We start from the raw sequence: 72089 nt of genomic DNA on the forward strand, positions 1-72089 counted from the left end.
ACTTTGGAGCAATGCACACTGGGAAATGTCCACGGACGGCGCATGCGCCGTTCGTAAAAAAAAACGTTAATCACGTCGGGTCACGAGTCATTTACATAAAACACGCCCCCCTCATCCTCATTTGAATTAGGCACGCTTACGCCGGCCCATTCACGCTACACCACCGTAACTTAGGAGGCAAGTGCTTTGTGAATACAGCACTTGCCTCTCTTACAGCAGCGTAGCGTAAATACGATACGCTACGCCGCCGGAAAGATGCGCCACTGTACCTGAATCTGGCTATAAATCTCCTATTTCTAGTCTGTGTTCATATTGATTCATTCTGTTTCTTAAAATATTGTCGTTTAAAAATGACTCATTCATAATTATCGTGCAGACAAATTATTCTTATGAGCATGACATTGGGGACACTAGTCCTTGACACTATCAAGGGGTTAAATGTGCCTAACAAGTGTATGTAGGTGTTATACGTGTATATGTGCTGCTTGTACTGGCTGGCTTTTCTACTTGAACTTAAAGTGGAGGTTCACCCTATAAAAAATTTCTAACACTGCATCCAGCCCAGTTGTGCATATAAAATTACACTGACCTTTTTTTTTTTTTCGTAGATAGCGTTTAGCCGTGGAATTCACCGCGGCTTCCGGGTAGGGAATCCCGCGGGAATGGGCGTTCCTATTGACATGCCAATTGATTGACATGCTAAACGACGGCGCACACAACGAGTCACGACTTCCCGAAGGAAGCTCGGGTCGGCTCGGCTCTATTCGGCGCCTGCGCACCGGCGCCGAATAGAGCTGTGCCGACCCGAGCTTCCTTCGGGAAGTCGTGACGCGCTGTGTGCGCCGTCGTTTAGCATGTCAATCAATTGGCATGTCAATAGGAACGCCCACTCCCGCGGGATTCCCTACCCGGAAGCCGCGGTGAATTCCACGGCTAAACGATATCTACGAAAAAAAAAAAAAGTCAGTGTCATTTTATATGCACAACTGGGCTGGATGCAGTGTTAGAATTTTTTTTATAGGGTGAACCTCCACTTTAAAGAGCTCTGAACGGAAGAAACCAGATAGATCCTGTGTATCCTGTTTACAAACACACAGAGGTCTGTGCTGTGATTGGCCACAGCCAATCAGCAGGTATACAGCCAAAATCATTGGCTGTAACCCGCTGACAGACTCGTGCTGTGGCCAATCACAACACAGATCAGCAGGAATTAGGAAGTAGGCAGCGATGTACCCATACGTCGCTTAGCCCAGGGCTGTTAACCGCCTGCAGTAAATGTACTGTGGGCAGGCAGCAAGTGATTAATTCCTTATATTTTCAAGGCTAATAGTAAAGGTATTGTCAAACAAAGGACATTGTGAGCTCTGCACCAGGGGGAACATGTACCAATGTAAAAAAAAAAGTTTTTCCTTAGAAGTGCAGAGAGCTGCATTTGTAAAAATGTTTTTTAAGTCTTAATACATTGCAAATGCAACATTCCTTCAAATACCATGCTTGGGGATGCCCCAAACCTGCCTGTGAATCAGTGCATCCACAATATGTATACAATGTAACGCAGTCAAAGTGATATTTACAAAAGAAAAAAAATTATTGCCAATAAATGACAGTACTTGGCTGCTTCCTGATTTTTGTAAACAAAGAAAGGAAAAAAACAAGGAATTACTACCTTCAACATTTATACCAAACCTTTATCCAGGATAAGGGTTTGGTATGGATTGCAAGATTACTCATACACAAAAAAGTAAATAGTAAATAAATAAAATACATACATAATTATTAAAGCTGAACTCCGGGAATTAGACAAAATCTAATGAGCATTTAAACCTTGCAGTGTTTGGTACATTTTGTCTAATTCCCAGAGTTCAAATTTAAGATGTCCAGAAACAATCCCTCATAATGTCCCACGATGTCCAAAAAATAACGTTCCGCGATGTCCAAAAGTAATGTCCATCGATGTTCAAAAGATAATGTTCCATGATGTCACACAAAGTAAATGTCCCACTACGATCCTCTGCTGACAATTCTCTTCTGCCAATATTCTTGCTGCAAATGACAGCATTGCTTCAATGCTGTCATTTACAGCAATAGTGGATTCTACAATACTGGCAGTCACATGGTCAATGATGTCAGCCAGTATCCCTGGCCTCACTCTTTACTTCTAGCAGCCCGGGATGGGCTGCCATTTAGTAGTAGCGGTAGTATCACTGCCACTAACGCATGACTTCCCGCACAGCAGGAGGGTCGCCAAACATGTAATTTAGTTCACTAGTTCGCCAAAGCTTGAACATTTTTGTGAGAAGGCCTTCAGGGCCCTGAACTCAAACCTCATCCTTAGAGCTTACACTGTAATGTCCCACCTTAGTCACACACTATTATTATTATACCTTTATAAAGCTCTGAGATATTCTGTAGTGCTTTACAGAGAACACTGATCCAATCACATCAGTCACTTCACTAGAGACACCTACACTCTAATATCACAGCACAGTCACAAGCAGGCTCTTCTCCATTTCTAATGATCATATTGTATGCCAATATCACTCTTGTACAACATGGGGGAAAGTCATGTGACTGGCCTGTAATCTCTCTTATAACAAGATATATTTCATTTTCTGTAGCGAGTATAATCAAATTTCTGAAATGACCGTGAAATCAATCATCACGTTTGCTGCAAATTATACAGACATTTAGATTTATATTACGAGGCATGTAGGGGTCTGACCATGGCTGGAGACTCACATTGCTCAGAGATTGCTTTGCATTGTAAGAGCTGCAGAGCAGATATCATAAAGAATAAAATGAAATTCGGCACACACACATAAAGAATAAAGTGAAAGCCGGCACACACATATCATAAATAATAATGTGAAAGGGAGGCCCATGCCACACTTGCAATGAAGTCAGTACTAGTAAAGTGTCAGCGATAGGATCACTAATATGGGCAGGAATAACAGTCAACTGCTTGTATGTGTATTGCTGCCAAAAATGCTGCTTAGCAAAATCTGGTGAAGCCCAAACTGTGTGGAGAGAATGGGAGAGTCGCACTGAACTCAGTACTACGTTTATTTTCCCCAGAATTCACAAGTCAATAAAAAAAATGGTCAGGTTTAAATCTGTGCTAGGCATTCATGGAATGTGACACATACAGGCAACCACACTTCAGCTTCAGACACATTTAAACCTCCACTAGCAGGGTCTTCAAACAACTGTTGTAAACAGCCTGTCATAAACAGTCTAAGCAGTTTGAGCAATACACATATTTGAGTCTGGTTTTTCCCCGAAACTGAACTTCCACTTTACATTTTCAACTCTAATTCATAATCTATAACTCTTACTGTAATTTAATTACCAACATAAAAAGTGGTTACATTAATGCACAAGATGATACCTGTGATGCATTTGCCTATATGTCTCAGTTTAATTCTCCCTGCTTGCCCTGTGTGATTCAGTCCTCGGCTAACAGGTTATTGACGTGCTAATGTCCCCTCACTATTTCTAAAGGTTAATTGATCTATTGTGTTGTGTGAAGGAGATCTGTGTTTAAGTGGCTTGTGTTAATTATTCTGATTGCTCCATTGTGGTAATTATCTCTCTATATGCGGGGTCGAGCTGTCTAGTTAATGTATTCAGTACAACTAGTAATCAGCGTCACTGATCGGCTCCGTCGTGTCTGCCTAATCATCTGTATGGAAGCCCCAGTGTGAGGGGGCGGAGATTTGTCATTGTAACAGTTTTGGAAATTACATATAAGCTGTGTGATATAACATTAAAGTCTGTCTTGTTCTAGCAGTAAGCCTGTACTCATGTGTGACTTAATGGGCGATCTCAGGAATATTCCTCCTAGTGGAATATTGGGTGATGTTCTTATGGAAGAAGGGAATCTTTGACAGGGATATCATATCAATACCGTCACAATTGGTTGGCAGCAGCGGGATTTTCCCTTCTATTCCCCTTTACACCCGGATTCCAAGCGGACACTGGAAGAACTACTGGAAGTTCGTGGAAGGATAGCTAGCAACAAAACCAAGCGGGTCATCATAGCAGAATTAATGGAGCTAGACCAGGAGAACGGTATTGCAGCAACGCCAGCAGTACAAGAGATGGAGAGACCAGTGATTCAGGAGGAGTCACCAACCAACAAGCTAATGAGAGAGAAGCTAGCTTGGTTCGGTCCGAACCCAACGCCGGATGTGGTGCTGAAAGTGATGGACCTGTTAGCGGAGGAAACTAAACAAATAAGAGACGCAGAGCTACAGTTAAAACTGGCAGCAGTCCAACAAGCAGCCGCACATTCTCCAAACAGTGAGTACAGCACAGCAGACACAAGGAAGATTCCGTTTAGCGCTTTTAAAGCTTTTGGCAGATTTTGAGAGACAATGTAACCTGCACCGAATAGCTAGAGGAGAGTGGGTTGCAATATTGTCAGGCAAACTGTCAGGCAAAGCTTCTGATGCTTTCCGGACCGTGCCAGATCAGGATATCCATAGCTACGCCCGGGTTAAAGAAGCGCTCCTGGCTCGTTATGCAGTAACCCCAGAGTCCCACCGACAGAAGTTCAGGGACTCACGCAAAACCACGAAAGACTCTTACGCGGAATGGGCATGCCAGTTGTCCCTGTCGGCCTCTAACTGGGTTAACAGCAGCCAGGCCACCACCGCAGAGGACATTTTGCAACTAATGCTCCTGGAGCAATTTTACAATCACATCCAGACGGACGTCAAAGCCTGGGTGAGAGATCGCAGGCCCATGACTCTACCAGAGGCCGCAAAGTTGGCGGATGAATATGCGGATACCCGCAAGATAAACCAGGTCACACCACGGGTACAACCTCCACGACCAACGGTGCCCTCACACCCACCAGCCGCTAGATACCATCCTCCTAACAGACCGGTGACATCTAGCCCTCGCTATCCACGCCAGGAGGACAACGAACAACGCTGCTTCCGGTGCAAACAGCTGGGTCACTTCAAGCAGATTTGCCCCATGAACGACAACACCAGGTCAAATTGGTCTCAACCTGGGTACCGCCCACCAGCAGCAGCCCATTGTGTAGACTCGGCTTGGGATCTCCAGGAGCTGGGTCCGGAAGAACCATTGGACACCATTTACGAAGTCCTCACGGTACAATCTGGTATTACGGACAACAGGGAACACCATTGTCAGCTGGTTATGGGCGACAGCCATGAGCCGGAGGGGCCCTGGAGGGAGCTGGGCAGAAAGAGGCACCGCCGGCTACCCCCCAAGAAGAAGAGGTCCTGGAAGCCGTATAACAAGCTGAACTGGGAGGAGAAGAAGCGACTGGAGGAGAGGGAGTCGCAGCAGGCGTTCCAGATGCGGGCCGAGAGGTTCACCAAGGGCCCACCGGTGGCCCCTTACACCACCACCCAGTTCCTGATGATGAAGGACCACGTGGAGAACCTGCAGGACATGAGCAAGCAGGAGCTGATCCGTGAGTACGTGGAGCTGGAGGAGTGCATAAGCCGCATGGAGGAGGAGAACAACCACCTGAGGTCACAGCAGGCTGACCCCCCCAGGCTCCATGAACTGGAGATGGAGCTGGAGAAGCTCAAAGAGGAGAACTGACACCTTTAAATGACTCACGACACGGCACCAGGTACTACCCTTAGCTCTATCTGAGCCCCCTACGGGCTTCGGAGACAAATGGAGAGGGGAGGGGGGGTACTTACCCTGAGCACAGTATAGTCCCCAGAGGGGTGCTTAGGGAGAGAGGCCTTCGCCTCACCCTCAAAAGCAGAGCATATGACACTGTTTCATCTTTTGAGTTAATTGTTTTACTAAGCTGTTGATTTGCATCTCAGGACCAGCGCTCTGGCCACCATTCTATTATAAGTACCATATACTCCCTCACGGATATATTGCTAGGCGCTGCACCGAATTATCTAGGATGTTGAATTGTTCTTATTAGTTAAGTCCTTAATCGGCTGATATAAGGAAAATGTTAAATGCTTGTATTATCGAATATGTATGCTATACTATTTTTCAATAAAAATCTATTGAGTAAAAAAAAAGAGGAGAACTGGCGGCTGCGGAGGGAGCAGAGGGTGGCTGACCCTATGGGGCACTGACCCCCCCCCCCCGGACTCTGAGCACCAGTGCTACAGCATTTCAACAAATATAACTTTTTCTTTTTTTTATGAATCTCCTGTGATTGTCACTTCAGAGCCATAACCTGCCCCTCGCATAGCGGGACACCTAGATGGCGGCGCACAGACCCATTCGCCGTCTTCACACTGACTTCTGGTGACTCTGCAGATCGCACAAAGACTTGGGGACTGACCAGCGTGTGATCTGACGACCCGGTGGCATACCTGAGTCTGAAGCAGTTGCCAAGGGAGGTCAGTCACGCCAAACGGAGTTAACCTCGGACTAAAAGCTCTGAACCCGTCAACCCTACTGGACCAGGGAAGGTCCAACCGGGTTTGCCGGAGCAGGGAGAAAAAGGGGGGCCATTGTGATGCATTTGCCTATATGTCTCAGTTTAATTCTCCCTGCTTGCCCTGTGTGATTCAGTCCTAGGCTAACAGGTTATTGACGTGCTAATGTCCCCTCACTATTTCTAAAGGTTAATTGATCTATTGTGTTGTGTGAAGGAGATCTGTGTTTAAGTGGCTTGTGTTAATTATTCTGATTGCTCCATTGTGGTAATTATCTCTCTATATGCGGGGTCGAGCTGTCTAGTTAATGTATTCAGTACAACTAGTAATCAGCGTCACTGATCGGCTCCGTCGTGTCTGCCTAATCATCTGTATGGAAGCCCCAGTGTGAGGGGGCGGAGATTTGTCATTGTAACGGTTTTGGAAATTACGTATAAGCTGTGTGATATAACATTAAAGTCTGTCTTGTTCTAGCAGTAAGCCTGGACTCATGTGTGACTTAATGGGCGATCTCAGGAATATTCCTCCTAGTGGAATATTGGGTGATGTTCTTATGGAAGAAGGGAATCTTTGACAGGGATATCATACCAATACCGTCACAATACCGATCAGTTAGACACCAAACACACCTAACTTACAATGTCAAGAAGGCTAATGGGATAAAGAGAAATATGCATGTGTCATATATCATATTTGTTATCTAACAAATCGTAATTTCATTCTGCCAAATAACATACTGATTGCAGTGGCGGCTGGGGGGCAAACAACCCCCCACCCACTCGCTGTCTGCCAGTCGGTCCAGCACTTACCCCATCTAGGGGTAAGGCATCTCATCTCTCCTCCTAGGCATCCAATAGGATTGGTTTTGGCCAATCGGGAAACGGGTCTCGCAACCTGCTTCCTGATTCATGGGGAGGAGATTTAGTGTGAATATTCATTCACTATCATCACACAACCGGGTGGGATTCGGGTGCAGTGCTCTGCACCCCAAGCCCACCCTTTTTTGGAGCCTAGTAGAGCCTATGGCTCTAATCACGTGCTTCAAAAAAGCACACACCCCATTGAAATCCATAGTCCGACTCCCTGTATGTATATTAGGGGGCCAAAAGCATGAATGGGGGGCAGTATCCATGTACCACTAATGGACGGGCTGCCACTGACTGGTTGTTGGATTGGGAAATCTTGTCATATAAAAATATAGATGTCTTTAGGATAGTTGATGTAGCACCCTCTAGTGTGCTAGAATATTTTTTTTTAGAGTAGGCAAATTAGAGAGGCTTGGCTGGCAGCCAGGCATGTATGTTTTTCTGGGTTTGAGGGACTCATGGAGGGCTGGATGACTCACTGGCAGCATCTCTAAGACCTCCCCCTACTTCTGTGTACTTGTAGAAGATTCTAGAAGATTGGGCATGGAGGTCAGGATGAGCTGCTTCAAATATTCTTAGAGCTCTGACCAATCCCCAGAAAATGGGTTGGCAGTGGGCAGGTCCCCTCAAATATTTAGGGTCAGCCCAGCGGGGGCAGTGGCATTCGGCTGGAAGCTGTCATGGATCTGCCACCTAAGGGTTAAAATAGTGCAGGCTGCCTTATTTAAACACCTCAGCAGCACTGTGTCTTTGCTGTCTGATCTGCAGCTCATACCTGTTCCTGTGACTTCCTGTTCCTGTGTTTGACCCGGCTTGTTTGACTACGATTGATCTCTGTTATCCTGACCCCGGCCTGCCTTGTAACCACACTCAGCTCTACACTGCTTGATATCCTGTTGCCGAACTTTGCCTGTATCCTGACCATTCTCTGACTGTCGTCTATACCTACATCTGATCATCTGTTACCAAACCTGACTTGTCTGACTACGTATTCAGTGTCTCCCCAGCCCTGCACCTACCAGCCTGCTTCCTGTTTCCTGCTGCACCTGCTGAACTGGCAAGACCAAAGACGAACCAGGCACTGCCAACACTGGTGGCCCTTGAGCCAGGGTTGTACAAGAAAGCATTCCCACTGCACGCCAGGCTCATCCGGCAGGTACGTACGTAACAGAAGCTGGAGATAGAGTGTTAGGCTGTTGATGGCCATTGAAGCTATTTATCTAGTGGGAAGGGGCGTGACCTCGGGCCTGGCCTTGGGTGCAGAAGGGACCTTTTTCATGACACACAGAGGTGTCCTGACCGGAGACATGGGAGCAAGTGGAGGACAGCAGGAGAACACTGCCAGAAGAAATCTCCAGGGATGAAGACAGCCACTTGGGCTGGTGAGTGTTACAGTCAAGAGAACTAAGAGACATGCCTGAGAGTACTGTGTGAAGACAGTCTTGGACGAATGCAGAATCAGTCTGGGAGGACTGTGGCCTCTTAGCCAAGTGGACTAGTGAAAGGGGCAGCCAGGTGGGCTGGCAGTGCCCGAAGAGGTGGTGCTTAGATCAGTAGCCCTTTGGTCTGGTATAGACTAGGGGAGCCCCAGTTCAAAATTAAAAAAAGGTGTAGGGTCCCACTCAGAATCCATACCAAACCCTTATCCGAGCACGCAGCCATCCTCCTGGGCCATACCAGTCCATGTGTCCTCAACATGGGGGGGTGGGTGCTTTGTCATGCACCTTGTCATGCTGATGGGGACAAGGGCGGGGACTGCGAGCAGGGGGCTTATTAAAATCTGAAAGACCCCTTTAATAAAGGGGCCCCAGATCCCGGCCCCCCACCCTATGTGAATGAGTATGGTGTACATTGTACCCCAACCCATTCATCCAAAAAAAAAGTGTCGAAAAGAAAAAAACAGCACACAGGTTTTTGACAAAGTCCTTTATTAACAGTTCCAGTGTCTCTTCTCCCTCAGATGTTGTCTTCATCCACCAGTTCTTCTTGCTGCGCTGATGTCTTCTTCCTCTGCCGGTTCTTCCTCCGGTCCTTCCTCTCTCTGCTTTCTTCTTCCTCTGCCAGGTCTTCCTCTGGTTCTTGTCCCAATGCTAACTCACAATGTAAATGTTAGCTCCGGCGTGTGTCATTACTTATATATCCATGGGGTGGGCCCATCTGGTGACATAATCTGGAGATTGTGATGTCACCGCCCCTCATCATGCCCTGGAGCATTGTAAACACCCTTAACAACGGACAACAGATGACTCATCTGCTGTCAGCGGGGTTCCCTGCTGACAGCTGAATGTAAACAAAACAATTGGCGGCAAAATAATTAAGAAAAAAAACAGCGTCCCCCCCCCCCCAAATCCATACCAGATTTCTATCTAAGCATGCAGCCTGGAATGAACTATACCAGGCCACAACAGCTATACGTTGGTTGTTAAGAAAGTTGGCAGGCCGCTGGCTAAGAAAAGAAAAACAATGGAAACTGGTGCTTAGCAGCGATTAACATTGTTTAGGAGCTTCTAGGAGCTGTCAGGTTTTTTTTTATGCCCACAGATCGCTCCAAAAAATGCAAAAACCATCGTTTTTTTCTGCTGCTACAAGCTGAAGCTTGAAAAACGCTTCTAGCCTACAATAGTGTGCATGGACATAGACGATAAAACTTGCTGCTAGCAGCTTAAAAATAAGCTAGTGTGCATGAAGCCTGATTATTGTTCCACAAACTGAAAGATCTCTGTGCACAGTGAGGCTAATGCCGCGTACAGACTATCGGACATTCCGACAACAAAATCGTAGTTTATTTTTCCGAAGGATGTTGGCACAAACTTGTCAATACCAGTCGTGTTAATAGAGGTTTGGTGAGAGACGATTCAAGCTTTTCAGCCACGAATGTGCTATCTCCATTACGAACACTAGTTTTACCAGACCGAGCGCTTCCATCACGTACTTGATTTAGAGCATGGAATTGTCTACACACAATTTCCTAAAACAGATTTTGTTGTCAGAAAATTTGAGAACCAGCTCTCAAATTTTTGTTGCCGGAAATTCCGACAGCAAATGTCCGATGGAGCCTACACATGGTCGGAATTTACAACAACAAGCTCCCAGCGAACATTTGTTCCAAACGTGTGTAAGCGGCATAAGAGTGTAATTGTCACATTGCAGAATGTATGTAGCCAGTAAGTGAGTGAAACCTAAAAGCAGATGAGTGTTCATCCACCCTGGTGTGTGCGTGCCATATTGATCCTGCCACTGTTATACTTTAAAGATGAACTCCAGGCAGATGTAAAAGACAAAAATTAATACAGCTTTGTAATCAATACATTGAAAAATATATTTTTTAAATACAAGCAGTGTAAGTACCTAAAGTTGACTTGGTATCAGCCTCTAATAGCCCCTGTACAGCAGAGCTGGAGTGTGAGAGGAAAAAGCAGCGTAAGAAGCCAATCAGATTATATGCTGAGAACAAGCATACTGATGTAGCGCTACCCCCGAAGGAGCCGCTGACTTGTTGTTGGGATAGGCGTATTAAGTTACCTCAATGTTGTCTAGGGTGTAATTGGTGACAGAGTAGTGAGCGAATGTCCAGTCAATGAAGAATGGTTTTCAAATGCTTTATTTCCAGGCCCAACATGGCCAACATCAACATCAGATAGGGAAATAAAAAGGTTGATGAAGCAAGGGAGAACTCTGCAGTATCAGGCCTGGATATGAACCGAGCAATCCTGCTCTCAGTAATATCAAATTCTGTTCGTCGCCACTCTAGCCAGAGTGGGTGAAGTGCCCCCGGACAGACTTCTGCCACAAGCCTGGCAGCCGAAGTGACACTTAGATTGCTGGGAGGAACAGATCTCTCTCACAGACCTGGCTCTAGGGCCTCTGCCACAGGCCTATTACTTTGATTGCTTTAAATGGACGAATTGAGCGAATCCTCCCAGTAGTTTTTTAGCATGGGTCACCGGATGACAGCAAATCATACCTGTCGGCATTCCGGTCACCACATCCCCGATTGGTCCGTTCAAGCCCTGTTGGATAACCTGCCTCCGGGTTCTCCTCAAGCCGACCCCCCAATCGAACGGCACCCAGCCTGGGATCCTTTCAATAGAACTGGGGACCCAGTAATTCACTGGGGCCCCTCTCTGGAACATAGAACCCTGGTAGAATATGGAAGGCCATCGCTGGGGGTCCATTGGATACGCGCACCCTGAAGGTGGATGCCGCACCTGGAACCTGGACCCTGCGGGAAGGAGGACCAAGAACAATGACGTCTGCCACAGATATACCCTCCCCCAGCATGCCCAGCGAGGGAAAACTCCTCTAATTGGCTGCTGGGGAAAAGTGGCTCTGCCAGAACCCCTCTAGCGCCACCTGTCGCCCAGGGGTGGAAAAACGCCCCTGGAGTGCAGACTGACCTACAGGACAGTTCAGAAATGACAGCAGCCCAAATTTCAACAAAATGTGATTGGGAGCAAAATAACTCTCCCATTCCCCACTAACTTTAGCGTAGTGCCCATACCGAAAGTAAGGGGGCGCTACATACTCCCCCCACTTGAAATGACACTGTCCCCAGTGTCCTAAGGCATTCAAGCCTGAATGCCAGCCTGATACTTGCTAAACCTGACAGGAAAAAGGAGGAAAAGAAGAAAGGACAGGATTCAAACATTGCATACATTATTTAAATGTCATAAGACATACAAACATACACAACCCTATCTATCTAGCTGCCCATTCTCCGCAGTGTTGATAGTAGGTGGGTCCAGAAAAAAAAACCTGTATAAGAAAGATATAAAAAGCATACAAAATACACAATATGCATTCTGAGGTATCAATATAATTTTCTATTTATTTACAACCTCCAAGGTCAGAATTGAAACTGCACGCTCACGACGGAACGCAAAGCCTCCTTTCGTCCCAAGGAGTCCTGAAGGCAAGTGCTGTAGAAGAAAGAATACTCTGTTGCAAGAAATATAAAAGTATAAGACTTAACATTTTTATCCTGCATAGTAACGGTGCAGAGCACTGCCCCTAGCGATCAGTGCACTGGTACTGCGGCAGTTCAGTTCACGTACACAGAAGTAGCAGCAAAAGGGAAGTTGAAAATGGGAAAATAGTTACTTTCCTCGCTGAATTTTCCTGTACTGCTGCGGAGAAGTTGGCAAGGTCCCACACTAACTGACCCAAACCCCTCCCAAGAGTTCTTCACCAAATGTCATGTGGATCTGGAGGAGCAGGGGGGAAAGGGAAAACTTGGAGAAAAGTACAAACTGAGTGGGGCAAAAATCCTTGTGCGTAACTTCTGTCAAGGGCAAGTGGTTGGCAAAAGCCTACATGCACTTTACTTATAGAATTGGGGGTCAGGCAGAATGACAGTGTCACCGTTTTCCGTGGACTTGGCGACCCAAAATACCTGGTCCTCCCTCCCAGGAAACTTCAGCACAACCCGGTCTCTGTAAATATGTCGGCCCCAGCTCCAATCACGGTGGCATCTCTCAAACCTGTCCTTCAAATGAGGCAGCCTTGGATCGGCTCCCACAAGGATACGAGGTACTCTCAAATATGACCAAATGGCCTCCTGACACCAAGCTTCCCGCTCCTGGTCAATCCGCGACAGAAGGGAAGGTGGCACATATGGATATTCATATCCAAATTCTGTGGCAACCCTTCGGATTACCACATACTGCAAGTGAGCTAAATTGGGCAAGTTCCGTGGGTCTCCTCGTCCCGGCAGCACTAAAGCATCTGGTGCCCTTCTCAATACGGGAGCAACAAGGGGCACAGGGGTGGTGAGCAAGGTAGGGGAAACAGAAATGGACTCACCGACTCCCCAGGTTAGCTACAGAATGTTCACGGACTGCCGCTGAGACCCACGGGATGCGCTCCAGCCTTGCGATTCTGGGAACCTTGGTTCGAATAGACTTTCCAAAGTGTCCTCATCTTCAGACACAGAATCAAACTTAGAGGAGTGCAGCTCCTCCGCAGGCACATAGCCGCAAGGTTTGTCGTGGGATATTTGGCCTGATCCGGTGAGGAATGGCAGGAGGGTAGGCCTCGACCGCAGCCGCGGGAGGCTGAAACAGGCCCCACTTTGATGGAGGTACGCCACACAGAGATCGCTGTGGAAGGGATGGCCTCCGAAGTGGTATCGGCCTGAAATTTTGTCACGTCCAGTAGACTGGTCACGTCCGATAAGCTGGTCACACTAGTTGGATCATCTTCGGTCATAGGGCTTACCTCCGGAGAGCAGGATGTAGCCGATTGTAAGGTCAGGGTGGATGAGACCGAGATGACCTCTATGTTGGAAGCCTCTGGCTCCATGAGCTCCACCGATGGGGATGGCTCCGGCCTTGTGGGTTCTTCCTCCGCGGTGACAGCAGCCGTAATGAAATTCACCCTGTACTCCCTTGGAGTCTTGACGGATCATGAACAAATATGCCCGACATCTCTGGCATCGGGCAAAAGGCTGAATCTTGACGGACAGTTCCTCGCACTGAGGACAGGTCAGTCCAAGCATCTCCGTTCCTCCACTGGACAATAACACGAACCGTCCTTCTGTGGCCAAACGGACGCCTGTGTCAGTGACCGACACTCCCGGGGGTGCAAACATGCTGAGGACCCTTGGTGAAGTAGTTGGGGCCCTCAGTCGTGGAGCGGCAACACCCGGTTGTAGGAAGGCAGACAGCACCATGCGGTTCTTCTTCCTTGCTGATGGGCGGTGCTCTACTGGCTTGGCGCAAAATCCTATTATACGTCCTGCGCAGGGGAGGGTGGCTCCTCCCACTTGAAGAACTTGTCTGGACACGTTGTAGGCGCGTGCTTGGCTGCACGTACGCCCAAGCTTAGCGGTGCGAGGTTAACTCCCTCGTAGTCGGACAGTTCAAAATCACGATACTGAACACTCTTCGCTCTTTAATAAATTCCTACTCACTTTTCTTGTTGCCAGTGGTAACAGCCAAATCCCGGCCGAGCCCCCACGTGTAGCGCTACCCCCGAAGAAGCCGCTGATTTGTTGTTGGGATTGGCGTATTAAGTTACCTCAATGTTGTCTAGGGTGTAATTGGTGACAGAGTAGTGAGCAAATGTCAAGTCAATGAAGAATGGTTTTCAAATGCTTTATTTCCAGGCCCAACATGGCCAACATCAACATCAGATAGGGAGAAAAAAAGGTTGATGAAGCAAGGGAGAACTCTGCAGTATCAGGCCTGGATATGAACCGAGCAATCCTGCTCTCAGTAGTATCAAATTCTGTTCGTCGCCACTCTAGCCAGAGTGGGTGAAGTGCCCCTGGACAGACTTCTGCCACAAGCCTGGCAGCCGAAGTGTCACTTAGATTGCTGGGAGGAACAGATCTCTCTCACAGACCTGGCTCTAGGGCCTCTGCCACAGACCTATTACTTAGAGTGCTCTAAATGGACGAATTGAGCGAATCCTCCCAGTAGTTTTTTAGCATGGGTCACCGGATGAGAGCAAAGCATACCTGTCAGCATTCCGGTCACCAGATCCCCGATTGGTTCGTTCAAGCCCTGTTGGATAACCTGCCTCCGGGTTCTCCTCAAGCCGACCCCCCAATCGAACGGCACCCAGCCTGGGATCCTTTCAATAGAACTGGGGACCCAGTAATTCACTGGGGCCCCTCTCTGGAACATAGAACTCAGCGTAGAATATGACCCCAACCTGGAAGGCTATCGCTGGGGGTCCGTTGGATGCGTGCACCCTGAAGGTGGATGCCGCACCTGGAACCTGCAGGAAGAAGGAGGACCAAGAACAATGGCGTCTGCCACAGATATACCCTCCTCCAGCATGCCCAGCGAGGGAAAACTCCTCTAATTGGCTGCTGGGGAAAAGTGGCTCTGCCAGAACCCCTCTAGCGCCACCTGTCACCAAGGGGTGGAAAAACACCCCTGGAGTGCAGACTGACCTACAGGACAGTTCAGGAATGACAGCAGCCCAAATTTTAACAAATTGTGAATGGGAGCAAAATAACTCTCCCATTCCCCACTAACTTTAGCGTAGTACCCATACTGAAAGTAAGGGGGCGCTACACTGATATGAGGATGAAGCAGAGCAACAGAGAAATTATCTTTTCATTGTGCTGATTTCCATTTCACTGACCTGTCACAGGCAGGCTGGGGGTGGGTCCAAGTCAACCCAAAAGTGGGTTTCATGATGCTAGCCATCAGGGTGAGGACATACAGTAAGTAAAGCTGAATATTGCAGCAAAAAAATTGTTTAATTATTTTTAAGGGCTATTAAATTTTATCTTGTTATTTTTTACTGGAGTTCTGTTTTAATGACAATCGAATGGCTGATTCGGAATTCAATTCACATTGATTTTATTCAGAATAATAATAAAATTTGTCCACGAGCTGAGTTCCCAGGATGGATCATGGTTTGGCCAGATGCATGCGGGTGCCCTGGCTCTTGGTCCAGCATCTTCCGAATGGTCTGCTACAATTGCAAATCCACCCTTCTCCCATTATATATATAAGTTCTATGGAAGTTGCTTTTCCTAAGGAATATGTAGAAGATTTTGTGATAATTTCAATCTCTCCTCCTTCATTCTTGGAGATTATTGGAGATTATCCCACCACTTCTGAGCGGGAAGTCCTTCCGAGGGCCATGAGGATGAACACACAAGGGATGTATGAGACGAATCGCAGCACAGAGGGGATCCCGATGTACAGATATCTGTGGAAACATGGAGGGCATTATACAACAGTAAGATATACCACTTCCTTCTATAATATATAAGAATTTGAGGATCCATTGACGGGTTCAGAGACATAAAAACGATAAACTGACCATATGTAATGCTTGTGGTTGTGGGGACCTTGATGCAGGTCACCGTTACTAGAGTCAAGGAGCACGCTATGACCTCTGTGAGCAGTTTCCCCTACACTGGAATGCCTATGCACTGCATATAATATAGATTTCCCAGAGGCACCAAGAAGGGATTTGATTGGTGGCAGCTAGATGGGGTCATCAACCAATTAACCTTTAAAATGTAAAAACTTTGCCTAAGACCAGACACCACAAGATGGCTGCTAACAATTAACATCTGTTTAGGCAGAAAAATACATTTTTGTGTGTGCCTCTCTGAAACTAGTTTCACTTTTTTTTTTTATCAAGGGGCCCAACTTTATAGCTACACCTCACAAAGTGCCATCCCACTTGCCAATATGAGTGTCATAATTGGCCATTGAAACACTCTCATTGGACATGGAGATGATAGCTGGTCAGGCATAGCCCTGACATTAGGAATGTCAGGCCCCTAGTCCATCCATTTGTGTGCGATTGTATGGCTGGGTGTGACACAGAAAAAATGCAGTCTATGCAGCAAATTGCACATTGGGACATTGAAAGTTGCTAGATGTCAGTGAGTGCAAAATGCAGCATATTGTCACATGGAAGGCGTCACCTGGGCCAGAACAGTGGCTTATTGGTTAGCATTTCTGAAATGCAGAACTACGGTCATTGGTTAAATTCCAATCACAACACTACCTGCATGTTCTTTCTGGGTACACTGATTTACTTTCACTCTCCAAAAACACGTTGGTAGGTTTATTGTCCCCTGTCTAAATTGGGTCTATTTAGTGGTATATCTTCCATGCAATGTGTGCGCTGTACATGGGCACTAAGGGGTGTCTCTAACTCTGTCTCTGCTGCAGCTGCACTTGTCACAGGCAAACACTGTTTATTCCAGGAGAGACGGGTACTAAAAGCTGACGCAAGAGTAGGGGCGAGTGCAGGCCTCTGTAGCAGGGCTGTAATTGGTTGTGATATAATCAGGGGTCAAGTCCTGGGGAAAAAAGTGTGGGAACTCCCACCCAAGATCCACTCCCCCACCAAAAAAAAAAGATGATACGCTCATATGCATAATTACTAAACCGCATGTTCTTTCTAAATCCCGCGATACCTCGCGGCAGACCTCCGCAATGTCTCCTGGGAACAATGACAAAAGCTCCCAGGAGACATTGCGGCATCATGGAAGTGATGGAATAACCGCACAGTACCTGATAAATCCATATACATGAAGCGGCCAGTAACATAAAGGATTACTAAGGTTTGCCTGCCCCTGACAGTGACTCGAGCTGGGCATCGCCGCTTAGTGAAGAATTGGCTCGGGCGGCTCGGCTGCTCTTGGCTGCTCTAATCCTGCAAAGGGAACTGAGTTCCTGCTGTGAAAAAAGTGCAGGAACTCCGTTCCCACGCGTTCCCGCAGGACTTGAGCCCTGGATATAATAGCCCCATCTACTAAGCCAAGAAAGAGAAGGAGGAGGAGAGCCAGAGCTGTAGTACATTGTGAAAACTGTCCAATGAGAAGGAAAACAGAGGTAAGCTGTGTTTGACTGTACTGTGAGACAGAGGATAACTTATGCTCTGCAACCTGCACCACTACTGACCTCTGCATCATTTACTGCTGAGCCCTGAACTCTGCATGACTGAACTCAAACCCAGATCTCAACAGTAAGTGATGCAGACTTCAGAGATCAGTAGTGATGCAGAGGCCAGTAGTAATTGACGTCATTTTTTGAGGTCAGTGGAAAATGATGCCGAGTTCAGGAGTTAGTAGTAAGTTAAGGAGAGTTTAGAGGTCAGTAGCGGTACAAAGGTCAGTAGTAAGTGGTGCAGAGTTCAGAGGTCAGTAGTAAGTGATGGAAAGTTTAGAAGTCAGTTGTGGTGCAAAGGTTCGTAGTAAGTAATGCAGAGTTCAGAGATCCGTATTGACTCAGAGGTCAGTAGTAAGTGACACAGAGTTCAGGGGTCGTTAGTAAGTAATGCAGAGTTCAGAGGTCAGTAGTAAATGATGAAGAGTTCAGAGATCAGTAGTGATTCAAAGGTCAGTAGTAAGTGACGCAGAGGTCAGTAGTAAGTGATGCAGAGATCAGGGGTCAGTAGTAAGTGATGCAGAGTTCAGAGGTCAGTACTAAGTGATGGAAAGGTCAGTAGTAAGTGATGCAGAGTTCAGGGGTCAGTAGTAAATGATGCGAAGGTCAGTGATGCAGAGTTCAGAGATCAGTAGCAAAGGTCAGAAGTCAGTAGTAAATAGGTCACTTACTACTGACCCTGAACCGGTGTCCCAACATCTAATATTGGGGCCTGGCCCTCTAAGGTACCTGCACAGATACTGTGCTGTATATTCACTATTTAACAAACACTGCCTCATTCTTTACTATGCAGGTCAACTCAGACTCTATTTATCCACACGCCCAATATTCAACACAATTGGAAGCACACCCACTGTCTGCCGCAGGTGCGCTATGCACACCACATTTTCTTGTTTGCAGGCTAGGGGGCCCAATTTATATTCTTGCATGAGACAGGCCTACTGCTTTCCGAAAACACCCCTGGCCCTAGTCTGTATGCATGTGTGGTAGAGATCTTGGATTGTAAGCTCTTTGAGAGCAGGCACTGATGTGAACATACATTATACCGTATGTGAAGCACTGCATTAATTGTCGGCACTCTATAAATACATGTAAAAAATAAATACCTGTAAGCATCAGAATCATACATTCGGCATGCCCCTGGCTCACCACAGTTGTTCGTTCCCCATTTTATGCAGGTTGAGTCTATGGCGGCTCCATAGAATATCGGGGAGGGGATCCCACCTGTAACAGGAGGATAAACACATTTCTTATAAACAGAATTGTTACATTTGTACTTTAGAGACAGAGGATCGCCTCTCACAGATGGCCAAATATTATTGTTAGATGGGGGTCTGAGCTCCAGGTTGGCAATAAAATTATGTTTCTAGTACAAAGCAATTTTTCCCACTTGTGAGGTTTCTTCTTTACTGCCCCCCAATTGCCCACCTAAAGAGGGGCATTCAGTTACTCAGAGATGTACACATGCTAAAATTAAACAGCATGTCAAAACAGGCCTCGCCATGGTCAACCAAATTAGTTGAGTACTTGTGCTCAGCGTCATATCCAGAGGTTGTCTTTGGGTTGTCACATGAAAAGATATAATAAAATATTTACAAAAATGTGAGAGGTGTACTCACTTTTGTGAGATACTGTATGTAACTATTCAAAAATGATTTAAAATATTTTCAAGTGAACGTTAGAATAACAACCTGAAATCTGTCTTTATATTTTCTTTCCATGACCCCATGCAAAATATATATCAGACTTCATTAAACTGCAGAGGGTTACAATTCTAATGCCGCGTACACGCGATCAGAAATTCCAAGAAGAAAGCCGTGGATTTTTTTCAGACGGAATGTTGGCTCAAACTTGTGTTGCATACACACGGTCACACAAAATTCCGACCGTCAAGAACGCGGTGATGTACAACACTACAACGAGCCGAGAAAAATTATGTTCAATGATTCCGAGCATGCGTCAAATTGATTCCGAGCATGCGTGTTTTTTTTGCGCGTCGGAAATTGCATACAGACGATCAGAATTTCTGACAAGAACTTTTCTTGTCGGACAAATTGAGAACCAGCTCTCAAATTTTTGCTGCTGGAAATTCTGACAGAAAAAGTCAGATGGAGCCTACACACGGTCAGAATTTTCTGACCAAAAGCTCACATCAAACTTTTCTTGTCGGAATTTCTGATCGTGTGTATGCGGCATTAGAGTAGTAGCGTAACTTACTAGCTGCAGAGAATGGCAGCTGTGCCTGGATCACATTGCTGGCCAAACAGAATTAGAAATGCTTTGGTGGGTCTGGGTCCCATATACTGTTCAGGTACTAACCTGGAGTTCAGCTCATGAATGATAAAACATTAGCACCCTCTTGGTTATCCCTTGACAAACAGGCTGTCTATATAGAAGGTCATTGAGACAAGGGCCAGATTCAGGTAGAATCGCGTAACTAAGCGGCGGCGTAACGTATCACATTTACGTTACACCGCCGCAAGTTTTACGGGCAAGTGCTTGATTCATAAAGCACTTGCCTGTAAAGTTGCGGCGGCGTATTGTAAATCCGCCCGGCGCAAGCCCGCCTAATTCAAATGGGGCGTGTATCATTTAAATTAGGCGCGTTCCCCTGCCGAACGTACTGCGCATGCTCCGTCCCTAAAATTTCCCGACGCGCATTGCGCTAAATGACGTCGGAAGGACGTCATTGGTTTCTACGTTAACGTAAATGGCGTCTAGCGCCATTCACGGACGACTTACGCAAACGACGTTAAATTTCAAATTTCGACGCGGGAACGACGGCCATACTTAACATTGGCTAGACCACCTAGAGGGCAGCTTTATCTTTACGCCGCATATCTCTTACGGAAACGGCGTAAATTTACTGCGACGGGCAATCGTACGTTCGTGAATCGGCGTAACGACTCATTTGCATATTCTACGCTGACCGCAATGGAAAGGGCTGTGCGTAAGTTACGATCACGTCGAAAGCATTGACTATTTGCGGCGTAATTTGGAGCATGCGCACTGGGATACGTTCACGGACGGCGCATGCGCCGTTCGTAAAAAGCGTCATTTACGTGGGGTCATGAGTAATTAGCATAAAACACGCCCACCTCTTCCACATTTGAATTAGGCGGGCTTACACAGGCACAGTTAAACTACGCTGCCGTAACTTACAGCGCAAGTTCTTTCTGAATAAGGGACCTGTCGCTGTAAGTTACGGCGGCGTAGTGTATCTGAGATACGCTACGCCCGCCGAAAGTTACGCTATTGTACCTGAATCTGGCCCTTTGTGTTTTTAAAAGTCAGCACTTGTAGCTGGTATGAGCCCCTAAGGTGCCTGACCTTCACAGGAGTTTAGCAGTACAGTCTGGTCCAGGACCCATCCCCAGCCTTTGTTTGGAGAATAAACAGATAACTATATAGATCACCCCTCTGCCCTCTAATAAGGTTACTCCCAATGTTCAGTACATACAGCAGCATTACAGTGCACAGTGCAGCACACTGCCGTCTTGTGTGACAACATCCTTACCAATCGCACGTGCAGCTAAGAGATGGAGTCCAAGACCGAAAGACTTTTCCTCAGGGGTGAGACTCCTGGGACAGAGCAGAAAATAACATCAACAGAAACAACTGCACAAAACGTAATGACACAATAATAGAAGCTGCAGAACATCAGCTCTTTTTCATCGATATAAAACTGCTTCACAGTGCTCACAGCTACTGAGGTCACTGAGTGTTTTAAAGCTCATTTACAGGATTAGGTTGAATGTATACTGTATATTATATGTTCTATATGTTAGAGCTATATGTTGTATGTGTATATGTTAGATATACAGTATACAGTATATTATTTTTTTCTGGGAGACTCCAACTTTCTGTTTTGGAGGCTTTGTAATCTTTTATTTTCTGTATTTACAGGGGAACTGCAGCCTTACCTTCAGTCTTGAAAAGTTGTACAGGCTCCTCTCATGTCCTGAAATTGCTTACTCTGTCAGTGTGCATCAGACGTTGCAGCAGCTCAGACAGAGCCTGACAGCATCTTCCAGCCCTCTCCTACCCAGCCTTCCTGTCCTGGGCTCCAGTAAACAGTTTAAGGAATGTCTTTTGGCATGGGCACTACGCCTAAATTTAGTGGGAAGGGAGAGTTACTTTGCTCCCTTCCAGTGTTTGTTTAAATTTGGGACCTCTGTCATTCGGGAAATGTCCACTGGGTCAGTCTGCGGTCAGGGAGTGCAATGCCACCCGTGGCCGGCAGCTGGCGCCAGAGGGGTTCTAGCAGAGAAGACCTTCTTTCAGCAGCCAATTAGAGGATGTTTTCCCTTGCAGGGCATGCTGGGGGAGGGTATATCTGGAGGTCATGTGTTGAGGGTCGTTTCTTCTTCCCGCGGGGTCCCCGTTCCAGGTGCGGCACCCACCTTCAGGGTACGCGCATCCATGGACCCCGCCGGCGCGGCCCACCTGGCCAGAGCTGAACTCTGCAGCGAACCTCATCCTGATGAGAGAATGGACCTCAGCGTTCCACTAGGTTCCAAGGCCTATTGAAAGAATCCCAGCCTGGGATCGGGTGTCCGGACCACTGACAGGTATGCTTGCTGTCATCCGGGGACCATCCATAGAAAAGACTACTGGGAGGATTCTCTTTCGTTATTTACTCAAGTGCTCTATTGAAATTTGCCCGTGGCAGGGGCCCTAGAGACAGGTCTGTGTGAGAGACCTGTTCCTCCCAGTATTATCCTAAGTGACGCTCCGGCTGCCAGGCCTATCACAGGGGTCTGTCCGGGGGCACTTCACCCACTCAGAGTAGAGTGGCGACGTGTGACCAAATTGGTTCAATGCAGAGCAGTGTATTGCTCAGTTCTATATCCAGGCCTGATACCGCATGGTTCTCTTCTTCTTCCTTCATCAACTTTGATCTCCCCACGTTGTGTTGATGTTGGCCGTGTTTGGCCTGGGCAATAAAGCATTGAAACCTTTTATTGAATGTCTGGACCTCCACTCACTGTTGCTATTCTCACTGTTACACCCCTAGACACTGCCAGGGTAACTTAGTAGGCTGATTCCCAAATCAACCGGCTGCTCCTTTGGGGGTAGCGCTACAATTGTTTGAAGAACAGTAGAGAGAAACTTGGGCATAGGGTACGCTCGGTAGTTAGTAATTAGAGGACAATCTTTTCTAGAAGTAGTAGCTAGTCTTGGACAGTCCAAGGCCCCATAGCTAAAGACCAGGGGGCAAGTCTTTTTTACATCTGGTTACCCTGCACCAGCGCACAACTGTGGTACCCAGTGCAGCTTCAAGAACACTACCCAATCAAAGGGATCAATTTAAGGTCACTACTCACAAGTCCCCAGGGCAGCTGCTACTCACAAGTCCCGGACACTGTGTGTGAGATGGCACCTCTCAGGACCAGATCCCCTGTGATATAGTTCTGCAATCAGCTCTAAGCAAAATCCTTCCAGACCCCCAGCTCTCGCACTGCTGAGGCCTCTGGGGGCAGCTATATAGTCCATGGGCTGTCTGAGAGCATTAGGCCCTCTGTCTCTGTTAGGCCTCGTACACACGATCGGTTAACCAGAGGACAATGGTCTGAAGGACCGTTTTCATCGGTCAAAACCGATCATGTGTGAGTGGGCCCATAGGTTATTTATCCATAGGTTAAAAAAAAGCCAACTTGCTTTAAATTTAACCAATGGATTCCTAACCGATAGGTCAAAACCGATCGTTATTAGGCACAACCATCAGTTAAAAATCCACGCATGCTCAGAATCAAGCAGACACATGCTTGGAAGCGTTGAACTTCGTTTTTTTTAAGCACGTCGTTGTGTTTTACGTCACCGTGTCCTGACACGATAGTTTTTTTAACCAATGGTGTGTAGGCGCGACGGACCATCAGTCAGCTTCATCGGTTAACCTAAGACAACTGTCCTTCAGACCGTTCTCATCAGATGGACTGATCGCGTGTACGAGGCTTTACTCTCCTGGGGAGAAGGAACCCTGCTGTCTGGTGTCTATTTATCTCCATTTCAACCCCCTACTGGACACTCCTCTCCAGGGATAGGCTAAACCCGATTTAGGCCGGTTGTTTTTAATCTCCCGCCATAAGCTCTGGAAGCTTCTTTCAGAGGCAGTGGGAAGCAATCAAACTCCCAACCTATGAGACCCTGAGCAGGCCAGAACAAACAATTACTGCTCCCTCGATTACAAAAGGCGCCAAAGCTAAATTGTGGAAATGGAAACATTTTAATTAACTCTTTTATTAACATGTCGATGAGAGTGGAGGGAGGTACCAGGGAAGGCAAAAAAAATAAGCAGGTCAAACTTTAGCTTTAAGAATAGGATACTTGAACAATGAACATCTTAAGGCTGCCCAAAGAAGATCCTAGCTTTATTACTTGCCTATCTGCCACTCCAAGCCTGGATGCCCCAGAATTTTTTTTTTTTTACCCCTTAGTGACAGCAAATAATAATAGCAGAATAGTCACTATGTAATACATAATCCAGAGTAGGAAGGAGGCTGGGGTTCGGAGATATGAAATTAAAGGCTTGCACACCGGGTGTGCCCACTATGAGCAGTTCCCACCATCAATGGCTTGAGTTCCCAGGTCTCTACACCTGCTGTGCCCATTATTAGGGGGCTCACACTATCTCTGCAAGAGAGTTCCTGGGACTGTTCACCTGCTGTGCCCAATTATAAGGGTTCCTAGGTGAGCAGGAACAGAACTTGGTGTATGGTGGGAAGATCTCACTTCTGAATTCTCTAGTCTTATAAGAAGGCTGCAGGTAAGTCAGCCTACCAGCTTCTACCTATAACTAAGTACTAATTTTGCACAGGATAACCCGCTGAACAAATAGAAATGTTGTTGGCTCAGCACACATTACCTGATGAGCACCATGTATCCTGGCATTGCCCCCAGCGAGTAGATGAAGCAGCAGACCAGGTTGAGGATCATGAAGTATAGCAGCATTGTGTCACATTTCTCCTCCCGAGGACATTGTCCCAGTATGGCGGTGCTGTTCGAGGACAGGACACAGCTACAGTTGTGAAAAACCTGCAGAAAGATGACCAGAGCCACATTGTAAGCCAAGAGGAACATCATTTTATATCAAAGATATGAAGATAAAGCTGTAGAAAATATAATCACCACAGACAAAATACTCAGCAAATTAGAGGGCTAGTCCACCCAAAAGTTATATTTTAGTGATAGGTGGAACCTGGGGGCACAGATATAGCCTTACATTCTAAATGATAGTTGTCACAAAGAACAAGAAGAGAAATCGCAAAGGAAAAACACAGACTGCAGTGAAAACATGATACCTTTCCAACTCCATGAATAAGTTAAAAAAGACTTTAAATCTGAACTCTGGTCTTCCTTTTAGTCTTTCACAGATGTACAGGCTCATCTCCTGTACTTATGATTTCACTGCACACTGTGAGCTTCTCAGCTTCTTGTAAACAAAGCTCAGTAATCGTTTTTTTTCCTCCTCACGCTGACAGCATGAGGAGAAAAAAAAAGCCAATCACGGCTTATGTGCAAGGGACATCGGTCCCGAAGAGGAAGGAGGCAAAATCTGCCTCATCTGAATGAATGAATGAAAACTTATATAGCGCGGCACATGCGAACTAAATCGCCTCTGGGCGCTTGTTGGTCCTGTCTCCTTTGATATCAAAAGAGATGAGTTTTGATCTTTCTCCTGAATGCTAAGTGGTTTTCCTCCATCTGTGCCCACAAATACCGCCTGCCAGTGCCACCTGCCTATTAATGCCCAGGAGTGCCACCTATAAATGCCCACCAGTGGTGCCAATCAGTGCCACTTAGCAGTGCTGCCTATCAGTGTAACCTACCAGTGCTGATCAGTGCCCACCATTGCCACTGATCAGTGCCCATCACTGCCACCCATCAGTGCCCATCACTGCCACATATCAGTGCACATCACTGCCACCTATTAGTGCCACTTCAGTGCCCACCAGTGCCACCTATCAATGCCCTTCAGTGCCACCTCTCAGTGTCCACCAGTGCTGCCTATCAGTGTCACCTATCAGTGCCCACCCCTGCTGCCTTATCAGTGACCATCAATGCAGCCTATTGGTGCCCATCAGTGCAGCCCATCGGTGCCTGTCAGTGCAGGTTATCGGTGCCCATCAGTGCAGCCTCATTAGCGTACATCAATAAAGAGAAAAAAATTAGCTGTTTGCAAAATGTTATAACAAAATATATAAATAAATATATATACACAGTATATATTTAAATCGGTCTTCTTTAAGTTGTTCAACAAAAAATTAAAACCACACAGATGATCAAATACCACCAAAAGAAAGCTCTATTTGTGGGGGGGGAAATATAAAAATGTCATTTGGGTAGAGTGTTGTATCACCACGCAATTGTCATTCAAAGTGCATCAGCGCTGAAAGCTGAAAATTGGTCTGGGCAGGAGGGGGGGTTTAAGTGCACGTGGTTAAAAATTCAATTGGCATGTTAATGAGGGGGAGGAGGAACCAGGGTAATCAAAAAAAAGTTTGTTTTCAATAATTTTAATAAAAATGAAATAAAAAATATTATAGGTGTAAGATAACCTTTCACAGTTTACAAAATAACATTAATTTCAATATAAGCTTTTACATACTTAAATGGCATTTAACCCGCTTTTGAATTATAATTATATAATTCTGATGGTAAGAATGAATGTTGGAGAGGCCGCTCAAACAATAAAATGCAAGATGCTCTTTAACATACAGTATGTGGCTAACATGCCCCAGGCTTAATGTTTATTGGGATACTATATTACAATTCATATTATCTGTACACACACAACAATATATAAATAATAGAAAAAAAATTCATACCCAGATTCAGAATTGTAACACAACTAAAATGTATACTGCCAATTCTACATTGAAAGTAGAAAGTTCTCAAATGTAATTGCTTTATTTGTATTTTATTACCTTATTCCATTAAAAGTTTTTTCATTTCACCATGTTCTCTCATAAATCTTTTTCTATAATAATTGACACATTCCCTTTAAATTTAATAGTAACATATAGTGTACACAGTATGTCACTCTTCTTACTGTTAGGGGGATTACAGAGCACAGGGAAATTGATGGAGCAGCTCTGACACCTACTGGTCATATTAGCTGCGGCAGCTTTTTATGACAAATAGTGTTGCCTCTATAAGGCTGGATTCACACCTATGAAGTTTCAGTGCTTTTTGCATTTTGCAGATTTGCACTACAGTTCATTTACCATGATTTCCTATGGAACACGTTCTGTAGTGCAAATCTACAAAATGCCAAAAGCACTAAAAATGCATAGGTGTGAATCCAGCCTAAAGCCCTGTACACATGATCTGTCCATCCGATGAGAACGGTCCTTCGGACCGTTCTCATCGGTTAACCGATGAAGTTGACTGATGGTCTGATGTGCCTACACACCATCGGTTAAATAACCGATCGGGTCAGAACGCGGTGACGTAAAACACAACGACGTGCTGAAAAAAATGAGGTTCAATGCTTCCAAGCATGCGTCGACTTGATTCTGAGAATGCGTGGATTCTTAACCGATGCTTTTGCATACTAACCATCGGTTTTGACCTATCAGTTAGGCGTCCATTGGTTCAGTTTTAAATCAAGTTCTACATTTTTTGACTGAAGGATAACTGACCGATGGGGCCCACACACGGTCGGACTGGTCCGATGAAAAGGTCCTTCAGTCCGTTTTTTTATCGGTTTTGTACGCGGCCTAAGGGTGCATTCACACTGAAATGTGTTCATTGAGTGCTTAAAAAAAAGTTAACGTTCTACCTTTTTTCAGCGCAGGGCAAGGCACATTAGCGCAATGCACTGGTGTGAACTCTTCCTATTGAAGTACATTACTTTTACAATGTGTATGCACTGGAATGCGTTAATCAATTAATGCCAGCGCATCTGGTTTGAATGGACCCTAATAATAAACATCTGGTTTGAATGCCCCATAAGGGAGATTCTCCCTCTCTATTTGATTTGTTTACCATTATCATTGAAAGAAAATCCCAAATTTTGGGTTTATCTCCCGAAAGGTAATAGAGGGGAAAGCTTCCAATGGGGACAATGGTTCTGGTGACCAGGGGGTCCCTGAGGAATTCCCTTATTTGCAGGGATTTCCTCTCACTTCCTGTTTGGCTATGGGACAGGACAGGACATGAATGGAAATATCCACAATGGGACACAGATATCTAAAAATAAATCTGACAGGGGTTATTATAACCCTCCCTTGCTCTATCCAAAATGAAAAAAAAAATAGATTTGTCTATAATTACACTTTAAAGTAGAAATCCATACTAATGACTTCAGGGTAAAGGAGAGATCACTGACAACGGCTGCAAGGTCTGGGTGGTGTTGTCACAATGCCTGGGTGGTGACATTAAGCACAGGATAGTCAGTAGAACAAGTCAAGGTCGGGGCAACTAGCAGACAGGTTGTAACAGCACAGCACTGGTGAACGGAGTGAACCTCAACTGCAGTTAGCAAGGATTTCAATGCGCTTCTTTATGTATTAAGACCCAGGTGTCACTCCACACAAACAGTAGTTTGGGGGGTCTCTACATCATCTCTCTCTCACATAAAGGAAGGCGTTGAGCTACTAAGGATGGACGCATTACAACATGCGACCAGAGCTTAGCGTTTAAAATTATATTATTCCGTTAAAGATCATGATTCCAATACACCTCTATATGCAAGTAATTATCAGTACAGGACCCCAGGCATCACTCTACACAAACAGGAGTTTGGGGGTTCTCTACATCATATCACTTTAAACATATAGGGATGTATTAGGCCACTAAGGGAGTTGGTATGAAATACCATCAACTCTTAGCATAGAAAGGTTAGAGCAAACATGTTCAATAATTTAGGACAGGGCCTATAAGCAATTTGTACTTATGTCAAGCTCGTAGTAAGTAGGAGTAGTAGTGACAACCAGTGGTTGCGAATGAGAGGCAATATAGCTCAGGTAAGAGTAGTTGCATATAAGGCCCCATACAGACGAGCGGACAGTCCAATAAAAACGGTCCGCCGGACTGTTTTTATCGGACATGTCCGCTCGGAGATTTTGGTCTGATGGTTGTACCGAAATCCGCACGGACAGACAGCGCGGTGACGTGGCCGCGCCGTCGCCGCGACGATGATGCGGCGACGTGCGCGACCCTGGAAGGTCAATGTTTCCACGCATGCGTCAAATCACTTCGACGCATTCGAGGGATGGCGGCCCAGCGGACATGTCCGGTAAGTCGTACAGACAACCGAACATGTCTGACGGACAGGCTTCCAGCGGACATGTTTCTTAGCATGCTAAGAAACATTTGTCCGCTGGAAACCTGCCCGATCCGCCGGACATTTGTTCCGGTCGGCCGTACACACGACCGAACATGTCTGCTGAAACTGGTCAGCGGACCAGTTTTAGCAGACATGTTCGGTCGTGTGTACGAGGCCTAAGAGGCAATATAGCTTAGGTAATTATAGTTGCACATGAGAGGCAATTTAGCTCAGGTAGTTATAGTTGCATATGAAAGGCAAATATAACTTAGGTAATTTGGAGGCAATGGCCCTTTAAGGTATTCCTTAGCAAACAGTCCTTAGCACAATAATACATCCCAAATAGTATGTTGGTATTCACAAGGCATAATAAGTAATAGCAATAGTATTAGATGGGACAAAAGCAGCAGATCTTCCAATGGCACTACAAGTGCCATAGGAAGCTACTTATCCGTTTGCAGGCTTCAGTTTAGTAAGCAGGGATTCTGTGGTGTAAGGTGTTCAGCAAGGAAGGCCTCAAGGTTGTCCCCAGCAATGGCTCTGTATTGCAGTAGATGTAACAGCGCTAAAGGAGTAGTAGTAGCGTGGAGCAGTGTTGCAGCATGGGGAGCGATGGCACCAATTTGAGTAGCGTGGCCGAGCTATGGCTGACAATAATAGAACACTGTCTGTGTATCAGGTGAATGCCTTTATAGACATGGCTTGCAGTGCACAGAGTTAAATAGTGTTTCTTGTTAGAGGCTGGGTTGGAGTCATGCAGAGAGAAGATTACTTAAACATGCAGGTGTGAGAGCGCGGTCCCTAAGCTGATGCACAGGACAGAGAGGAAAGCAAACAGACAGGGCATGAAACATTACTGCAGAATTATGACACTGACATCCCTTCCGGTTTCTGATCCTGTCTGCTGTCTCCAACTACGCTGTTCTCTGGCTTCCTGATTTACTGGCTTGTTCTGACTACCCGCTTTGGCTCCGTACCCCGGCTATATTTTGACTATGTTTACTGATTTGTACCATGTTTTCCATTGTATTAAAAGGTGTGATTTTTATTGCATTTTCCGTCTGAGTCATGGTTCCTGACAATGCTGCTTTTTTTTTATGTTTCATTGCCCATGGTGTCTTTTGAGCAACGAGTGGAGCATTGCCCTGGGAAGATATAGAAAAGAAGCATGTTTCAGATTGATGTCTGCATTTGTTATCATCATAAAAGGGGTTGTAAACCCTTGTGTCTTTTCACCTTAATGCATCCTATGCATTAAGGTGAAAAAAAACCTGCATTGTCTGCCCCCCCCCCCCCCCGAGCCCCCGTTTTACTTACCTGAGCCCCGAATTTCCATGGGTGCGATCCCGCCTCGCTCTCTCCTAGGCTTCTCGGCTCTTCATTGGATAGATTGATAGCAGCGCAGCCATTGGCTCCCGCTGCTGTCAATCAAATCCAATGACACAGCTGCCGGGGGCAGGGCCGAGTCATACACTCGGCAGCTATGGACGCCGAGTGTATGACACAGGAGCGCGCCCGCAAGGTAACACCTTGGGAGAGAGCTTCCCAGAGGGGGTTATCTTTTGCGGGGAGGAGCCACGAGAGCCGCCGTGGGACCCCAAAAGAGGACAATCTGAGGATGCTTTTTACTACATTTTGATGAAAAAAAATAAGTGCAACTTATTTCAGTAGAATAATGCTGTCCATCACTACTTACCACACCCTGTCCACTTCCACTGGAGGAGGAACAGCCAGCTAAACAGGCAGAGACAAAGGCCACTCCGTTATCACCACACACAGGGTCCCAGACATCGGTAGGGCAGTTGCAGTTCAGGTTACAGTCTGCCGTTAGGTTATCTGAATAGGAAGTGCTCTCAATTCTGAAACAGATGAAGATTTTTTGGTGTGGATCAAACCTGAGGTGCAATAATTACACAGGAACACGTCTATGTTTAATGTAATGATTTTTTTTTGTGGGGGGGGGGGGGGTTATAAGATAAAATTATTTTAAATTATTTCTCTTTTTTCCATTTGTATGAAAACTCTTATTTTACAAATTTACACAGAGTTGAGAGTTCTAGTTGTACAGCTCAGTGCTGCCTGCATGTTTACTGGAAGCCTCTGAGATACTCAATGAGAAAAGGTCTTCCTCTGCTAGGAGAGCAGTATGGGGTATCCCTCCTCTGACTTCTATAGCAGTGTGTATAGTCTGATCTCCCCTGCTATCGAATCCTTTTCTTTAAGCTGGTATACTAAAGATCACATGTGTCAAACACAAGGCCCGCGGGCCGAATCTGACCCGCCAGTCCATTTCATGTGCCCCTTGCACCCAGGGATTTTTTCAGCCAGAATGTGGTGGAATTCCATTCCACCACCTCTGGCTCTCACCCTCCGCTCACCACTGTCACTTGTAAATACAGAAGCCTTCTGTGTTTACAAGGACAGCACTCATGGGGGGGCATGGCAGGGACAGATGCTGACTAATAATCTCCCTGCAAGTGAGAGATAGAGGCAGAGCCACCTACGCTACCAGGAGGTACTAGACAAGGGCCGGGTAGGTGACATGCGCAAAAGCTTTTGGGGGGAGGAGGGAGAGATGAGGGCCGTGGAGGGAGATGTGTGCAGAGGTAGGGGATGGGGGGTGTTGGTGCAGAGGTCAGAGTCGAGGGTTGAGGAGTGGAAGTGAGATGTAGACAGCCTGTAAAAGAGAGCTGAACCCTGCATTTTGTGCATAACACACCCCTAAACATTGCACTCTGTATGTAGTGCACCCCTAAACCCTGCCTACCACATACTCCTGAACTCTGCACTCTTGAACCCTGCACTCTGTATGTAGCAAATCCCTAAACCCTGCACTTTGTATGTAGCTTGTGAAGGATATGCTTCAGTGTAATTCTCCCTGCTAGTAATTGTGTGTGTGTTAGATGTAACAGGTGATTTCAGGTGGGACTCATTCCTCTGTTGAAATGTTAATGTCCCTTCCTCAGCCAGCTCCCTATTTGAAAGGGTAATTGATCTAGTGTGTTGTGTGAAGAAGCCCTGTGTTTACTGTTTACTGTGATTAGAAGGGGCTCATGTTAATTATTCTGATTGCTTCAGTGTGGTAATTACCTCTTCTATATGCGGGGCCAAGCTGTCTAGATAACGTATTCTGTTACAACTAGTAATTACCTTCACTGATGTCATTATCTAAAGAAATGTGTCTTCAGAGTCGGCGCCAAAGTGTCTGCCTATAATCTGTATAGGAGCCCCCACTGTGTGTGAAAAGGGGGTGGAGAGTTCATTGTTCTGTGATTGAGGATTTAGCTTGTAAACTGCATATATACCAGCAGCAAGCTGCCATTAAAGTGTCTTGTTCCAGCAGTAAGCTCTGACTCATGTGTGGCTAATTGGGCAATTCCAGGAATATTCCTCCTTGTGGAATATTGGGTGACTTTCGTTATGGGAAGAAGGGAATGTTTGACGGGGATATCATTCTAATACCATCACATAGCTCACCCCTCAACCCTGCACTCCTGAAAGCTGCATACTCCCGAGTACCCCTATGTGTAGATGCATAGTATTACAGATACAACCAGCCATAATGCTAATGAAGCTTACAGCGAAATTCAGTTTGAAACCCCTGCTATAGATCAGAAAAAGAAATTAAGAAAAAAACCCTATAAAAAAAAAAAACACTGTACCTTCACTTCAACACTGACACTGCAGAATATTCTAATCGCTACCAAAATAACTGAATTAACCCTGACACTTCCACGATAAACCTTGTTGGATCATAAGTGCTCAAGCCTTGCTTGAGAGTGGTTACAGGGTTTCCTCAGAAGACAAAACCCCACATAACATTATATTAGGGTTCCCACCATTTCCCCATTTCCTACCCATCATATGTCACAGTGAGTCCGGCCACTGTTGCATTCTTGCACAACATAGCGAAGGCCAGAAAATAGATAAGATATTCTGTTATGGAGGTGAAAAAACCAATCTTGGCAGCCAGAAAGGTGGAGACCTTGTATTTCTTCATTAAAAATCCACCCAGGAAGTAGCCCACAGCAATGACAGGCAGGCTGTACACCCCTGCAGAGACAGGACATATTAGTTGACAGGGCCTCAGGGGAGGACATAGACAGATATTCATCAAGCAATGTTCTTGGAGAGCTCCTGGTACCTCTGGATATCAACGGGTTCCCCCCTATTTCCCAGCTTCCAGAGGTACATAAGCTCTTCAGTCTCTGAACGCACCTATCAAAAAAATGGCCTCTGATGCAGACTTCCCATACTGCTGCTCCAGGTATTTGGGGAAGAATGAAAATAAACCGACGTATGCGCTGAACTGAATGACTGTGACCAGAATGAACAGCATGTAGACCTTATTTTTCAACAGATTCTTTAAAAAGAATAGAAATCCTGCAAGAACAAAGAAGGCTGAAATTAAAGCAGTCAATGGATTGTATATGTACTGTACATGTGGAGTGATAGCTCATTGGTTCCAAGTGATCATATGACACCCTCACACTGTTAGCTTTCACTACACTGGCTCTCACTGATCATATGACATCACAGTACTAGCTTTCCCTAAGCTAGCTCTAACTGATTACATAAAATTATTTCCACTGCCAGCTTTATGCCGCGTACACACGATCGGTTTGTCTGATGAAAACGGTCTGATGGACCGTTTTCATCAGACTAACCGATCGTGTGTGGGCCCCATCGGTAATTTATGCATCGGTTAAAAAACTAGGAACTTGTTTTAAAATTATCTGATGGTTAACTAACCGATAGAAACGTCCATCGGTTAAAAATCCACGCATGCTCAGAATCAAGTCGACGCATGCTCGGAAGCATTGAACTTCATTTTTCTCAGCACGTCGTTGTGTTTTACGTTTTTTAACCGATGGTGTGTAGGCTGATGAAAGTCAGCTTCATTGGATATCTGATGAAAAAATCCATCAAACCGTTTTCATCGGATGAACCGATCGTGTGTACAGGGCATTAATGACACTGCCTCTGAGTGATCACATGACATGAAATGGCCAGCTTTATGAATATTGGCTCTGACTGATCACATGACATCGCACTGCCATTTTCTACTACATTGGCTTCAAATGATCACATGATATCATCAGACTACCAGCTTTTACTACATTGGCTTTCAGTAATCACTTATCACGTGACATCATAAGACTGTTAGCATTCACTACATTGAGTCTGAGTGGCCTCATGAGATCACTATATGACATTATGACTGATCTCACCTTGCACTGTGAGCTCCTTGCTCTTGGCAGTCTCTGTATTGTTGTCAGGTACTGGTGGTGGCTGCAGTGTCTCCCTCAACTCAGTCAGACCCTCTTCCCCCTCTTTAGGCAGAGTCTTTGGAAGGAAGAAGAATGGTACAGCAGCAAAGAGGTTGAGGACTCCGCTGACCAGGAAACCCATCCACCAAGCTCCAACCCAACGCGTGTCTGTCATTGTTATAAATATCTCATCTGTAAGGAGAGAGGTGGTGAGATGATGTACGCTCCTCAGACCTCAATGATGTCACTATTTCCTCATAATATCATTGGCTGTAATGAATAGCATTTAACCACAACAATATCTGCCCTTAAAATGTGTAAATTCTAGAGAAGTAAAAATGACTTTACCCAGATTTATGAAACCAACATCCACGAAGATTTGTGCCAAGTAAGATGCCAACAAGGAACCCAGCAGTGGCCCGAGGATGGACAGAGTCTGTATTATTCCTGCAGGACAGAGGAAGACATCAGATGTAGCATCCATTTTGTCTCTCCATTTTTCCATTTATCTAACCTATTATTGTACCAGATTGCAAAAAAATATATAATAAATATTCATGCCTCTCTCAGTAAATATGACTTACCAATATAAAATGGTGAGTTTTCCACTTTTGCAAAATCATCCACATAGGAGACTCCCAGAGGCTCTACTGGGGTCTCACCAATTCCTTGTAGAATATTTCCAAGCAGAACAAAAATCCACATGAACGATTCAGAGGAGCCGACTGCACACTCTGCCAGAGAAAGAGACCGCATCATTAAAAAAGAATAGAGATACGAAGGAAAGACAAAATCAGAGAAATTCCTAGCTCAACACACCAGCCAGTCTGCTTACCAAACAAATTATCCTGTCTAACAGTATGCGTTAAAAACAGGGGTTTAGTTAGCACACATTTGCAAACGTATGCTTAAAGCAGAGTTCCCTCCGTGTTTTAGTTTATTAAAAGTCAACAGCTACAAAAAGCATAGCTGATGACTTTTAATAAACTGACACTTACCTGCCCCACGGTCCAGCAGTGCGGCCGCCTGGAGGCTCGCTCCTCTCCCCCTCCGCTTTATGGCCGGGCTCTTACTGCGCATGCGCGATTCGTGCTGCGCTCTCCTATTGGCCAGCCGATCTTCTGGAACCTGAGTTGGGTCCTAGAAGATCGATGGCATGAAGGGGCCGCCTAGGGCGAGAGGAGTCGCCGCCTATGCAGCTGAAAAAAGGAAGGAGGAAGTGGGACAGGAAGTCCCACTAAAAAGAGGGCACACACTCCCAAATGTGGCATGTCTGGGGGCGAGGAGTGCTTAAAGCGGAAGTTCCACTTTTGGGTGGAACTCCACTTTAAGCTGCAATGCCTCTTCATGACACCCTGTATTGCCTGCGTTCCTAACTCCTATACATTTATGAGAGTATCCACAGTGGAAGCACATATATTCTAATATATAGATAGGGGCAGGGGCGGACTGACCATTCGGTCATTCGGTCATTGCCCGAGGGCCCCGTGGTGGGGGGGCCCGGGCTGGCTCAGTCCGTCCCTGGAGGTGCCCGCAGCAGCGTCAGCTTCTACACAATTAAAAAAAACGTAGTCTGTACTCTGTACCCCCGAGATGCCTTGTATAAGAGGCTCGCTCGGGAGTTATGAGCTTCCCAGGATGGATGGCTCATCAGAGCCGTGAGCCGTGCGTGTGGGGATGTAAAGTGACACTATGACAGGCGCTCCGGCCACCTCTCTCCCCTGTGCTTCAGCTGAGGGGGCGGGGCCATAAGTCACTGCCTCGGAGGACTGCATGTGAAGGAGCTGCTGCTGCTGGACTGGAGAGGCAGGCAGAGCACACTGAATTGCACAGACAAAGGAACGAATGGCATTCACAGTGACCTGCCTTGTGTTGTGTGCAGATTAGCAGGTCAGTGTGATAAGTAATGAAAGCCCTGTGATTGCAGTTACCGTGACAGTGTCTAATCTGTGTAATAAGAGCCATGCCCATGCTGATTGTTTCTTTACCTTCTTGCCCTGTGCTGTGTCTGTGCTTATTTACCAGGTAGCAGGTCACGTCAGGGGCTATTCACTAGTGCACATGTTGAGCCATCCATCCCGGTGTCTTGTCAAGATGGTTCCCCTATCGGATAGGTTCCCACCTCGACTGCGCAGGCGCTGCACTTGCGCAGTCGGAGGCTACGAAAATCTCCAAGCCAGAAGAGCTGTTTGTTAGCTGTAAACAGAGCATATGCAATGAACACTGCGCTCGCTCCCGACCCAATGCTTGGTGCTGGTTACACACACCCCCAGTTTGTTGATATTCTCAATATCACATCCACCCCTTTGACAAAAGCACTGGCCATCGAGTGGAGGAGCCGTGTATAACCAGCCCCAAGCATCGGGTCGGGAGCGAGCGCATTGCGCATGCTCCATTTACAGCGGACAAACAGCTGTTCAGCCTCTGAGATTTCCGTAGACTCTGACTGAGCATGCACAGTTGAGGTCGGAAACTATCAGATAGAGGAACCATATCGTCAGGACACCGGCCAGCTCATACCTCCCGACCCCCTCATATACAACAGCCACATCAACCTAGCTAGTGGGATTTAATGGTTCAAGGCACTGCTTTCTCGGGGGTACAGACTCAGTTTTTTTTTATTGTGTATGATAAGCTGCCACTGTTGCGGGCACCTCCAGTGGCGGACTGAGCCGGCCCGGGCCCTGCCACCACGGTGCCCTCGGGCAGTTACCGACTGACTGGTCAATCCGCCCCTGCACACTGATATCTGGTACACTGAATGCCACTCAGTGTGTAGATATCAGTGTTATATATAGGGAATAGCACTTAGACCTGGTTCACATTGAAGCAATTTACCATGCGATTTGACATGTCAAATCGCATGGCAATGGCACTAACCAAATCGGTGCGATGCCCCATTTGTGGCGCCGATTCCCAAAAGTAGTTTCTGTACAACTTTTGGCGACTTCTTGGTGCAATTTCCATAGACATCTGTGCTGCAACCCTCACAGATGTCTCTGAAATCACCCGCCAAATTCGCACTGATATGCGGGTATGAAATCATGCGAGTTTAGCTGAACTGTCTCGCACAATTTCATTCCCGCTGTCAGTGCGAACCTGGACTAAAGCTGATTCACACCTATGGCATTTTTTGTGCATTTTGCAGATTTGCACAACAATCCATTTAACATGGTTTCCTATGGAACACGTTCTGTAGTGCAAATCTGCAAAATGCAAAAAGCACTAAAAATGCCATAGGTGTGAATCCAGCCTAAGTGAGTGTTATTCCCTATATATATTCCTTACGTTGGTGGTCAGTGAGAAGAATGTTCCTTACATTGGTGATCAGTGGGAAGAATGTTCCTTACATTGGTGATCAGTGAGAAGAATGTCCCTTACATTGGTGATCAGTGGGAAGAATGTCCCTTACATTGGTGATCAGTGGGAAGAATGTTCCTTACATTGGTGATCAGTGGGAAGAATGTCCCTTACATTGGTGATCAGTGAGAAGAATGTCCCTTACATTGGTGATCAGTGAGAAGAATGCTCCTTACATTGGTGATCAGTGGGAAGAATGTCCCTTACATTGGTGATCAGTGGGAAGAATGTCCCTTACATTGGTGATCAGTGAGAAGAATGTCCCTTACATTGGTGGTCAGTGAGAAGAATGTTCCTTACATTGGTGATCAGTGGGAAGAATGTCCCTTACATTGGTGATCAGTGGGAAGAATGTTCCTTACATTGGTGATCAGTGGGAAGAATGTTCCTTACATTGCTGATCAGTGGGAAGAATGTCCCTTACATTGGTGATCAGTGGGAAGAATGTCCCTTACATTGGTGATCAGTGGGAAGAATGTCCCTTACATTGGTGATCAGTGGGAAGAATGTCCCTTACATTGGTGATCAGTGGGAAGAATGTCCCTTACATTGGTGGTCAGTGAGAAGAATGTTCCTTACATTGGTGATCAGTGGGAAGAATGTCCCTTACATTGGTGATCAGTGGGAAGAATGTTCCTTACACTGGTGATCAGTGGGAAGAATGTTCCTTACATTGCTGATCAGTGGGAAGAATGCTCCTTACATTGGTGATCGGTGAGAAGAATGTCCCTTACATTGGTGATCAGTGGGAAGAATGTCCCTTACATTGGTGATCAGTGAGAAGAATGTCCCTTACATTGGTGATCAGTGAGAAGAATGAATGTGGGCGGGGACACATGGGCGGAGACACAGGGGGCCCCATGATCTCCTTTTGCCCGGGGGCCCCATGAACTGTCAGTCCGCCCCTGGATAGGGGGCAGGTGGGCCTGGAGGTAGCCCAATCCTCCTTAAAGGCACAGGGGCACACTGAAGACCCAGCACATAGCACAATGGCAGCAAAGATGTCCAGTGTGTCCCCTCACCAATATTACATCAGTGACAAAGAGATGGCCTCTGCCCCCACCTGTAACTGCCCTTCACAGTAAGGAGCACATGGAAGGACAACACATGAACGACAAAACCAGAGAAATTCCCAGCTCAACTCACAAACTAGTCTGCTTACCAACTCATTGCACATTTGCAAACGCATGTGTAAGTTTGGACTGCAGGTAATACAGGGTGCTGCGAAGAAGCCTTGCAGCTTAAGCATGCATTTGCAATTGTGTGCTAACTAAACCTCTGTTTTTACCGCATACTGTTAGACGGGTTAATTTGGTTAGTCAGCAGACTGGTTGGTAAGTTGAACTGGGAATTTCCTCTGGTTTTATCTTTCATGTTTTGCTCTTCCATGTGTTCCTTGCTGTGAAGGCCAGTTATAGATGGGGCAGGGGCCATTTTGTTTGTTATAGAGATATGAAGGTGTCTTGTCAGATTTGATGAACTACTAATGCTGCGTACACACGAATGTTCAATGTGAGCTTTTTGTCGGAAATTCCCACCGTGTGTAGGCTCCATCGAACATTTGCTGTTGGAATTTCCGACAAGAAAAATTTGAGAGCTGGTTCTCAAATCTTCTCGTCTGTATGCAATTCTGACGCACAAAAAAAGCATGCTCAAAATCAAGCAGAAGAGCACTGCCAATTGAACTTAATTTTTCTCGGCTCGTCGTACGTGTTGTAGGTCACTGCGTTCTTGACGTTTGGAATTTCAGACAACATTTGTGTGACCGTGTGTATGCAACACAAGTTTAAGCCAAAATTCCTTCGGAAAAAAATCCATGGTGTACGCAGCATAAGTATCTGATTCGAGAAGTTACCTTCCGGGAAGTCCAACTCAGCGGAGGAACGGCTGTGATTGGCCAGACACAAGTGTGTATGAGATGTCATATTGTCTGATGTGTAGTCGACAGCTCTGTCAAACTGATATCTGCATAGGACAGAAAATCAGTTAGGGATAATATAATGCTTTACATTTCATTTAATGCCCAACTCCAGGAACATTTTTAATTATACCTTGCAGTGGGGATGCACCTTCTCTGCAAAGGTTAATTGCCCATTTTGTCCAGGGGAGAGGAGAAATAGTTTTACTTAACTGATCCTCTGCTCCCTGATAGATGGCGCTCCCTCATGCTCAGGCTGTGGACTGTCCCTCAGCATTAAGGATGAGCTCTGGCGTGTTCGCATAGAACATGTGCAGAGCCCGCCAGGAAGCTAGCACGGCGCTGTGCTAATCACAGCCAGGGAGACAGTGTCCCGATGCTCGGCTGCAGGGATCGTGAAATGTCTCCCTGGCTGTTATTAGAGCAGCGCCGTGCACACTTCCTGGCGGGCTCTGCACGTGTTCTATGCGAACACGCCGGAGCTCATCCTTACTCAGCATCCTTATGTCCAGTGCAGGGCTTTGGACCCTTCTTTGGTCTTCATTAAGTCAGGATCCTAGACAACCGAAATGTGTGGGGGGAAGAAGTTGAGGGGACCAGTCTAGATGCGGAAGCAGTGGAGGATCAGGTAAGTAAATAATCCTATTTTGTTCCCCTAGGCCAAAACATGTAATTGACTCTTGTAGTGCAGGCACAGCCAGGCCCGGATTTCCCACAAGGCCACTGAGGCCAGGCCTTCGGGCGGCAGGGCTCCAAGGGGCGGCAGTGGCATGGAGTGCCCCGATGCCTGGAACATACAGTTAAGGGCGGTACGTTATGGGGGAATCCGCTTGCTCGTTAACAAGTGATTGCGGCGATGTCGCCAAAATCACTTGTAAAATATGTGCTCCCGTCCGTCCTCCCCTCTCCCCCCCACCCCACATACCTCTCTCTGCTGGCTCTGTCTTCGGGACTCTGTCCTCCCCCGGCCACCGGGTCTGTTACCTGTCCCTGCTGCCGATGTACACAGTGAGAGGGGAGAGCTGTGCTCTTCCCATCTCAGCTGTGACAGGAGTTCTAGCACAGTGCTAGGACTCCTGTTTTGGAGGTGACAGGGTCAATAAAGAGAACATGTCACCTCCAATTGCTATCACACAGGAAATTGTTTTCTCCTGTGTGATAGCAGAAAAGTTAAGTGGGATTTAGCACTGACCTCTCCTAAATATTTATCTCTATTGTACCTATAAATTTAAATTATTTTAACTGACTATTACTAATAATATTCAACATTAAACTTCAGGCAAACAGCATCCTACATACAGTATACACAGATAGTAAGGAATATGGAATTATGTTCAGCCAGTCTTGTGATCCACACACTCCTGAGAAACCGCATTGCCACTATTTTTCTTCAACACAGTAAAGGAATACAGCCTGGTCACCTACTCACCCTCAGCCTGTCATTTGACGATGAAGGAGAAGCAGCACCCTGGTGAGGTCATCACTCTCCTCATTCATATTCAAACTGTTGTCTGACAGCCCAGAGCCTCCCAATACTGCCCTGCCCTCTTTCTGTCTGATTGAAGCTGTAGGGGGGTCACAAGTTGCTTAAATCAAGATGAATTCAGTTAGTTTGCATAATGTGATATGATACAACCCCCCCCCCCCCCCACCCACCCACTATTTTCTTAAACAATTTTTTTTTAAATGTATAATGTTATTTCAATATCTCCACTGAATTACACTATAGCAGGAACTGATTATTGCAGAGAATACATTTACAGAACACCAGAAGTTTTATATATTTAGTATACTATATACTGTTATTAGCTGACATCACAGACCTTTCCAGTTAATTATTATTTTTTCCTCACCTCTTCATAATAAAATGGGGTAGCGCTGTCACACAGCTTCCCACAAACATGATCAAACATCCGATGGCGATCATTCTTGGCCGATGTAATTTTGCTCCAAAGTAGCTGACCAAAGTGATAACCAATAAATTGCCTAGCAATAAATAGAAGGAAAACAATCAGATCCACCCCAGCACTGATCGTACAAACCAAATCTCTTTATAAAGCGATGCAAACTGTGTTTTAGACCCCATACACACTATTATGCCCCGTACACACGATCGGATTTTCTGACAGCAAAAGTCCGATGTGAGCTATTGAACGGAAATTCTGACAGTGTGTATGCTCCATTGGACTTTTGCTGTCGGAATTTCCGTCAACAAAAGATTGAGAGCCAGTTCTCAATTTTTCAGACGGAAAAAATTCCTTTTGGAAAACCCGATCGTCTGTAGCAATTCCGACACGCAAAATTCCGACGCATGCTCAGAAACAATTTGACGCATGCTCGGAAGAATTGGACTCGTCGTTGTGTTGTACGTCACCGCATTCTTGGCGGACTAAAGTTCAGAGAACTTTTGTGTGACCGTGTGTATGCAAGCCAAGCTTGAGTGGAATTCCGTCGGAAAAATCATCCAAGGTTTTTCCGACGGAAAAACCGATCGTGTGTACGGGGCATTCGATTTTCTGCAGATTTTTGTCTTCAGATTTATTAAAACCATTTAATATGAGGTCAAACCTTAAAGCCCTGTACACACGATCAGTTTGTCTGATGAAAACGGACCGATGGACCGTTTTCATTGGACAAGCCGATCGTGTGTGGGCCCCATCGGTTTGTTTTCCATAAAAAAAAAAATAAAACATGTTTTAAAATTTTCCTATGGATACAAAACTGATAGAAAAAAAACATCGTCTGTGTGGAACTCCATCGGAGAAAAATCCATGCATGCTCAGAATCAAGTCGACGCATGCTTGGAACCATTGAACTTCATTGAACTGAGTCTGTGGCCGCGTAGTGTGTTACTGATGGTAGACTTTGTTACGTTGGTCCAAGCTCTATGCAGGTCATTCACTACATATGGTTCTGGGATTTTTGCTCACCGTTCTTGTGATCATTTTGACCCCACAGGGTGAGATCTTGCGTGGAGCCCCAGATTGAAGGAGATAATCAGTGGTCTTGTATGCCTTCCATTTTCTAATTATTGCTCCCACAGTGGATTTCTTCATACCAAGCTGCTTGCCTATTGCAGATTCAGTCTTCCCAGCCTGGTGCATGTCTACAATTTTGTTTCTGGTGTCCTTCGACAGCTCTTTGATCTTCACCATAGTGGAGTTTGGAGTGTGACTGTTTGAGGTTGTGGACAGGTGTCTTTTATACTGATAACAAGTTCAAACCGGTGCCATTAATACAGGTAATGAGTGGAGGACAGAGGAGCCTCTTGAAGAAGATACAGGTCTGTGAAAGCCAGAAATCTTGCTCGTTTGTAGGCGACCAAATACTTATTTCCCACCATAATTTGCAAATAAATTCTTTACAAATCATACAATGTGATTGTCTGGATTTGTTTTCACATTTTGTCTCTCATAGTTGAGGTATACCTATGATGACAATTACAGGCCTCTCTGATCTTTTCAAGTGGGAGAACTTACACAATTGGTGGCTGACTAAATACTTTTTTGCCCCACTGTGTATATATACTGTATATTTTTATATATATATATATATATATATATATATATATATAGATATAAAATGTATCTTCCCCTGTACATTTTGGCCACCCTTAGACCCTATGCACTCCTCTCCTGTATATACCACCCCATGTCATACCTTCAGCACTCCTTTTCTGTACATGTCGCCCACCCTCAGACCCTTCACAATCATCTCCTGTATATACTATCACATGTAAGATGCTATACTCATTGCTCCAACATATACTTCCCACCACATCATAGTACGTAGTCTGGTTGAAAAAAGACATAAGTCCATCCAGTCCAACCCACAGAAAAAAAAAATCCCCCTCCATACTCCTCTACTGTGCATACTGTGCACTGGCACATCCTCTGCACTCTTCTACTATGCCTATGCCGAATAAAATTCCCTTATGTACATACTGCCCACCGTCATACCATCCACACTCCTTCTCTATGCCTGCAGCTCACCGTGATGTCCCTCTTCATTCCCTCCTGCACATGCTGCATGCTTTTAAACCCTTCACAAGCCCATATTGCATGCCACTCCTGCACATAATGTTGCTCAGTCCCGGATTGGTCATAGGGCACCGCAGGCATTTGTGTCTCCTCTCCTGGCTCTCCTGCCCTGCCGACGATGTCATTTATCAGCAGAACAGCATGACTCACGCTGTATGAGTGCAGGGATCCGTGGTTGCTAGGCAGCATGTCGAATCTAATTAAAACAATGATCGCTGTCCGCGCAGGCGCACTGCGGCCGGCGATAGCTAGGCAATGGGATGCTGCCAGGGCTGGGGCTGCTGATGTCATGGAAACGGATGACATCAGGAGACCCCGCCCACCTAGGCATATTACTTCCATTGAAAATGAGACAGTAAACGTGGGAAATGAAGCCATCAGATGGGATACAAGGAAAGGAGACACAGAAGGAACACAGGTAAACAAGAAAAGGCAGACTAAGGAGTAATGGAGGGCACAGGAAAGTGTAAATAGATAAAGATGAATGGCGGCAAAAAGGAGATAAGAAAGGGAGACAAAGAGGGAAAGGAGGGAAGAAGAACTGATAGAAAAAAAAGGGGGTATATATAAAGAGAAAGAGAGAGAAAGGAAAAAAAGAGACTAAGGAAAGGAAAATAGGATAAAAATACAAGTGAAAAATAAAAAAGGATAAAGATAGAGAAATGAGGAGTTTTCCCTTGCGGGGCATGCTGGGAGGGGTATTTCTGTGGCGGAGGCCGTTGTTCAGGGTTCTTCGCGGGTTCCTGGTTCCAGGTTTTTTAGGGTGTGCGCACATCACGGGCCCCACCACTATGGCCTACCTGGCCGGGGTCGCATGCTACGCGGAGTTCCTGACTCTGGGCTCTCATAGACCAGAGCGACTCATACTACAGCGGGGCCCCAGTGACTTACTGGGTCCCCATTTCTATTGAGAAGATCCCAAGCTGGGTGCTGTTCGGTGAGGGATCGGTCTGAGGAGAACCCGGAGGCAGGTGATCCAACAGGGCTTGAACGAACCATCAGGGATCTGGGTGACCAGACATTGACAGGTCATATTCAACCTGTCAGTCGGTAACCCCAAGAGATATACTGGGAGGATACGCTCAAACATTCACAATTTCAGCACTATGCCTGTTGCAGAGGTCTCATCTAATATCTTAATTTAATCAGAGCCAAGTCGGTGGCAGAGACGTGTTCCTCCCAGAAGCTTTGAGTGGCGCTCTGGCTGCCAGGCCTGTGAGAGAGGTCTGTCCAGGGGCACTTTTACCCACTCCGGCTGGAGTGGCGACGCAGATTAATACAAAAAAGGGGCAGAACTGCCTTTACTATCCATAGCCTGATACTGTGAAGTTGCTCTTCCTTCACCAACCTATGCTGTCTACCTCAAGTTTACATGTTGGTCGTGTTTGACCGGGAAAATAAAGCATTTGAAAACGTCAACCAACGGTCCTGGACATTCTGTTATTGCTCTCAGCACTACCATCACCCCTAGACACAGTATAGAGGTAACTTAAACACGCCGATCCCAAATCTAACCAGCGGCTCCTCCGGGGGTAGCGCTACACGTGGGGGCTCGTCCGGGATTCGGATGTTACCTCTGGCAACGGAAATCGTGAGTAAAAAATATTGAGAGCAAAGAGTGTCGTGTATTGAACTGTCTGGCAATGAGGAAGTTAACCTCAACAGCCAAAGCCTGGGCGTACGTGCAGCGGAGCACGCGCCTGAAACGCGTCCAGACAAGTTCTCAAGTGGGAGGAGTCACCCACCCCTGCATGAGACGTATAGCAAAGTCTTCGCGCCAAACCAGCAGATCAACGCCCACCTGCGAGAAAGAAAGAGAGACCACATGCGCGATGTCTGCTTCCTTGCTATTGTGCACTGTTTCCCAGCGATTGAGACCCCCTGTGACTTCACCAGGAGTCTCCAGTATGTTTGCTTCGCCTGGAGTGCCAGTGACTGATACGGGCATTCGGATGTCCACCGAGGGACAGTTTGTACTTTTGTCGAGCAGAGGATCAGAGACTTTGGCCCTATCTTGCCCTCGTTGCGAGGAATTGTCAGTCCAGATCCAGCCGTTCGCTCGGTGCCAGAGATGCCGGGCCTACCTATTTACGGTGAAACCACCCGCCAAAGCTCCTCGGGAGTACCGGGTGAACTATCTTACTGGAATCGTCACCGCGGAGGAAGAAGCCAAATGGCCAGAGCCCTCCCCGTCGGTGGAAATTGTGGAGCCAGAGGCTCCAAATCTTGAGGTCATCTCGGTCTCGTCAACCCTGACTCTACGAACAGCTACCTCGCCATCTCGCTCACCGGAGGTAAGCCCCATGACCGAACCAGACCAGGATGACGATCCAACTAGTGTGACCAGCACACAGGCCGAAACCACATCAGAGACCACCACTTCTACAGCGGTCTCCGTGTGGCGTGCCTCTATAGGAGAAGGCCCTGCGCAGACCTCCCGCAGCTGCGGTCGAGGCCTACCTGCCCGGCGCTCCTTGCCAATTCAGCCCAGAGACCCATCAATCAATGCCTGCGGCTATCTACCTGCGGAGGAGCTAAACTCCTCCGATTTTGACTCATTGACGGATGATGAGGACACTCTGGAAAGTTTGTTTGAGCCGATGTTTCCGGAGCAACAGGGGTTTCGGAGGACTCCGTGCCCCCTACGGTAACCAGAGGAAGAAACTCTCCGGCCGAAGCGCATTGCGTGGGTCCCAGATATCGTCCCAGGACGTCCCGCAGCTGACCTGGGGAGACGGTGAGTTAGTTCCAGTTATTTCCCTCACCGTTCCCATGCCCCTTGCTGTGCCAGCTCTGAGAAAGGCACCGGGCGCTATAGTGCTGCCGGGACGAGGAGACCCATGTACACTGCCTAGTTGCGCAGACCTCCCGCAGCTGCGGTCGAGGCCTACCTGCCCGGCGCTCCTTGCCAATTCAGCCCAGAGACCCATCAATCAATGCCTGCGGCTATCTACCTGCGGAGGAGCTAAACTCCTCCGATTTTGACTCATTGACGGATGATGAGGACACTCTGGAAAGTTTGTTTGAGCCGATGTTTCCGGAGCAACAGGGGTTTCGGAGGACTCCGTGCCCCCTACGGTAACCAGAGGAAGAAACTCTCCGGCCGAAGCGCATTGCGTGGGTCCCAGATATCATCCCAGGACGTCCCGCAGCTGACCTGGGGAGACGGTGAATCAGTTCCAGTTATTTCCCTCACCGTTCCCATGCCCCTTGTTGTGCCAGCTCTGAGAAGGGCACCGGGCGCTATAGTGCTGCCGGGACGAGGAGACCCATGTACACTGCCTAGTTTGGCCAGGCTGCAGTGCCTGGTGATTCAGAAGATTGCTGCCAGCCATGGGTATGAGTACCCCTACGTGGCATCTTCCCTCTTTTATCAAGTAGACCAAGAGCAGGAGGCCTAGAGCCATGAAGCCATCTGGGCTCATTTAAAAGTGCCCCGCACCATCAAGGGTGAGGACTTGAGCTTGTCCTATTTGAACCCCCGGTTTGAACGCTGTCACCGAGAGTGGAGCTGGGGCCAACACATATACAGCGATCGAGTTGTGTTAAAGTCTCCTGGGAGAGAAGACCAGTTTTTTTTTTCAGTCACCTCTACGACGGTAGATGGTGGCGTTGTGATTTTGCCAGACCCGTGGTTTTATAAGTAGGCTGCATGCTTGTGTTATCTGGCCTACCCCTTTTAAGAAGATATTGGACAAGGGTTCTCGTCCCCACTTACATTTGTTCTTTTGTTTTTTTTCCCCTGCCTTTCCGGATCCACATTGTGTTTTATGTGAAGAACTTTGGGGGGGTGGGTTCAGACAGTAAGAGGGGGACCTTGCCAACTTCTTTACAGCATTGAAAGAGGACTCAGTGAAGGGAATGTTTTATTTTTTATTTCCCTCTTGCTGCTACATCTTTTGCACTGAACTTGAACTGCCATGTTATACCAGCGTACTGACCGCTAGGGGCAATGTTCTGCAACGTTCTTATTGCAGAACTGAAGTATATATATATATTGTTTTATTTCTTGCAATCACAAAAAAAAGTGATGCTCAGCATTATGGTAAAACTCCCTGGGAGGAAGGGAAATTTTACGTTTGGGCCCAAGCGTGCAGTTTCAGTTCCAATGTTGGAGATTGTAAATAGCAGAATTCTTAATATATCAGAGTATATATATATATATATATATATATGTATATTGTGTGTATGTTTTTTTTATATTTCCTATGCAGGTTGTTGGACCCACCTACTATCAACACTGTCGGAGAATGGGCAGCATAGATAGATAGGGCTGTGTATGTGATAATGCTGTGAAATGTCATAGTTCTTGCTACCGTGTTTTAGGACACTAGTATTTGTAAATTGAAAATTATGCAAATATTTTTTCTTTTTCCTACTTTTCTTTACTGTTTTTAGCAGATATCAGGCTGGCATTCAGGCTTAAATGCCTTAGGACACTGGTGACAGTGTCATTTCAAGTGGGGGGAGTGTGTAGCGCCTGTGTACTTTCGTACAGGTGCTATGCTTAAATTTAGTGGGAGAATGAGAGAGTTATGTTGCTCTCATTCTTTGGCTGTCGCCAAATCTGGATTGTCCTGTGGGTCAGTCTGTGCCCCAGAGATGCAGTCTCATCTCTGGGCGGCAGGTGGCGCCAGAGGGGTCCAGGCGGAGTCGCTTCTTTCTAGCAGCCAATTAGAGGAGTTTTCCCTCACGGGGCATGCTGGGGAGGGGTATTTCTGTGGCGGAGGCCGTTGTTCGGGGTTCTTTGCGGGTTCCTGGTTCCAGGTGCGGCACCCACCTTTAGGGTGTGCGCACATCATGGGCCCCACCACTATGGCCTGCCTGGCCGGGGTCGCGTGCTACGCGGAGTTCCTGACTCTGGGCTCTCATAGCCCGGAGCGACTGAAACTACAGCGGGGCCCCAGTGACTTACTGGGTCCCCTTTTTTTATTGAGAAGATCCCAAGCTGGGTGCTGTTCGGTGGGGGATCGGTCTGAGGAGAACCCGGAGGCAGGTGATCCAACAGGGCTTGAACGAACCATCGGGGATCTGGGTGACCGGACATTGACAGGTCACATTCAACCTGTTAGTCGGTAACCCCAAGAGACATACTGGGAGGATTCGCTCAAACGTTCACAATTTCAGCACTAGGCCTGTGGCAGAGGTCTCATCTAATATCTTGATTAAATCAGAGCCAAGTTGGTGGCAGAGACTTGTTCCTCTCAGAAGCTTTGAGTGGTGCTCTGCCAGGCCTGTGAGAGAGGTCTGTCCAGGGGCACTTTTACCCACTCCGGCTGGATTGGCGACGCAGATTAATACAACTACAAAAAAGGGGCAGGACTGCCTTTACTATCCATAGCCTGATACTGTGAAGTTGCTCTTCCTTCACCAACCTATACTGTCTACTTCAAGTTTACATGTTGGTCAAGTTTGACCGGGAAAATAAAGCATTTGAAAACATCAACCAATGGTCCTGGACATTCTGTTATTGCTCTCAGCACTACCATCACCCCTAGACACAGTATAGAGATAACTTAAACACGCTGATCCCAAATCTAACCGGCGGCTCCTCCGGGGGTAGCGCTACACTGAGAAAAATGTTGGAAAATAAACTTAAAAAAACAAGTCAAGAAAATTACCTAAGTAATAGAAATTAAAATAAATAAAGTGTGGAAAAATTAATAAAAATAATAATAAATATAAAATAAATAATAATAAAAATAAAAGGAAAAAAAAATAATAATAAATAAAGGATACAAATGAAAGAATATGAAGAATAAAAAAACGGAAAGAGGGAAAAAAATAAAATGGAAGACCGAAAATATTATAGATGCTACTGCTCCGTGAATCGCGGGTAGCGCAGTAAATTTGCGGGGGCGCAGGGCAAAAATGCTGCCCTGCGCCTCCGCAAATAAGGGGCAAATCTACCTGAATCCGGGCCAATGTCATCCTATCAGCAGAGTAGGGGGCGGAAGGAGCTGGAGATCTGCACAGAGAGCGGGAGTCTCCCGTAATCACCCATTAATATGATCCAGATCTACAGCTCCTTCCGCCCCTACTCTGCTGATAGGATGACATTGTTGGAATGATTACATTAACCAGCATCCAATTCGCATAACATGTAAATCAGACTGGATTTTAATGGAGCCGGTGCACACATGTCCGGGGTGGCCACGGTCAAAGCTTCATGTTGGTTCAAGATTATTTGTATAATATATGAGGTTGGACATAATAAGAACTAAATAAGAAAAAGAGGAGATTAGTAAGAAAATAAATATAAATTGTAAAATCAAATGAGAGTAAGATAAAAATATAAAATAAATGTAGATCCGAGGAGGCATGCAAGGAAGATAAAAAAAAACAGCATTTTAGCTTGCACATGATTGGATGATAAAATCAACAGAGCTTCCCCCTCATTTCAGATTTTCCTCTCAGATCTACAGCGACTGCACTTCCAAGTGCACTTTCAGTGCAATTTAAAGTGCACTATGCACTTGTTTTGCAAAGTGAATTTGCCTTTTGTAAATAACCCCCCTTGTATATTATATCTATAACACATGTAAGAAAGTCTATCCTTTTCAATGATTTATACATATATGTATATCATATGTAATTGACATCCGTTCATATGATTCATGTTTGTTAAAACCCATCAGTGACCCAGGCCCATAGTTTTGTAACATATTATAAAATTTACCAATATCAAAGCTGCCATCGATGACCCCGACCAGCTTGGAGGGGATATTGAAACGTCTTTCTATCTGGGTGATCATGCTGCGGGAATAGACAAGTGCCAAAGATTTGGTGATGTAGGCAAAGGACAAGGAGATGAGAAAAACCTGGAAGCACAGGGGAAGACACTATGATAAATCTCATAAGGGAAAAGAGTAATGAGGGGTAATAAAGCAGAACTAGTCTCTGAGGTCTTCACGTAGCCGAAATTCTGGCACTTGTAGATCTGCAGCAACGGGAAAAGCCGAACCTCGGATAAATGACTTTCTAATCGCTGACACAGAAATGTGCTGAGAAAACAACAATTTGGATGTCTCTGTGTCATGGCCACACCTCAAGTCACAGAATGGAGCTACAATTATACTGCAATTGTATCTTATTGCTCTAATTGTATATTTACAATATGTATATGGCACATAATCAGTAATCATGACTCAAGAATTCTTTCCACATTACCTCATTCACTGCCTCTGAATTTCTAGTATATAACTTATACTCAGTGGTGCAGCAATACAATATGCACATTCAATAATGAGTAACGATACAGATTGCAATCTCATAATTCTCTGTCCTGTTTGATGTAACCTACCTTCAGTTTGGACAGGTGACATTTTCGCTGTTTCGGGGGAGATGAAGATTGTGTCATGCTAAATTTTCCGTTTGTTTCAAAAACGTATTTTCTGCAGGAAAACAAATGACAGCAAGAGGTGACAAAAAAACAACAATCAATTGTAATGGGAGACTGCCTGTCAAAGTATTGCACACTCTCTTTCAGGGCCGGTTGCAAGGATTATTGTCTACTCAGACAAAGGTGCATATGGCCGCCCCATCGTCCTCCCGCTACTCCATACCCCCCTAACCCCCCCCCTCGCATTCCCACCACCCCCTTCACAATGGCAGTCCTGGAGCCATTTTTTATTTATTTTCAATTTTTTATGTCTCTTTATATACTTAAAACATTTTTGGTTTAATTTTTATTTAATGTTACATAACTTTTATTGCTATCACATAGGGGACCAATAGCCCCCTGTGATAGCAGATAGGTGACAGGTTCTCTTTATGAAGACACTTATGGTCTAGTAGACCCTGGATGTCTCCTTTCTGATCCACTGCAGCTGATGGAACACAGACGGTGTTCCATCAGCTGCTCCCCCCAGCACTGATTCTGGAGAATGACAGCTCCCGTCCAAGCAGTGATGTCATACACATCACTTCCTGATCTGTGTACAGGAAGGAGGCTGAACGGACGGAAATCCGCTGAGCTCAGGCCACCCTTCCCAGTGACAACCGACCATGACAGCACCAGGCCTGCAGGTGGGGCAGTGGAGCCCGTTTAACATGGCAGGGGGGTCGCATGGGTGGGCAGCACATTGTACCATTGGTGGAAGCGATAGACGGCTCAACTCTACACTTGAATCACTTCCACATGAAAGCCAACAGTCGGCTTTACTAAAGTACACACACTCACTTGGGAGTGTGCAAAAATACACATCTGCAGCACTATAAAAACCTGAATCCCCAGCAAGCGGCAGGGATTCAGATTTTAACCCCCCCATCCGTGTTGGTCTATCACATAAAATCCCCCAAAAAAAGATTTATGACAAATATGAAAAAAATTGGAAAATTTCAAGGGGTATGAATACCTTTTCAAGGCATTCTAGGTATTGGAATTTCCTTTCAAAATTGTGTGTTAGTGAACACAATGGCCCAGATTCAAGAAGCGCGGCGCAAGTGCTTACTTGCTCCGGTGTAACGAGTGCTCCTGATTCAGGAACCTCGTTACACCGACTGCAGCCTAGGATCTGACAGACATAAGCCTCCTTATGCCTTCACATCCCAGGCTGCATTCTTGCGTTGGCCGCTAGGGGGCGCGGCCATTGTGATCGGCGTATAGTATGCAAATTGCATACTACCACCGATTCACAAAAGTTGCGCGGGCCCTGCGCACGCAAGGTACGGAGTTTCCGTACGGCGACTTTAGCGCAAGGTTGCTCCTGCTAATAGCAGGGGCAGCCAATGCTAAAGTATAGCTGCGCTTCCCGCTCGTGAAATTTAAATTTCACGTCGTTTACGTAAGTGATTCGTGAATGGCGCTGGACGCCATTCACGTTCACTTAGAAGCAAATGACGTCCTTGCGACGTCATTTGCCGCAATGCACGTCGGGAAAGTTTCCCGACGGAGCATGCGCTGTTCGCTCGGCGCGGGAGCGCGCCTAATTTATATGATTCCCGCCCCCGGCGGGATCATTTACATTAGGCAGCCTTACGCCCGGCTGTTTAGCATATCGCCCGCGCAATTTACGGAGCTACTGCTCCGTGAATCACTGGGCAAATCGAAATATTTGCGTGGGCGCAGAGAAAAATCTTTGCTCTTTGCCCACGCAAATATTGCTCCAATCTACCTGAATCTGGGCCAATGAATATGAATTTATCCAAAGGTACGAATTATCCAAAATAATGAATGCATAAATTTTTTTTTTAATAATAAATAATAATAAAACGTTTTTATTATTATTATTATTATTGTTATTCAATTCGTTTAGATGCAGTATTCGTTATTTTGGATAATTTGTAACTTCGGATACATTTGTATTGTTACGTTCACTAACAGCCAAATTTGAAAGGAGATTCCAATACCTATAATTTAATATCTAGTAATAGGTTACTGTTAGTTATTATTTCAGATTACATTTTTTTTAGGGTTTACGGATTTTCAAATTTCAGAATTTTTCAAATTTAAGGATTTTCAAATATTCTGAAAAATTAGTTAAACAGGTTTTCGTTATATCCGATTTTTCAGAATTTACGAATTTGTCGAAATTCGTTAAAAAAACTAATTTGGAACTAAACAAATTGCACATGCCTACTTGCAATGGCAAGCGGTGAGTGCAGCCATGTGACTGTGATGACCAATGAGAAGCACATTTGAGGCTTCTTCTTCTGGTAAGGTGTCCCAGAAGAAAGAAGTACTTCTCGATGATCAGTGCATTCACATAGGGGGTTATTTACGAATGGCAAATCCACGTTGCACTACAAGTGCAAACTACAAGTGCCAAGTGCACTTGAAATTGCGCTGAATGCACTTGGAAGGGGTAGATCTGAAATGAGGGGAAGCTTTGCTGATTTTATTATCCAATCATGTGCAAGCTAAAATGCATGTCCCCCTTAGATCTACAGCGACTGCACTTCCAAACGCTCTTTCAAGTGCACTTTCAAGTGCACTTTGCACTTGTAGTTTGCACTTGTAATGCAAAGTGGATTTGCCTTTTGTAAATAACTCTTGTAATTGACTCTTTAAAAATTAAAAAAGGAAAACACAATTTATTTTTAACATAATACAAATAATCAAAAAATTAAATTTCTAGTCCATAATAATGGGAATGGAAACACTGCAACATAACAAAGAAGTTACAGAGTGACATGAAAACCTGAAAACAGCCGAAAAATGGAGGAAGAAAAGTGAACGTATAGCGTCTGCCAAGAGTTAGAACAGCATATTATATATTTTGCACCAGTAAAGCAGATGCAAACCCAATCACTAAAATCTCAAAGACACTTTAACATGTTAATGAAATTCTAAAATAAATTTTCAAACTTTTTGAATCTGCATCTTTTATTAAAATAATGCCAGGTGATTGTGCAATGAAGGTCTTTGTCCAGGCACTTCCTGTTAGGATAACAACACGCTGGTCCTGTCTCCTGATTGTAGTTCTACATTGTCCCCCTGGCAACAATGGCTTTCAAATGAGATTGCAAGTGGCTGTTTTAACACTCATTACACAGGCATGGTCCGCTGTTGGACAATATTAACATAGCAGTATGAAAAAACAATCATTTATGAACAATTGTTGATATATAAAGGCTATAACAAAACATGTTTTTGGAAATAACTTATGTAACTTTTTTTTAAATAAATCAGTCAAAAAATGAAATAATTGTCTGAGAAGCCATACCCGGAAGCTGAAATCCTCCCAGGACTTGAGGGATAAAAGCTTCCAGCTGAGTCTTCTCACATAGGTTGCACTGGCCTTAGTTGGGGGCATCTGAGGACAATCTTAGATGGTTGTGAAGAAGTCAGCTCTCATTACATTCAGCAGGTGACACAATAGTTATCCTTTGTAGTCCTGTTCACAGCTCAATGTGCATCACTTGGTGACACAACAGGTATACATGACATTGCTATAGAATGAATATCTTAACATTAAAAATCCCTAACTTTTTCCAATTTAGAAACACACAAATAAAAACACAGATAAAATGAATGCAGCAGCTACTTACAACCTCGGATCTGCCGGACACGTGAGATTGGCAGTAGAGATCTGCAATGGACTTTGACTCAGCTTTTGATAATTAACTTGGAAAAGCTGCCAGAAATTAAGCTTCGAAGGTTATATTTTCTGTGAAAATCTAAAACTGCACAAGAATCCGATTGTATTGCATAACGATGAGATTTTCCTGATGGGCGGCTGTGCCTGGCAACCTCGGGATTAAAATTCCAATTTACTGGACTTGTGATGGCAGAAAGCTCACCTGTTATGTCACGCTTTGGTCTGGAAGTTCTTGACTTTTTCCTGTTTAGAGGCCCTTTTCTTCTTTGTACACCAAAGCATTGCATAGATGATATTTCCAAATCTTAAAGTTATTTATCATTTTAATTATCATATAATATCCTGAAATCTGTACTGTGGCTATAACTGATTCCTTCTGTATTGAATTGTATTGTAACTGTACTGCCCGCCCACGTTTTGTAAAGTGCTGCGCAAACTTTTGGCGCTATATAAATCCTGTATAATTATAGTATTTTTCATTATTATTATTATTATTATTATAATTATCGGGCAACTGCTCAAATCCAAATAGCTTAAATATATACAGCATATATCACATATGGTGCTTAAGGGGTGAGATCATTCATGGTTTGCATATATTGCAATACATGTTCAAGTTGACCAGTAATGGCAAAGTTATCCTTCTCTGGCCACTTCCTAGTCTACCATGCAAAATGCCCAAAACTTACTTGCTTATAGCATACCTTAATGGACTAAAAGTGCCCATATGAAGAAGAGGGGAGTCGCAGACTCACGTTTGGTCAATGACCTGCACTATGCATTAGAAATGAAGGGATGTCTGTGCTCCCCTATCTGTGTAACATAAAGTGCCCATAAATGAAGGGATGTCTGTGCTCCCCTATCTGTGTATGTCTGCCCCTTATTGGCACTATACATTATGCTTATATTTTAAAGGTAAGTAAACATTTGACAACTAATAGAGTCTGCGATGCCTATATGAAGGTGTGAGTTCTGGGAAATGTACAAAACACTGCCGACATCCCTATCGGGACCCATCCCGAGAACACTACACCTATGACCATTCTCCATATAGAAGGACTGATTCCCATTATTATCCGCCTAGGACATATGGGACACCAGGAAGAGGCGGTGGACCCTATACACCTAGGAATGACTATCCACCCAGACATTATGATCCCTACTATGGATATAATGGCAGGGAGGATGATCATTTCGACAGACCTCCTTACAATTACAACCTGACCCAACCTAAGTCTGCCCAACCGGGGGATTTTCACAGGGGTCAGGGGAATTATCCGAAAGGGGGAGAACAAAACGGGGGTCGAGAGGGGGGCGCCGCGCCCGGAAGAAAAAGACAAAGAGTTTAGCAAGCACTGGGGTCTTCAATCTGAGCACGATTGAATTCACCGATGCTGAAAAGTCTGTCTTGGACAAAGGTCTGAAATTTGTTCCTCCCAAAGGTCTTAATAAGTTTCAGACATTCATCGATGTCCAAAAATTCACACGAAAGTTGAGCATCCAGAGATTTTTTATTTCTAACCCTATGAGACCCAGTCTTCCAGAAGTCTCTACTGTTAGACACACGGGACTCTCAAACCCATCACTCTTTAATCCACCTTGCCCTTTGGCATCAAGTATTAAAGTCTTTAGAGACTTAGTTTTGAAGGATTTAGATGAGCTCCCTATAAAAAGGTCCTATTCCGATCCCAACATTAGAAATGGCCTAAAATCCTTGTGCGAGAGGAAAGATCTTGTAGTCCGCCCAGCGGATAAGGGGGGGGGTATAGTAGTCCTTGACAAGTCTGCCTACAATCTTGAAATGTCCAGGATCTTGGGTGATCACCAGACATATGTAAAGTTACCTTCCAACCCCACTACCAGCTTTACTACCTCCCTAAAAAATCTTGTGGACAAGGGTGCACAGAGAGGCATACTTGACAAAAAAGAAAGATGCTATTTAGTACCTAAGGTGCCACGTATACCCGTCATGTACTACCTGCCGAAAATTCACAAGGACAACATGTGCCCTCCAGGGCGGCCGATTATTAGCGGCATTAATTCTGTGACATCAAGGCTAGGGAAGTACATAGACTTCCATCTCCAACCCATAGTTAGAAAGATTCCGTCCTATCTCAAGGACACTCGGCATACGATCGCCAGGTTGGATGAGGTGGAGTACACGGATGACATTATTTTGGTCACTGCAGATGTGGCATCCTTGTACACCAGTATAGCACATCACTTGGGTTTTCAAGCGGTAGATTGTTTCCTCAATAGATCTTCAGAGCTCCCCATTGCACAGAGGTTGTTCATTATGGACCTTCTTAGATTTGCAACGACCCATAATTACTTTTGGCATGCTGGCGATTTTTATTTGCAACAAAAGGGAGTTGCAATGGGGGCTAAATTCGCTCCCAGTTTGGCCAATATATTCATGGCCAAGTGGGAGGAGGATGTCGTCTACGCTGTAGAACGGCCGGAGATAGTTCTCTGGGCGCGGTACATAGACGACATCCTCCTCCTTTGGCGAGGAGACCGAGGATCTCTGGATGAATTCATGACTTACCTTAATGGGAATCAAGTCGGAATTAGTCTCACCTATGAGGCTAGCTCCACCAACATCAATTTCCTGGATCTAGAAATCTTCGTGCAGAATAATCAATTACAGACTAAAACTTATTTTAAGAAGACCGACCGTAACGGGTTTATCCCAGTTGATAGCTGTCATCATCCGTCATGGCTGAAATCAGTTCCACGCAGCCAGATTCTAAGAATCCGGCGTAATTGCTCCAATTTAGGGGACTTTAGAGATCAAGCAAATGTCCTTAAAAGGAGATTTGTTGATAGGGGTTACCCTGAGAGCAATATTGAGGAGGAAATAGAACGGATTTCATACATGGACAGAACAACTTTGATAAAAGAAAAAATTAGGTCGGCACAAGAAAATAGGTTTAAGAACTCCTTTTTCACAACATTTTCTATACAGCATAGGCAGATCAAGTCTATCATCCAGAAACACTGGAAGGTACTAAAGAGTGATTCTACATTAGGACCAACCCTCCCAAATGACGCTGCCGTGATCTATAGGGGTGCCATGTCTATGAGAAACCAGATCGCACCCAATGTTCCTGACCCCCCCATTAAACCAACCTTCTTCCCTCTTTCTAAGGGGTATCACCCCTGTAGGAGGTGTAAGGTATGTGTTTACAATGCTCAGAAAAAGAAGTCCGTCAGTTTTAGGTCCACCGTCACCGGGATGGAATTTCCCATAAAACAATTCTCCACATGTGCCACGAGGTATGTGGTATACCTTCTCACCTGCCCTTGTGGAAAACAGTACGTTGGACGTACTATACGGAACTTTTCCACAAGGGCAGGTGAACATATTGCCAAGATACTTAAAGGCTACCCAAAACATACGGTCCCCAGACACTATCTGGAACACCATAATAAAAAAGTGGAAGGGACCACGTTCCAGATTATCGACCATTTTGTCCCCCACTGGCGGGGTGAACCCGCTACTCGTGGGGTGTCAAGGTTGGAGGTGTTCTGGATCTACCAACTTAAGAGTTACACGCCCCATGGCCTCAACGTGGAATGGGACGTGAACTCTTTCATCAATCAATCTTAATAGTCTGATAAACAGTCCAGTACAGTTTCCAAACCCCCTTTTAATAATGGTTTTGACTGAGCTGTTTATGTATTATAGTATATTTTTTTCTGTTTCCCCATGAGTTTTATCCATACACTTGCTAACGCAGTTGTTGGACGTTGCACACTTGTATTCTTGCATGCACACGCCAGCTATGACCTTCCCACCTATGGGGCATTGTATACTAGTATCTGTCCCCATAGGAGGTAATGTATTTGTTCCGCAGCGAAGGGTTAACGCTACTGCGCTAAACCCCTTTTTTTCCCAATGAATCCTGGGATGCTCACGATGGAGCGCACGGCGTCACCAAGCTCTAACGTGGGTGACACGCATGAAGCAGTCACATGGCACCGACACTTCCGTCATTGTGATGGAGTGCACGGCGTCACTACGTTTGGACGTGGGTGACGCGCATGAAGCGGTCACATGATACCGGCGCTTCCGTCATCGCCGCCCCTATGGATGACGAGTTCAGCAATGGACAGCATTGTGCTGAGCCTTGGACTCAGATTGGACAGCGGGTGCAAGGCGGGGCTATCCACTCACACTCCCTCGTATTGGACAGAGGGATACATGTGATACAGGAGGAGGAGATTTTCTGTGATTACCCCCTACAATTCGTCAGATCTTTGTGGCTTACTTCCGCTGCGTGGAGCGCACGAAGGGGAACACACAGGCTGTGGAACGCACGCTGGATGGGAACGGCGTGGCATGCATGGACGACAGGTAGGCAATTATGGGGGTTATTTATAGGCGTGGGGAGGTGAAGGAGTCCAGTTCCATGCCCTAGTAAAAGTCTATGAGGACGAAACCGGTCGGCTACACTGGACTCCAACCATTTTCACTACGCCATTGATCTTGATTTTCTTGATTTGATTTGCTGTGGTGATGTGACCTGCTGTGGTGATCTAAGTGTGGAACTTTTTATCTGTCGGGATTTTTATATACATTTGTACTGTTTGGATTCTCTCTCTGCTGTGGAACACTTTTTTATATCTTTTGAGAGATTTTATTAAATTTTTCTACACTATGAGGAGGTGTTCTTTTTCCCTTTTTTCCCTCTGAAACCTGGAGTGTTTATTCCACACCATCTCACGGACGCTCCTGGGGCCAATACTTCCACCTCCTTCAGGAACATCAGAATCAGGATTTCTTCTTCGGTGCTGTTGGAGGGTATCTGAGCCCATATAAGCCTTGGAGACCTACCCACCGTACGGTGAGATGTGGGTCAACGGGAGTCGGTAAGAGTATTCATCTTTTAACTTACCAAGGAATGTCCATGAGAAGAGGTTCTTGCCTTTCCGTGTGAAGTGGTGTTGTTTTTTCAACTGAGGGGAATATCTGAACGTAGTCACAAGCTATGAATGTATCATAAAGAACCACCCCCACACATATACATGGGACTTTTTCACTTATAAATTGTATCTGTGGTCACACACTTTTACAGGACTTATTAATTGCTTTATTTACCTTTGTTGGTTCACTTATTCATATTTAACCGCGAACGTCAGTTGTTTTCTGTTCATGGTATATATGATCTTTTCCCCATCGTGTACCCAGTGAAGTTTTTGGACATATTTCCCTACAGGGTGTCTGTCCATTTGGGGCCACTTTGTGGACACAATTTTTCACATAGGTTGGCGCTACATTTTATATTTTTTTCACTTTTGCACAATTATCCATTGGTATGTTGGCTGCCCACAACCACTGATATATATCATATATTTTTTTCGAGTAGCGCAATATTTTTTGTATATATTTATATAGAGAGAAATGTGCAACTAGTACACTTGGGGTTGCCTCATGGGACTTTTAAGGCAGAAAAAGTATTCAAATAGAATAAATTGGTAAAAGAACACACATGAAGTGCTAATTTTATTATAACAAGAAAAAAAAATATTTATATACTGGTAATGGACATAGAAAATTACAACATTCATTTAAAATAGAGATGAATCACTCATACTGAAGTACAGATATCGACTCAGAAGCTTACAATTCGCTGCCCTCATGCGATTTGGGCTATAGCAAACAGTGTTTAAGCATAATATCCCAACATGTTTCGGAGTTTCACAATACAGTGTGATGTTCTTTCTTTAGGGGAAACTTATACTGGTTGATTTATTTCTTAAATCTGTAATATAGATATAGTAACATAAAAGTATTTGTGTGATAACATTCAAGCATCATGTTCACTTTGCATGATAATTAGTACTTTAAGATTTAAACATACTTACATAGGTGTGATTCATTTTGTTTTTGTGGCAAGATAAAAACATACAGGGTAGACAGTACAGACTGGCTGGGGAGTCCAGAATGGTGGAGATGCAGAGAATCAGAGACATGCACTGACGTGCTCACACAAGGGACGTCTGTTTGTATGGCCAGTAAAGGCTGGATGTTATGCAAGCTGAAAAAAAGAAAAAGAGGAAAAAAAGTGTTTTCTTTCCCCTTTGCCTCTTCCTTATCTTCCCTCCTTCTCTTTTCCATTTACTTCAAATTGATCCCACATGAGGGTGTGACATGACTGCTGGGCTCTGATGAAGAGGTCTTTGCGGCCTCGAAACGTGTCAGCCGGCAGTGACTCACCTTTATCCCCCCTATTTGGAGTGTGGTTTGAGGGGTATCCGTCACAGCATTGTCGATAAGCCTATTATGTTACTCTCCTTGTGAGTAGTTTTTTAATCTATTTTTATTCTATTAAATTGTCAACGGTAACACACTAGGCTGGTGCACCTTTTTCTTTTCTTCTCTTTTGTGGGTACTAAGGCACAAAAAAAGTAAATAAAGTAGTAAATGATAAACAAGCTGACTGAGGGTTTTGTTAACCAGCCAGCCAGCAAAAATTGTGTTTACCTTTAAAGCCAAAGTAGAGACAGCAGGCAGTGGATCTCCTTGCGGCAGTCACAAAGCTGACAGGCGGCCTCCAGGTAACCACTCCTTTTATAGTGGAGTAATTGGTCATACTAGAATCAGCCCCTTGAATCAGCTGAAAAAAAAACAGCTGATGAGGCTGAAGGGGCGTCTCTCTGCCGCCGTGATTCGTGGCCACGCCCATGGGGGCGTGGCTATGTCACGCGTCACCGTGACACTGCCGGGGATGCATTCAACCAATGGTCATCAGTAGGCGGCCCTGGGGAATGCAATGCCCTTTAAGCCAGTGTTACCTCCTGTAAAATGTATTTGACAGCTACTAGAGTTTGCCATGCCCTTTAATTCAGCCTTGCCTTTTGTAACATCAGTTCCTGGCTTTAGAGTAGATGAAGCAGTAGTAAACTCCCTGGGCGAGACGTCAGATTTCATGTTCGGTCTAGCCAAATTTCAACTTTTTAGTACCTTGAGACGAAGTTCCTTCACAGGATTGGCTTATTCCTGTTGGGAAAAACAACCTCCAGCAGGGAAGCGTGAGCCTAGGCTTAGGGTTGCCATCTGTCCAGGATTCACCCGGACAGTCCAGGTTTTGAATCACGTGTCCGGGTTTCAGTCTGCTGAAACCCAGACACATTATTCAGACTGGGTTGTGGCTCCCTAATTAACTGAGATAGTCACACACAAATCTGTTGCTGTCCAGGGGCAGGGGGTGGCTGTCTGGGGGAAGATTCGGCATTACTGGGGGGCAGGGTGATGATGTCAGCAAGAACAGTTTGATCACACCCACTGTTCACTGCAGTGTGCATAGTTACTACTCTCTTTGGGGCACCTAAAGGTCTCCCAGGTCTTTTATAATCCTTTAGTGTATACTACGAATCATTTTTTTATTAATTGTCCCTGTGACGCTAGAGTGTTCAGGTTTGGCTTGAAGAAAAGATGGAAACCCTACCTAGGCCTCAAATTTTGACCTTGTGTCTCAACCATATTGGTGCCCTCTTTAGGCAGCAGTTGCAGGAAGCTGAACCTTTGAGCGCACACTTTCCCCTAGGCAGGAGCAGGCTTCACCAGGCAGGGGAGGAGAGAGGCTTCACCAGGTTACAGCCAAATGTTTATTGCCTTTCCCAGCATGCACCACTGGCAATAAACCTATTGGTGGTTGGCTAGGGGGACACAAATATTCATAACTGAGCATTACTGGATCCTCAAACAATAATACTGGGCTTAAGTATGACCAAGTGAATACAGAACTATCAAATCAGTGTAAGGCTGATTACAACAAAACAAATCTAGGTTTGAGGAGTCTGTTTATGGCAGGGTGGCCACATACAACATTAAATGGAGACCTCATGTGATGATAGGGAGGTGAGAAGAACCCCAGATTGTGTGGGGAGAGTGAGGAAATCATGCTGAACATCCTCATTTTCCCCAAAATTCTAAAAGTTGTAACCAGAAGGTAAGACTAAAATGTCCTGTTTGTGCTTAAAGCGGGGGTTCACCCTATTAAAAAAAAAATTTTTTTTTTTTTTATTCTAGCATTACATTCGGCATCGTAGCGCGAGCTACAGTATGCCGGTCTTACATTTTTTATCCCCGTACTCACTGTGCTATTGTACATTGAAGATTCCGGGGAATGGGCGTTCCTATGGTGAGAGAAGGTGATTGACGGCCGGCCCTGGCACGTCACGCTTCTCCGGAAATAGCCGAAATAGGCTTGGCTCTTCACGGCGCCTGCGCATAGCCTGTGCGCAGGCGCCGTGAAGAGCCGAGACCTACTCCGGCTGTCTTCGGGGAGCGTGACGTGCCAGAGCCGGCCGTCAATCATCCTCCCTCTCCATAGGCATGCCCATTCCCCGCGGGAGTCGGAATCTTCAATGTGCAATAGCACAGTGAGTACGGGGATGAAAAATGTAAGACCGGCATACTGTAGCTCGCGCTACGATGCCGAATGTAATGCTGCATTGTTGTTAAGGAGGGTGAACCACCGCTTTAAGCAGTCATAGATCTAGCACATTTAACACATTTAGAAGAAATGCAGATACAACGTTAACCCCAAAGCTGGTCATAGATGGATTGAAAGTACAAATTGTTAGATGGCGCAAAGATTATTAGGGTATTAGGCCTCGTACACACGACCGGACATGTCCGATGAAAATGGTCCGCGGATCGTTTTCATCGGACATGTCTGCTGGCAGATTTTGGTCTGATGTGTGTACACACCATCAGACCAAAATCCCCGCGGACAGAAAACGCGGTGACGTGGCGGCGACGTGCGCGAACCAGGAAGTTCAATGCTTCCACGCATGCGTCGAATCACTTCGACGCATGCGGGGGATTTCGGTCCGATGGTTAGGTGTACTAACCATCGGACATGTCCGACGGACAGGTTTCCACCGGACATGTTTCTTAGCATGCTAAGAAACTTTTGTCCGCTGGAAACCTGTCCGCTAGGCCGGAAAAATGTCCGGTAGGCCCTACACACGGTCGGACCAGTTTCAGCGGACATGTCCGGTCGTGTGTACGAGGCCTAAAAGATAATAATAACTGAAATAGACTAGATGGGCAGTAAAATTAACAATTATATAATCCAATAAATAGTCCAATAAATTGTCCAGGGGTAAAGGACTGATAGTCTAGCACTCGCGGCAGCTACCATAAAAGCAGAAACAGGCTCTGGAATGTATAAAAAAGAAGAAGAGAAGGTGCGACAGTCTAAGTGCAGCAACATAAAAAGTTTAATAGGAATATGTATAACACACAGCCAAATGGCTACTCACATAATGTAAGAAGTAAAAGGCGTATATAGAGCAATCTGGTCACTACAGAGTCCAGATGAAGATGGCAGCGATCAATAACCAACATGAAATCCTCGGCAAGCAGGGGAGCTGGTGATAGTTAGGTGTACACTATCATCCTGAGAGGCCACGGAGGAACAGGAATCGCTGCTCGAGACGGTGTGCGCCTCAGCATGGAGCGCAACGCCGCATCGTTGGACCGGAAGTGACGTGGGGCAAGGAACGGACCAATGAGATGACGCGTTTCTCAGCATCCACTGTTTCATCAGATCCACGGCTGCCCAGTTCTGGGAGGCCATCATATGACAGCCTCCCGTGATCACGCCCATCAAGTGGCATGCTTTTGTGATCAGTGTCCTCTGGACACAGCTGATCACAGATTGAGATAAATAGCCAATCAGCATCTCTTTTCCATATCAGTGTCCAATCACAGCTGATCACGATTTAAACAGAAGCCAGTTATTGGCGCTCCTTTCCTCATGTTGACAGTGTGAGGAGAGGAAAACCAAAAACCGGCTTGTGTAAAAGGAACATGTACACTGATAATCAGGGCACTGGTTATCAGTGCAGTCCCAACAGTACTCACCAGTGCTGCCAATCTGTGCCCACCAGCGCTGCCAATCAGTGCCCACCAGTGCTGCCAATCAGTGCTCAGTGACATCTATCAGTGCTGTCTACCATTGCCCATCAGTGCTGCCTACCAGTGCCCATCAGTGCTGCCTCATCAGTGCCCATCTATGTTGCCTCATCAGTGCCAGTGCAGTCTATCGGTGCCCATCAGTGCAGCCTATCAGTGCCCATCAGTGCTGCCTCATCAGCACACATTAGTGAAGGAGAAAAATCACCTGTTTTGGGCAGGGAAGCTACACATTACCCTGTTCAGGAAATATGAAATAGTCACCACACAAGCAGCAACAGATACCATTTCTTTCAAGAAAACCAATAAGGATTACTAAGAGTCATTTTACGAGGGCCAGCGACTCTTGCAACATCAGATTTGACTTAAAACCCAACTCCAGTAAAACTTAAACTCCTCCCTTGCAGCGGGGTTGCACTGCAAGCAGTAACTGCTTGTTTATGGCTAGGGAAAGGAAAAGCATTTTACTTACCTGATCATTCAGCAGACAACACTCCCCCATGCTCTACTGGTAGACTGTTCCTCAGTGTCCCCATGTCCATTGCAGTGCTATGCAGTGGCGGCTGGTGAAGTTTTAGGATGGGGGGGCGCAAGACTCCGCCCTCCACATTTGGCCCCTCCCACGTATCATAAGCCACACCCATTATAGAATCCACCCACTCCGTCCCCTGTATTTCACTTGCTTCCACATCATAGTGTCAGGAGTATACAGCGCAGCATCACAACACAGAGTATACAGCCCCAGCATCACAAATCATGGTATATAACGCAGCCTTACAGATCGGCGCAAACAAACTAAAAAATTACACTGTTAGTAATTACTAGAGACTGCGGACATACTGCACAAGATTACTAGAGACTGCGGACATACTGCATGAGATTACCAGAAATACTGCACAAGATTACCAGAGACTGTGGACATACTGCATAAGATTACCAGAGACTGCGGACATACTGCATAAGATTACTAGAGACTGCGGACATACTGCACAAGATTACTAGAGACTGTGGACATACTGCATAAGATTACCAGAGACTGCGGACATACTGCATAAGATTACTAGAGACTGCGGACATACTGCACAAGATTACTAGAGACTGCGGACATACTGCACAAGATTACTAGAGACTGCGGACATACTGCACAAGATTACTAGAGACTGTGGACATACTGCACGAGATTACCAGAGACTGCGGACATACTGCATGAGATTACTAGAGACTGTGGGCATACTGCATGAGATTACCAGATACTGTGACATACTGTACGAGATTACCAGAGACTGCGGACATACTGCACGAGATTACCAGAGACTGCGGACATACTGCACGAGATTACCAGAGACTGCGGACATACTGCACAAGATTACCAGAGACTGCGGACATACTGCACAAGATTACCAGAGACTGCCGACATACTGCACGAGATTACCAGAGACTGCCGACATACTGCACGAGATTACCAGAGACTGTGGACATACTGCATGAGATACTGTGCGACTAGTCCCTGTACTACTTTCGTCCGACAAAAATCATGGCAAAATAACGTGACTTTCAAGTCGCACAAGTTTGAAAGGAGCCTTAATGATTGGATTTTACTACCATGGGTACTTCGCCCGCGGTAGTAAAATCTGATCATTATTCCTGCGCGTGTGCTGTAAAGACTACGGACAAATTGTCAGTGCTGGGGGGGAGGATGGGATCAGTGTCAGTACTGGGGGGGAGGATGGGATCTGTGCTTCATTGCCGGGGGGGGGAGGATGGGATCAGTGTCAGTGCCGGGGGGGAGGATGGGATCAGTGTCAGTGCCCGGGGGAGGGTGGGATCAGTGTCAGTGCCCGGGGGGTGGTTGGGATCAGTGTCAGTGCCCGGGGGGTGGTTGGGATCAGTGTCAGTGCCCGGGGGGGTGGGATCAGTGTCAGTGCCCGGGGGGGGAGGGTGGGGTCAGTGTCAGTGCCCGGGGGGAGGATGGTGGGATCAGTGTCAGTGCCCGGGGGGAGGATGGTGGGATCAGTGTCAGTGCCCGGGGGGAGGGATGGTGGTGTCAGTGCCGGGGGAGGGATGGTGGTATCAGTGTCAGTGCCGGGGGGAGGGATGGTGGTATCAGTGTCAGTGCCGGGGGGAGGGATGGTGGTATCAGTGTCAGTGCCTGGGGGAGGAAGGGATCAGTGTCAGCTGATGGTGGTGGTGTCAGTGCCGGGGGAGGGATGGTGGTATCAGTGTCAGTGCCGGGGGGAGGGATGGTGGTATCAGTGCCGGGGGGAGGGATGGTGGTATCAGTGTCAGTGCCCGGGGGAGGAAGGGATCAGTGTCAGCGCCCGGGGGGAGGGTGGGGTCAGTGTCAGCGCCCGGGGGGAGGATGGTGGGATCAGTATCAGTGCCCGGGGGGGTGGTGGTATCGGTGTCAGTGCCGGGGGGAGGGATGGTGGTGTCAGTGCCGGGGGAGGGATGGTGGTATCAGTGTCAGTGCCGGGGGGAGGGATGGTGGTATCAGTGTCAGTGCCGTGGGGGAGGGATGGTGGTATCAGTGTCAGTGCCGGGGGGGGGGGATGGTTGAATCAGTGTCAGTGCCCGGGGGAGGATGGGATCAGTGTCAGCGCCCGGGGGGAGGGTGGGGTCAGTGTCAGTGCCCGGGGGGAGGATGGTGGGGTCAGTGTCAGCGCCCGGGGGGAGGGTGGGGTCAGTGTCAGTGCCCGGGGGAGGATGGTGGGGTCAGTGTCTGTGCCCGGGGGGGTGGTGGTTTCAGTGTCTGTGCCCGGGGGGAGGGATGGTGGTGTCAGTGCCGGGGGAGGGATGGTGGTATCAGTGTCAGTGCCGGGGGGAGGGATGGTGGTATCAGTGTCAGTGCCGGGGGGGGATGGTTGAATCAGTGTCAGTGCCCGAGGGAGGATGGGATCAGTGTCAGCACCCGGGGGGAGGGTGGGGTCAGTGTCAGTGCCCGGGGGGAGGGTGGGGTCAGTGTCAGTGCCTGGGGGAGGATGGTGGGGTCAGTGTCTGTGCCCGGGGGGGTGGTGGTATCAGTGTCTGTGCCCGGGGGGAGGGATGGTGGTGTCAGTGCCGGGGGAGGGATGGTGGTATCAGTGTCAGTGCCGGGGGGAGGGATGGTGGTATCAGTGTCAGTGCCGGGGGAGGGATGGTGGTATCAGTGTCAGTGCTGGGGGGTGAGTCCCTTAATATTAGCAGCCCCCCCCTTAGAGACCCCATTAGCTGAGTGGTTTCTTATGCCACCTCAGATGGAGTTGCTGCAGGCTGAATGGAGTGAATGCACTCTCTCTCTCCCACCAGCAGCACCCCCCCCCCCCTCCCCCCCCTCAGCTCCGGAGCATCAGCGTCCACCTCAGATGGAGTTGCTGCAGGCTGAATGGAGTGAATGCACTCTCTCTCTCCCACCACCAGACCCGCTGCTGCTGGTGGGATTCACTCCATTCAGGCTGCCGCAACTCCTTCTGAGGTGGACGCTGATGCTCCGGAGCTGAGTGAGGCGGCGGGACTCGGAGTGAACTGCTGGCCGGGTGGGGGGGGGGGGCCGCTGCTGACGCTGGGGGTGGTGAGGCTGGCAGTGCTAGCGGCTGCGGGGCTCAGTGGTGAGGCAGGGCTGGCACTGGTAGACAATTGTGTATGCGGGGGATGGAGCCGGTCATAACACTTACCTTCTGGTTGTCGCTGCTCCTCCATGACGCCCCCACACGCGCTCCAGAATACCGGAAGTGATATACTGGTAGTGGCACTGACCTCTCCTCCGGTCCCCGCTGCGCCAATCCCATGACAGCTAGTGGGCATGCTAGCAAATCACAGGACAGTGGGAGTGTGTGCGGGCGCACAGCTTGCGCCCTGCACACGCCCTAAACACGGGCAAATTAGCTTCCCAGCCTGCAATCAGCTGATTGCAGGCTGGGAAGCTTCCCATAGACCGCCGCATGTCCGGCCCCTGATCACTCTTAAAGTGACATTATTTTTTTCAATTTTTTTTTTTTTTTTTTTTTTTACAGCTTGGGGGGGCGGCGCCCGAGCGCCCCCTATGGACGGGCCGCCACTGGTGCTATGGATCCAGCATTAATGGCTTCAGAGGGCCTTATACTACCCAAGCATAGGGTAGCAAAGTGGGAAAGAGTCTGTAGAGACTGAGATCTAGCAGCGTGGAGGAGCCTGCTTTTCCAAATCCCCTAGACCTAAAGGAGCGGTTAACCGTTACAGTGTGGACACAGACCTTCTGCAAGGAGGAGTTTTAGTTTCAGCTTTAATCTTCAATAGATTCAAACTCTGCTTTGTACCAAAGACCAAGTGGACTCTACCTGGTACTTTTCACTTTTAAACTTTTTTATTTTACTGTAGCTTTTGCATAGTTTGTAATACCTGTAGCGCTACCCTCATTGAACCTGCTGGATAGAATGGATCCTCTGTTCTTTGCTTTGAACTTCTGAAGAACCTCAGCCCCTCTGACACACCATGTTGGGTGTACAAACATACAATATCACAGGAAATCACTGAAAGTAAAAATTAGTACCCAATTGTCATGGACCTGCCACCTAAGGGTTAATAGTGCAGACTGATTTCAGTGATTGGCAACAGGATGCCTTTTTTAAACACCTCAGCAGCACTGTGTCTTCCCTTCCTGATCTGCAGTTCATACCTGTTCCCGTGACTTCCTGTGATCTGATCTGTTTCCTGTGTTTGACCCGGCTCGTTTGACTACGATTGATCTCTGTTATCCTGATCCCGGCCTGCCTTGTAACCACGCTCAGCTCTACACTGCTTGATATCCTGTTGCCGAACTTGCCTGTATCCTGACCATTCGCTGCCTGTCGTTTATACCTACATCTGATCGTCTGTTACCAAACCTGGCTTGTCTGACTACGTATTCAGTGTCTCCCCAGCCAGTGAGTGAGTGAGTGAGAAACTTATATAGCGCAACACATGCAAACTGAATCGCCTCTGGGCGATTGGTATCCATTCCCTGGGCCCTCAGAAGAGATGGGTCTTGATCTTTCTCCTGAAGGCCAGGTGGTTTACCTCCAATCGGATGCTGTTTGGTAGAGCGTTCCATAGTCTGGGTCCTTGGACCGCAAATTTTTCGTTCTCCTTTGGACTTGTATCTGGCTTTGGGTATCTGGAGTAGATTTTGGTTGGTGGATCGCAGAATGCGATTGATGTTGTAAGCTTTTAGTTTCTCGCATAGATATTGGGGGGCATTTCCCTGAAAACACTTATGCGTTAGACAGAGTGCTTTGAAAGTGATTCTGTCTTTTACGGGCAACCAATGAAGGGATCTCAACGAAGGTGAGATTGATTCCCATGTTTTTTTCCCAGTCACAAGTCGAGCGGCCGTATTTTGAGCGACTTGCAGACGAGTGATTTGGTATTTTGGGAGTCCAAGATAGAGGGCATTTGCATAGTCAAGTCTGGAGTTGATAAGTGTCCCCACCACGACTGCTATGTCTTTTTTTGGGATAAAGGGAGTGAGTCTGCGTAGAAGGCGCAGCAGATGGTGTGATCCGCTGACTACTGACCCTATTTGTGCATCCATTGTCATGTAGGTGTTGAAGATGACTCCGAGACTTTTGACTTTGATGCTGGGGGTGATGGATTGACCCAGAATGGGCGGGGGCGTCCATGTTGTTGTGGGATGAATCTTCCGATTGGCCTGAAACAGGAGAAGTTCTGTTTTTGAGCCATTGAGTTTAAGTAAGTAAGTAACTGTTTGTCATCCACTTTTCTATCAAAGAAAGGCATTTCTCTAGTCCAAGATAATGATCCTTTTTGTTGCAGATACGAAAATACAGTTGTGTGTCATCTGCATAGGAGTGGTAAAGTAACTTCTGGTTGCTGATGATTTCAAAAAGCGGGCGGAGATAGATATTCAAATGAACAGGTGACAGAGGGGATCCCTGGGGGACTCCGCATGACACTGTGCGTTTTTCAGAAGTGAAAGGACCCAATTTCACTATTTGTAATCGGTTTTCCAAGAAGGAGGAGAACCACGATAAATCACATTCGGCAACTCCGGCTACTTCAACTAGCCGTGTCAACAATAATTCGTGGTCTACCGTATCAAAAGCTGCGCTTAGGTCCAGCAGTACTAGAAGACAAGATTCTCCTTCGTCTGCGGCCTCTAGAGCATCATCTTATATTTTAAACAGTGCTGTTTCTGTCCCGTGACCCAGACGGAAACCGGACTGGAATGGGTCAAGTAATTTATGGGTGTCTAAGTGATGTTGTAGCTGTTGTACAACTTCTTTCTCCATTACCTTGGAGAAGACATTCAGGCCTGTTATGGGGCGGCGGTGGTTAGGGTCTTTGAGGTAGAGGGTGTTTTTTTTAGAATTGGTTTGATTATACCTTGTTTCAGCAAGGGTGGCACCACACCTTCCTTGAATGACTGGTTTATGAGCTGCATGATAGCTGTAGCCAAAATATCGGCACATTCTTTCAGCAGTTTGGTGGGGGATGATATCATTGGGCGCTGTGCTATTTCGCAGAGTCCTGATGATATTTTTAGTGGCATCGATGGAAATGGGTTTTAGAGTGAAGTTAGGTGATTGTGGCGGAATTATGTGGGTATTATGTGGGTATTAGGTTTGTGATTTAGGGGGTGGGGGGTAGATGGAGGTTGTATTTTGCTGAATACTTTCACGGATTCTTTCAATTTTGTTGCAAAATTCTTGTGAATCAGAATTGGGGGCTTCTAGACAGACTGGGTTCATGGTCTTGGTAACTAGATTGAACAGTTCACGGGGGGGGTTTAGGGCATTGGTGATAATATTGGAAAAATGATTTTTTTTGGCAATAAAGATTTCCTTATGGTATTTTTTGGTTATTATCTTATAAATGGTGTGGTGTGAGCTTATTTTCCAGGCTGCTTCTGCTCTTCTGTGCTCTTGCTTTAGCAACGACAGCTGGTCGTTAAACCAGCTGGTGTTGTTTTTCCGGATGCACGTTGTGCGTTTTGGCTCTACTAAGTCGGCTGACTGTAGGAGAGCCTTGTTTATAGCATCAAGAGTTTCTGTGGCTGTTTGCTGTTATTGGATTGTTTTTATTTTGTTCCCTAATGTAGTTTTGAAGAGCTCTGAATGGAGCTTCTTCTGAGATCTAATCCAGTGTGTTGTCACCGGTTTTACATTTTTTTTTGAGGGGGCGTTTATGTTGATTGTGAATTTAATGGCATGGTGATCTGTCCATGGTTGCGGCTCATTTTCCAGAATATTGATTTCCAGATCTTGTCTGAAAATGAGATCGAGCGTGTGACCTGAAGCATGTGTGGGCCCACATACTAGTTGCTGCAGACCTAATCCTTCCAAGTGGTCAATGCAGGCGTCGGCGACGGGGTCCAGTGAGGAGTTGGCCCAGAGGTTAAAATCCCAGAGCAGCAGGAGATGTTTGGTGTTTAGGGTATAGGTGGAGATGAACTCTGTCAATGACATGAGCAGGTGCGTTTTTGGACCCGGTGGTCTATAGCACAGGAGTATGTGAACAGTGTCCTGGGGATTTGTTTGCAGTTGCAGAGTGAGGGTTTCCATAAATGGAAGTGAGTACTGAAGGCCTGGTTTAGTGATCGAGAGGTGAGTCTTGTGGATCACCGCCAGGCTTCCTCCTCTTTGCCCCACTCTGTTTTCTGTTAGAATGCG

At 46.2% G+C, this 72089-nt stretch overlaps 1 protein-coding gene across 2 annotated transcripts; it reads right to left on the bottom strand.

Moving 5' to 3' along the window:
* Window positions 1–15454: 15454 nt before the first annotated feature.
* On the bottom strand, window positions 15455–54587 carry LOC120932779 (solute carrier organic anion transporter family member 1A2-like). 2 transcript variants are annotated; one of them, XM_040345452.1, is made up of 15 exons: window positions 54484–54587; window positions 50795–50885; window positions 50171–50312; window positions 41305–41437; window positions 39389–39498; window positions 34758–34907; window positions 34522–34620; window positions 34135–34365; window positions 33122–33286; window positions 32761–32956; window positions 30600–30762; window positions 24497–24666; window positions 21149–21213; window positions 18738–18855; window positions 15455–15931 (listed from the first exon to the last, which is right to left on the bottom strand). In XM_040345452.1, the coding sequence occupies exons 2-15, from the start codon at window positions 50849–50851 to the stop codon at window positions 15823–15825; spliced, it is 1908 nt and encodes a 635-aa protein (XP_040201386.1). In that variant the 5' UTR covers window positions 50852–50885; window positions 54484–54587; the 3' UTR covers window positions 15455–15822. The 2 variants fall into 2 exon arrangements, with proteins under 2 accessions (XP_040201386.1, XP_040201387.1); XM_040345453.1 differs by lacking the exon at window positions 54484–54587 and adding an exon at window positions 54159–54475.
* Between the last annotated feature and the right edge of the window lie 17502 nt (window positions 54588–72089).

Source organism: Rana temporaria, chromosome 3 (genome assembly GCF_905171775.1).
Source record: "Rana temporaria chromosome 3, aRanTem1.1, whole genome shotgun sequence".
Classification (NCBI taxonomy): Eukaryota; Metazoa; Chordata; class Amphibia; order Anura; family Ranidae; genus Rana; species Rana temporaria.

What these genes read in the sequence shown, in the direction of transcription:
- LOC120932779 (XM_040345452.1), bottom strand. Translation starts at nt 50,851, where the DNA reads ATGACACAATCTTCATCTCCCCCGAAACAGCGAAAATGTCACCTGTCC. An exon ending in GTCACCTGTCCAAACTGAAG is followed by an intron (nt 50,313 to 50,794) that starts GTAGGTTACATC and finishes CTGTGCTTCCAG; the next exon opens with GTTTTTCTCATCTCCTTGTC. An exon ending in TATGATTCTGATGCTTACAG is followed by an intron (nt 15,932 to 18,737) that starts GTATTTATTTTT and finishes ATGTTTCCACAG; the next exon opens with ATATCTGTACATCGGGATCC.